Below are 72,089 nucleotides of genomic sequence, written 5' to 3' on the forward strand. Positions count from 1 at the left end.
CTCCCCCACATATAAATTTGCGAAGCTTGGCGCAAATCGAGTACCCATAGCGGTCCCTTTTATCTGTTGGTATAATCCAGAATTAAATGCAAAAAAGTTATTCTTGAGTATGAAGGATATGGAATCGGTGATAAATTGTTTCTGTTTTTGTGGGATTGAGGGGTCCTCAGCAAGTATGGAAATGATGGTTGATATACCCCGATCGTGAGGGATATTGGAATACAGAGCAGAAACATCCAAGGTGGCCCACACATAAGCGGGTTTCCATTCTATTGGGGATAGTAATTTTATAAGTGATGGGGTATCCTTGAGGTGGGACCTCAGGCTTGTTACATATCCTTGGAGCAGGATATCTATATATTGAGATAGGTTTGAAGTAATAGAGTTTATGCCGGAGATTATGGGCCGGCCTGGGGGATTAATTGTGTCTTTATGGATTTTTGGCAAATGGTAAAAAATAGGAGTGCGAGGATGGCTAATAATGAGAAAATCCCTTTCTTTTTTATTGAGGATATTGCTATTGTATGCTGCCTGGATAAGATCAAGAAAATTCTTTTGAATTGGGATGGTTGGGTCTGAAGGGAGGGGAATGTAATAGTCTGTATCGGACAATATCCGCATGGCTTCTTGGATGTAAGTGGACCTATCCTGCAAAACTATCCCACCTCCTTTGTCTGCATTGCGGATAACCAGGTCAGAATTCTCTGTAAGGGAATTCAAGGCCAAGGATTCCTCTCTATTTAGATTATTTCTGAATATGCATGTTTTGTTAATGTTTCTGAATTCTGATGCTACAGAAGAGTAGAAGGTGTCAATAAAATTTCCTCTATGGTGAATAGGGTAAAACTTGGATTTCGGTTTGAGAGTAGTATGTATGGGTTCTGGTGAGATTGACAGAGTGGGTGGTATGTGAGGCGAACAAGTAGGGATGTCTTCATTACGAGAGGACTGAAGAATAGAAAAATGTCTTGTTAAAGTAAGTTTCCTTATAAATGTATTTATATCGACAAATAGATTGAATTCATTAAATTTAGTGCTTGGGCAAAATGAAAGGCCCTTACTGAGGAGGTCTTCTTCTGCACGGGAAAGTGTATGGTGGGATAAGTTGAAAATCTTTATGGTGCTGACTTTTTCTTTTTTGGGGTGGGGTTGTTTGGTTTTCCTACAGCCTCTTTTGCCCCTCCTTGTTTTCCTTTGGTAACTATGTCCTCTAACTTTCTTTTCTGACTCAAGGGATTGAAATAGTTTGTGATTTTCGTTGTTTTCGGACTCTGTCGGATATGGTAAGTGGGTATCGGGGTGAGAGAGGCCGGTAGGTCTAAAAAAGACTCTGAGTTGTTAAGTAGTAGAGTGGTGGATGGACTATTGGGGCATATATCTAGTTCATTTCTTGTGGTCCGTAACAAGTGAGGATCAGATCTGGGAGTATTATATATTGTGATCAAGGAATCCTCTAATGTAGGAGAGGAAATGGCAATAGTGGACGTATCTGTGTTGGGATCTGTGGTCCTTAGTGATTGTATGCTAGTATCATCGGCAAGATTCATAACTGTAGGAAAGGTTGTAGGTGGAAGTGAAAGCGAAGAGAGGGCCTTGGCCTCTTCAATGAGACAGTCAAGCGCCTCTTCGCTGTCAACAGGGGAGGATAAAATTAGAGTCCCTGTTTGGGAACTAGATGAGTTGTCTGACTGGCCTGATACGCTCTGTATTTTGGACTTGTTCTGTATTTTAAGAGTTTGTAGAGTTGGTGTGTTTGATGGCATGGTATTGATCCCTAATCTGGATCTAAGCAGATGTCCTTGCGCCTTCGGACGAGCTCCCATAGAAATGTAGGAGCGTGGGATTTTGGGGTCCACACGTTTGACATTAAGGTCCATGAGTGGAGGAATCGGAATGTCACGTGTGCTCTTGGATGGGTGTCTATTAGAGGAATTGTGGAACTGCTGGGCATAGCGAGATGTGGATGGTCTCTCAGCCTTGGGTCTGGAAAAAGTGGTATCATTGGAAAAACGATGAGTGTCGTTTTTCTTTTGTGCCCAGAACCTAATGTTCTCAGTATTGTAATCCCTACGGTCTCTTTGAAGTTTCTGTAGTTTTTTATTAAGGATTTCTTTTTCTATATCTAACATCCTAGATGTCAGAATCCTATCACACCTGGGGAATTCTGGGTGTGATCTGAATGTGTTGATCTGTTCCCATGTGAGTGTTATGCAGTCATTGAGGGCAAAGCATAAACTATCCCGTTTCTTACTAAGAAGGTTGAGTAAATCAATACTGCATTTATGTAGGATGGTATTCCATTCTTTTGAAAATGATTCATCATTGTTGAATGTGGGGGAGGGACGAAGTCTCAGTCCTCTCGGGATAATGTCTTCTTCTAGGTAAATCTTCAAAAACTTGGAGTCCAAGTGATGTTGGGCTTCCTCCTTGAGAAGATTCTCAAAGTCCAAGAATAGTTTAAAGAGGGCCTCTGGTTCAATAGTCTTCAGAGGATGCTGATCGGAGTCCTTCTTTGATGGGTTGGAGGAGTTCTTGGTGTAGAGTTCAATCAAGCGGTCTCTCTCATGCATTCTGTTATTGCAGTAGTCCATGTTGGCTGGGTATGCTCAAACACCCTGTAGACCTTCCGCGGGTTTCTGTGGGTGAAACCTTAAAGACTGGTCTCAGCCGGTACCTTCCAGGTGAAAGAGGGACCGTGGCTAATGTGGGTCTTGCTCCACCCTCCTTTTTCATTTCTTTTACTCACGCTAGTTACTTTATGTCATATCTCGAATGTAGCGCATGTAGAATATATACAGTTGCCAGAAAAAGTTAGTGAACACTCGATGATTACCTCTGTTTCTGCTTTGATTACTAATAAAACTCCCGATTGTTAGCTAAGTAACAGTTATATACAAACACAATCTAATTTATAGGATTTAGAGAATTTTACAATTAATGTTTTTATTGAATAACCATCCACAGTGCAGGGAGAAAAAATAAGTGAATTTCTTTGTTAATGACTTTTCAAAGAGTTAATTGGCAAGAGCTGTTTAAATTAAGGAGATGGAACTGGAAGTGTGGATTTCACTGGTGCTTTGCTTATTTAATAAAGACACACCAAGTGTAGTTGCAAATCTTATCTTCTCATGATAGATTGCTTAGTGTGAACCATACCTTGATGCAAACAATGCTCAAAAGAGCTATGAAGATGTGTTGTAGTGGCAAATGGAGCTAGAAAAAGCTACAAAGACATTGTTAAAACCCTGAGTGAACATCAATCCACTGTTGGATAAATTTTCTGTAAATATTGAGAATTCGGGACTGCTTCTTCTCTCCCTAGAAGTGGGCACCCTGTGAAGAACACTCCAAGATCCCATTGGGTAAAAAAAAACCCTAAGGAAATAGAAGAGCAACAGAAGACACTGCAAACTGTGTCTATTCAAAAACAAAACACTAAATAAGATTGGTGTTCATGGAAAGACATCACGAAAGAAGCCACTGCTGTCCAAAAATTCCCAACTGTTGTGGTCCATCTCAAGTTTGCTCGAGACCACCTGAATATTCAACAATGCTTCTGGTAAAATGTTCTATGGACAGATAAGATAAAAGTGGAACTTTTTAGTACAAATGCACAAAACTATCTTTTCAAGAAAAAAACACTGTACTGTGAAGCATAATTGAGTTACAATTATAGTTTGGTCTGCTTTGTTGCCTCGATGATTTATAAGCTATAACAAAACATTTTGCAGAAGAATTTAAGGACAAGCAGGAGAAATATTGGGTGATGCAACAAGATAATGATCCAAAGCACACAATTAAGGACACTTTACAAGGAACAACTATCAGGAGTGATAGTTGTTCAGAGAATGGAGGCAAAGCAGCCAGAGATCTCTTCTGGCTGCAAGCTTCCATTCACTTCAAACAGGCAATGGCTCATGCATGAACGACTGCATGTTTACAAGGGCTGATAGTCTCTTGGTTTTTAGGTGAGTTAAAAACCAAGCAGCTCCGACAAGTGGGCAATCTTTTGCTCAGTGCCCTATTGGTGGCTATATGTACATAGCACAACTGTCACCTGAATTTGCTGTTTCTAGCACCAGTTCAGGCGATAATTGCCCCCATGTAAAGGTACCATAAATGAGCTAAAGAATGGTTGGAATAGATTCGCGTTTTAGAATGGCAAAGTCAGGGTCTTTATCTTAACCTTATAGTGATTCTGTAGCATGACCTGCAAGGCCTTCCAGAAATATTGCTTAAAAAACACATTTGCATTGAGGAATAGTTCAAACAATGGTCCAATCATATTTGCAGCTTAAAGAAACGCTAAGGCTGGGTTGACCCGGGATGGATTTGCTGCAGAAATTCAGTGCAGAATTTCTGTGCAGCAAATCTGCCTGCAGCTCCTAATCCTGGGATTAGCCAGACATGTGGTACAGACTTTGCAAAAATCTCGCCTACATGGGGTGGCCAATCCGTCACGGCAAGGTTGGGCTGAACCAGAGATGTGGCGTGGAATTGACAGCCGCAGCATGTCAATTCTTTTTCTTCTATTGCGGCCTCATTCCTCTCTATTGGGAGAGAAAGCCGCAACGGAATGCTGGCATCTGAACCGCTCTAAAACCCATAGCGAAATGATGCGGGTTTTGAAGCTGTGGCTCTCCTGCAGAAATCCCGCTGCTTTTCGGTGCAGCCAAGCCACGAGATTTCAGTGGGATTTCTGTCCTATGGTAACCCAGCCTTAGGTTAAAATGATTGCAGCTAAAGGGGATCCACAAGTTATTAAATTCAGGGGTCATTTACTTTTTCTCCCAGCATTGTGCATGTTTACTCAATGTGTTCAATGAAAGACAACTGTTTGTGTGTTATTAGTTTAGTTAGATAGTGTTTATTTATAATTGTGACTTAGATAACATGCAGACTACATCTTATTAGTAGTTAATGTGGAAATCCAGGTAATTTCAATAGGTTCACTTACTTTATCTTGCAATTCTATCTATCTTTTTGCAACTGCATTCATAGATTAAATAAAAAGTAATTAAAGGCTCTGTTCATACTGTGTTTGCAGTGAACATGGTAGATATGCTTCAATAGACACTTCTGGCTTATACATCTGATATATATATATGTAAACCTCCAACATATGCCAGTGTACAGCATACAGCTGTTTATGTTGCCTATTATCCATTAGCATATGTCAATTAAGAAACTAAATTATGTCTTGTTTGTGAAGGAAAGACATTGCTCTGTTCATGAATTGGTTATAGTCTTAGGATATTTAAACCAAGTATTAAAATACAGAAGATTCCATTTAGAGATGAGCGAACACCAAAATGTTCGGGTCCTCGTTATTCGAGTTGAGCTTTTCGTAAAATTCAAGAGCTCTATTCGAGTAACGAACCCCATTGACTTCAATGGGAGACTCGAGCATTTTTGTATGGGACCCGCCAGTTGACGTGCACAGTGGGGAGGGGTCGAATCTGACACATAAGTAGTGGGGAGGGGCCAAAACTGGGGCGGGTCGAACACTGCGTGATGCTCGCTCGAGTAGCGAGCACCATCGAGTATGCTAATACTCGAATGAGCATCCAACTTAGAAGAGTACGTTCGCTCAACTCTAATTCTATTCCTAAAAGGTTGAATATATGCTGTGAAACATTAAAGGGGTTGTCTTGCGAAAGCAAGTGGGGTTAAGCACTTCTGTATGGCCATATTAATGCACTTTGTAATATACATCGTGCATTAAATATGAGCCATACAGAAGTTATTCACTTACCTTCCCTGCGCTGGCGTCCCCGTCTCCATGGCTCCGTCTAACTTCAGCGTCTAATCGCCCGATTAGACGCGCTTGCGCAGAAGGGTCTTCTGCCATCGGGTCTGTTCGGCAGCAGCGGCGTTCTGGCTCCGCCCCCTTGTACGTGTCATCGCGTAGCTCCGCCCCGTCACGTGTGCCGATTCCAGCCTCCTGATTGGCTGGAATCGGCACATGTGACGGGGCGGAGCTACACGATGACACGTACAAGGGGGCGGAGCCAGAACGCCGCTGCTGCCGAACAGACCCGATGGCAGAAGACCCTTCTGCGCAAGCGCGTCTAATCGGGCGATTAGACGCTGAAGTTAGACGGAGCCATGGAGACGGGGACGCCAGCGCAGGGAAGGTAAGTGAATAACTTCTGTATGGCTCATATTTAATGCACGATGTATATTATAAAGTGCATTAATATGGCCATACAGAAGTGCTTAACCCCACTTGCTCTCGCGAGACAACCCTTTTAATTCAATGGGCACAACTGACTAGCACATAAAATTGAAAACATGAATTTTTAGGGCAGAGAGGCAGTTCTGCCCATGAATGTGGGACATAACATTCATACATGTAGGAATGTTTGATATGCAGTGTTTTTTTTATTTTAAATTTAATGCTATTCTGCAGCAGTAAAAATCTGCAACGTATGAAGGAGATTTGTCAAATCTCATTCCCTTGTGTTGTACTGTAAACATTGCAGAATTTCTGCAGCAATTCCACTTGTCTAAATTCCTCAGCCTATGTGAAGGCAGGCTTAGGAGACGAGACTAGTGAAAATTGTAACCAATGGAAAATTTCCAAAAAAGTTTCAAACACAATATAACCCACTCAAAATTGTAGACTTTGAGCTCTGGACTGATAACAATATTAAAACAATTTAACTGTACATTAGTAATTATTTAGCTTTGTGATACCAAATGTAACTAAATTTAAAGCTGTTCATGCATAAAAACCACAATTACCTTGAAAATACTAAAATAATAATGAAAGAGATATTAATCAAGTTTTACAGAATATTTAGAAAGCTATCACAGACCAGAGTTGGTAATGCCTGCCCATTTTTAGCAACAAGATCAATTCTTAATTGAAGCATTCCCTTGCATTAGTATGTTATTTATACTAATTGATGCCTAGCTGATTTCTGAAGCTTGTCTCATTTGTATGGAGAGTTTTTACTTCACATGACATGTTGCTTGCTGATCTGTGATACATGGTTCATAAAAGAAGTCAGTATAAAAACGTATCCAATATGTGTAAGAAATTGTATTAATTTCTGTTGAAAATATAGCAAATGCCATTTGTCTGTATGAATGTGTTTATTGGGTTCAGTTTCATTGAAAACTTGCACTACTTAACATTGTCAGCCCTTTTACTTTTAAATGAATAAAGGTCAAATAATCAGACATCTAAAAAGGACAGCTCATTTATCATCCTTTGCTAAATGTGTCAGTAGCTAATCTTCAGTACTGGGTGATAGTGCCACACAATGAAAGGTTAATAGATTCAAAGTACTGGCTTTATCTCAACAAGCCTGTAATGATGGTTTAGTGAGGAACATTCATTTCTGTTCATCTGGAAATTTGTATGTGAATTTAAGCTTTAATTACTAGACTTTAGATGTAATCTTGGAAACCGTGTCCAAGTAAGGTCAGACTACTTTTTAATCCATCTTTGCTACATATATTATGCATGCATGGGATTGTCTATTATTGAAAACAACATAGATGTGTTTTGAGTTGGATTAGCTTTTCTAAACATAGGATAAAATGGATAATGCCCGGTTTAGACACAACAATTAATGTTTAGACACAACAATTATCGCTCAAAACATGTCTTTTGAGTGATAATCATTGTGTGCATTTACAGGGCAAGGTGATCGCTGAAACAGCAGTCTGATTGACAGTTTTGAGCGATTACTTTGCACTCTAAGCAGGGCATGCAGAAGGCAAGCGGGCAGGGGCTTGTCTTCTGCATCCACCTGTTCTCTTCTTGAAGCTCTCAGCTAGTATACAGCTGAGAGCTCCGAGCGGGGTATGCAGAACACAGCTGGACCGCTGTGTTCTTCATACCCCGGCTGTTCATGGAGCGTTCAGCTGGTATACAGCTGTGCGCTCTGTGCGGAGTATGCAAAACACAGCTGGAACGCTGTGTTTTTCATTCCCTGGCTTTGTTCATGGAGCAGGATACAGCTGAAACAATAGTATCAGCTGTATCCCGCTGTGAACTCCTGATGAGGCTGATCGCTGTCTTTCAGTATGCTGAAAGACAATGATCAGCGACTGGTTAATGAAAACTGCATGATGTTAGTGCAGTTAGACCCAACCATTCTCGCTCAAAAGACAGCTTTGAGCAATATTCAGCAAGAATCATGTCCAAACCAGCCTTCAGACATGTGGTACACAGATGATTGTAATCACATCTATAGATAGTAAATAATGAAGACACAATAACCAATGGACTAAACGTACCTTTAGGGCTCTTTCACATGAGCATCGTTTTGATGCTGGATGGGTGCGTCAAAAAAATTGCATTTAAAAGAACCTATGGTTTCCTATGGGTTCTTTCACATGAACGATTTTTTCACTCACTGAAAAAAATTGCACTTCAAAAGATAACATAATAGGCGTGTTTTTTTTATGCTGAGATTTCCCCCCTATCAAAAGATAGGAAAGCAGCAGAAATGCAGTCCTAAGTTCTCGCTTATGACCTGAAGGTTGCGAGTTTAATCTCCGCCTGGTTCAGGTAGCAGGCTCAAGGTTGACTCAGCCTTCCATCCTTCCGAGGTTGGTAAAATGAGTACACAGCTTGGAGGGGGTAATAAAAATAAAATCACCTCAAAGCGCTGTGGAATACCGTGGCCCTATACAAATAACAAGATTTTTTATTTTTACATGTTCTATCATTCGATGGCACAGGGCCTACGGCTCTCAGACTCCTATGGGAGCCGGACGGCAAAGGGAGAGGGAGCGGCATACTCACGGCTGCTATTCGTTTACCTGATTTAATGCTCAAATAGCCATGCTGTTTTAGCACGGCTTTAGTGTGGCTATCTGAGAGTTAAAACAAAATTAGTGTAAAAGAGCCCTTGCAAAGTATGGTTGTTGGATGCATAAGCACCCAGGAGCTATTCTGGCTACTATCTCTCCTTTGCTTTCACATAAGAGCAATAGCCATTTAGAGAATAGAGGCAGAGGCCTGTGCTTATTGCAAACAGGCAGTTGTTCAGAAATTAAGTAATTCCTGTTTACACTGAGCAAAAAGTCGCTCAGTAATCACTCCGTTTCAGCTTACTGAAATGAAATGCCTAGCGACTACTGAGCGACATCTTGCTCAGTGCTCTGTCAGGGGCTGTGTGTACACGAGCTGATATTCGCCCATAGTTGCTCATTTAAGCAATTTTTCGGGTGACTATTGATCCACGTAAAGATACCTTAATAGCTTATTTAGACTTCATTTGGAGCCTCTGCTATGTAAAATGCAGAAAGATAGAGTAGGCCCTACTTTTATCAACATGAAATGCGAGCGCACATCAATGGGTTCTATTCTCTTTATTTAGCACATGCAGACATATGCTAACATGTAGACTTATAATATATTTACAAGACATCTCTTAAATGTAAGGGCAGTCTTTACTATTGAAGGGTTTCTTAGACTCCATTCATGATTTATAATCTCCTTATTGTAGCCTCTATTTTTTAAGACAAATGCAAATACTGGTAGCTGCTGGCAGCTATAATTTGAAATGAACAATTGTATTTAGACAGAGCAATTCTATGATAAAATTATTAGTCTGCTATTAGGTTTGCAATCTTTATACAGACTATCCAAGTTAGTCTCATGGTAATGTTTAAATGCTCTAATGCTCAAAAGTGATGCTTGTAATTACTCAAATTGCATGCATTATCACAGTCTCCAAAGTCACCCTCAGTCATAAAGTGCTAATTGTTTTCAGTCAAACTTGATGATGACACCAGAGTAATTTAGAATAGTAGGAATTATGTACCCTGGCCTGCTACTAGTGAAACATCCTACAAGCTAAACATAATGTGCAGTTAGGGCTCGTGCACATGGTTGAATTATAACTGCATTTTGTACAAGCCCAGATTAGCAGTTCCACTTACGTGTATGAGCCTTCTACTGTACCTCTCTATGCCTTTAATTGAATACATAGGTATACAGAGGTTTTTCTATCTATCTTTTTATGAATACAACAGAAAAACATGTGCCATACTCCACTGAACTAAGTACAATTCCTCCCTGTAAGCATTGTGTGTATCTCTGTACACAAAGTCCAATGGAATCTTCACAGCAGCTCAACACTAAAGGAGCCACATAGTCTTTGTTCAGCGCTTTTTCTTTTCTTAATTTACTATTTTTAAAGAATATTGCTTTGCAAAGACTTGGTAACATCCAAATACAAGTTAAACAGTATAATACGATAACCATCAAAACAAAAATAAAAAGAAAGAATAACAACAAAAACAAAAACACACTCTCCAAACTCCCCCTACTAAAACTCTACCATTACTCTACATAAAAGTTTACATGTAGTTTCCCAAAGGATAGGCCAACATGTCCAAAATGTATGAAATTAATATAGGTTATATTTTTCTATCAAACATAATGCATTCAAAAAGACTGACCCTATCCACACTTCTGATCCACTGAGGATTCTATCTGATATCCAAGTTCTCAAAATTAGATTCCTTGAGAAAAAACAGTGATTTAGGTATAACAATGTTTTTTACTCTGGTCAAAATTTTTATCTCAAACGTGTAAAAATATTATCTGAATATATATGAATTTTGGACAGCGCCACTAAAGATGAACCAGATCACCATTATGCTTTTTACATTTGGGTCATGAATCTGAAATTTTATAACACATCTTGTATAGTGTTGAGGAGGTATAATATAATTTATGCAAAATAAAAACTTGTGAAATTATATTGCTAAATTTAACTCCACAATTTCCCATAAAGATGAAGGGGTTGTACAAGAATTAGAAGTTTTAAGTTATATTGGTAAATACCATTCTGTTAGTTGCCACCCACTGTTCAAACTTTTTGAATACTCTCTCTCACTTCTCTAGTGTTAGCTATCCCTCATAGCTTTGTGTTGTCGGCAAATTTGATCAGTTTTCCCTCAATTCCCTCCTCCAGTTCATTAATAAAATAACACTGGGCACAGGACAGAGCCTTGTGGTACCCCACTTGACACATTCTTCCAATTGGATGTGCAGCCATTTATGACCACTCTTTGAGTATGGTCACTCAGCCAGTTGGGAATCAATCCCATATTTTTTCAATAAGGATGGTATAAGATACTTTGTCAGATATTTTGCTAAAGTCATTATATACTATATCTACTGCATTTCCCTGATCAACCCAGTCAGTGATTCTGTCATAGAAGGAAATAAAAATCGTCTGACATGACTTGTTTGTTACAAACCCATGCTGCCTCTGGTGAATTACACGGTTTTCACCCAAGTACTTGCATATATGCTGTTTAATAATTTATCCAAAGATCTTTCCTGATATAAAAGTCGGGCTCTCAGGCCTGTAGTTTCCTGGATCCACCTTCTTTCACTTTTTGAAGATAGGGACAACATATGCCCTTTACTAATCTTCTGGGACTTTTCCTGTTCTCCATGAATTTTCAAAGATTACAGTGAGTGGTTCAAAAATTACCCCTGCTGATTCCTGTAGTATCCTAGCATGTAATTCATCTGAACCTGGAGAATTGAATTCATTTGTTAGCTAAGTGTTCCCTCAGTATATCTCTACATATAGATAGCCTGGATTCGTTTATTCATTCAATAGCACAGGGAAGATCAGTAGAGAAAACTGATACAAAATAGGAATTTAAAAGTTAAGCCTACTCAACATCATTCCTAACCAATTCACCATTTTCACCCTTTAAACATCCTATAGCATCTTTGACTTTTCTTTTGCTATTGACATACCCCCCAAAATCATTTTTACTGCTTTTGACCTCTGTTGCAAGCCTCAATTTATTATTAGCTTTAGCTTTTCTGACACTTGCCCTAAAGTTCCTGCAAACTGCATTATATTCTTCTTTAGATATTCCCCCCCTTTTCCATTTGATAAACATATTCTTCATTTTTATCATGTGTGTAAGTTCTATGTTCATTTATCCTGGTCTCCTTAAATGCTTCCCATTCTTCCTTCTTTTAGGGATTGTTAATAGAGATGCTCGGGTGCTCGTTACTTGGGACGAAATTTTCGCGATGCTCGAGGGTTCGTTTCGAGTAACGAACCCCATTGAAGTCAATGGGCGACCCGAGCATTTTTGTATATCGCCGATGCTCGCTAGGGTTTCCATTTGTGAAAATCTGGGCAATTCAAGAAAGTGATGGGAACGACAGCAACGGATAGGGCAGGCGAGGGGCTACATGTTGGGCTGCATCTCAAGTTCCCAGGTCCCACTATTAAGCCACAATAGCGGCAAGAGTGCCCCGCCCCCCTCCCAACAATTTTTACTTCTGAAAAGCCCTCATTAGCAATGCATACCTTAGCTAAGCACCACACTACCTCCAACAAAGCACAATCACTGCCTGCATGACACTCCGCTGCCACTTCTCCTGGGTTACATGCTGCCCAAACCTCCCCCCCCGCATGACCCAGTGTCCACAGCGCACACCAAAGTGTCCCTGCACAGCCTTCAGCTGCCCTCATGCCACACCACCCTCATGTCTATTTATAAGTGCGTCTGCCATGAGGAGGAACCACAGGCACACACTGCAGAGGGTTGGCATGGCTAGGCAGCGACCCTCTTAAAAAGGAGCGGGGCGATAGCCCACAATGCTGTACAGAAGCAATGAGAAATATAATCCTGTGCCACCGCCATCAGGAGCTGCACACGTGGGCATAGCAATGGGGAACCAATGTGCCACACACTATTCAGTCTGTCAAGGTGTCTGCATGCCCCAGTCAGACCGCGGTTTTTTATAAATAGTCACAGGCAGGTACAACTCCGCAATGGGAATTCCGTGAGCACCCACAGCATGGGTGGCTCCCTGGAACCCACCGGCTGTACATAAATGTATCCCATTGCAGTGCCCTGGACAGCAGAGCTAACATCAGATTAAATGCAGGTGGGCTTTGGCCCACACTGCATGCCCCAACCTGACCAGGGTTTTTAATTCATAGACACAGGCAGGTACAAGTCCCTATTGTGAAGTCCCTGTGGACCCACAGCATGGGTGGCTCCCTGGAACCCACCGGCGGTACATAAATATATCCCATTGCAGTGCCCAACACAGCTGAGGTAATGTCATGTTTAATGCAGGTGGGCTTCGGCCCACACTGCATGCCCCAGTCAGACTGGGGTTCTTTAGAAGTGGACACATGCAGTTACAACTCCGTGTGGACCGACAGCATGGGTGGCTCCCTGAAACCCACCGACGGTACATAAATATATCCCATTGCAGTGCCCAGCACAGCTGAGGTAATGTCGTGTTTAATGCAAGTGGGCTTCGGCCCACACTGCATGCCCCAGTCAGACTGGGGTTCTTTAGAAGTGGAGACATGCAGTTACATCTCCGTGTGGACCGACAGCATGGGTGGGTGCCAGGAAGCCACCGGCGGTACATAAATATATCCCATTGCATTGCCCATCACAGCTGAGGTAATGTCATGTTTAATGCAGGTGGGCTTCGGCCCACACTGCATGCCCCAGTCAGACTGGGGTTCTTTAGAAGTGGACACATGCAGTTACAACTCTGTGTGGACCGACAGCATGGGTGGCTCCCTGGAACCCACCGGCGGTACATAAATATATCCCATTGCAGTGCCCAGCACAGCTGATGTAACGTCAGCTTTAATGCAGGTGGGCAAAAAATTAATTGGATTACACTGTAGGCGAGGGCCCCAAAACATTGGTGTACCGACAGTACTAATGTACGTCAGAAAAATTGCCCATGCCCAACCAAGAGGGCAGGTGAAACCCATTAATCGCTTTGGTTAATTTGGCTTAATTTGTAACTAGGCCTGGAGGCAGCCCAGTTAAAATAAAAATTGGTTCAGGTGCAAGTTTCAACACTTTAATGAGCATTGAAACGTGTAAAAAAATTGTTTACAAAAATTATATGACTGAGCCTTGTGGGCCTAAGAAAAATTGCCCGTTCGGTGTGATTACGTCAGGTTTCAGGAGGAGGAGCAGGAGGAGGAGGATGAATATTATACACAGATTGATGAAGCTAAAAGGTCCACGTTTTTGATGGTGATAGAGAACAATGCTTCCATCCGCGGGTGCAGCCTACGTATTGTTTAGGTATCGCTGCTGTCCGCTGGTGGAGAAGAGAAGTCTGGGGAAATCCAGGCTTTGTTCATCTTGATGAGTGTAAGCCTGTCGGCACTGTCGGTTGACAGGCGGGTACGCTTATCTGTGTTGATTCCCCCAGCCGCACTAAACACCCTCTCTGACAAGACGCTAGCCGCAGGACAAGCAAGCACCTCCAGGGCATACAGCGCGAGTTCAGGCCACGTGTCCAGCTTCGACACCCAGTAGTTGTAGGGGGCAGAGGCGTCATGGAGGACGGTCGTGCGATCGGCTACGTACTCCCTCACCATCCATTTACAGTGCTCTCGCCGACTCAGCCTTGACTGGGGAGCGATGACACAGTCTTGCTGGGGAGCCAGAAAGCTGGCAAAGGCCTTAGAGAGTGTTCCCCTGCCTGTGCTGTACATGCTGCCTGATCTCCGCGCCTCCCCTGCTACCTGGCCCTCGGAACTGCGCCTTCGGCCACTAGCGCTGTCGGATGGGAATTTTACCATCAGTTTGTCCGCCAGGGTCCTGTGGTATAGCATCACTCTCGAACCCCTTTCCTCTTCGGGTATGAGAGTGGAAAGGTTCTCCTTATACCGTGGGTCGAGCAGTGTGTACACCCAGTAATCCGTAGTGGCCAGAATGCGTGTAACGCGAGTGTCACGAGAAAGGCATCCTAACATGAAGTCAGCCATGTGTGCCAGGGTACCTGTACGCAACACATAGCTGTCCTCACTAGGAAGATCACTTTCAGGATCCTCCTCCTCCTCCTCCTCCTCAGGCCATACACGCTGAAAGGATGACAGGCAAGCAGCATGGGTACCCTCAGCAGTGGGCCAAGCTGTCTCTTTCCCCTCTTCCTCATCCTCCTCCCCCTCCTCCTCAACGCGCTGAGATATAGACATGAGGGTGCTCTGACTATCCAGCGACATACTGTCTTCCCCCGGCTCTGTTTCCGAGCGCAAAGCATCTGCCTTTATGCTTTGCAGGGAACTTCTCAAGAGGCATAGCAGAGGAATGGTGACGCTAATAATTGCAGCATCGCCGCTCACCATCTGGGTAGACTCCTCAAAGTTTCCAAGGACCTGGCAGATGTCTGCCAACCAGGCCCACTCTTCTGTAAAGAATTGAGGAGGCTGACTCCCACTGCGCCGCCCATGTTGGAGTTGGTATTCAACTATAGCTCTACGCTGCTCATAGAGCCTGGCCAACATGTGGAGCGTAGAGTTCCACCGTGTGGGCACGTCACACAGCAGTCGGTGCACTGGCAGATGAAACCGATGTTGCAGGGTGCGCAGGGTGGCAGCGTCCGTGTGGGATTTGCGAAAATGTGCGCAGGGCCGCGTACCTTTCCGAGCAGGTCTGACAAGCATGGGTATCTTTTCAGAAAGCGCTGAACCACCAAATTAAAGACGTGGGCCAGGCATGGCACGTGCGTGAGGCTGCCGAGCTGCAGAACCACCACCAGGTTACGGCCGTTGTCACATAGGACCATGCCCGGTTGGAGGCTCAGCGGCGCAAGCCAGCGGTCAGTCTGCTCTGTCAGACCCTGCAGCAGTTCGTGGGCCGTGTGCCTCTTATCTCCTAAGCTGAGTAGTTTCAGCACGGCCTGCTGACGCTTGCCCACCGCTGTGCTGCCACGCCGCGCGACACCGACTGCTGCCGACGTGCTGCTGCTGACACATCTTGATTGCGAGACAGAGGAGGAGGAGGAGGAGGAGGGTGGTTTAGTGGAGGAAGCATACACCGCCGCAGATACCACCACCGAGCTGGGGCCCGCAATTCTGGGGGTTGGTAGGACGTGAGCGGTCCCAGGCTCTGACTCTGTCCCAGCCTCCACTAAATTCACCCAATGTGCCGTCAGGGAGATGTAGTGGCCCTGCCCGCCTGTGCTTGTCCACGTGTCTGTAGTTAAGTGGACCTTGGCAGTAACCGCGTTGGTGAGGGCGCGTACAATGTTGCGGGAGACGTGGTCGTGCAGGGCTGGGACGGCACATCGGGAAAAGTAGTGACGACTGGGAACTGAGTAGCGCGGGGCCGCCGCCGCCATCATACCTTTGAAAGCCTCCGTTTCCACAACCCTATACGGCAGCATCTCCAGTCTGATAAATTTGGCTATGTGCACGTTTAACGCTTGAGCGTGCGGGTGCGTGGCGGCGTACTTGCGCTTGTGCTCCAACACTTGCGCTAGCGACGGCTGGACGGTGCGCTGAGAGACATTGGTGGATGGGGCCGAGGACAGCGGAGGTGAGGGTGTGGGTGCAGGCCAGGAGACGGAAGTGCCTGTGTCCTGAGAGGGGGGTTGGATCTCAGTGGCAGGTTGGGGCACAGGGGGAGAGGCAGCGGTGCAAACCGGAGGCGGTGAACGGCCTTCGTCCAACCTTGTGGGGTGCTTGGCCATCATATGTCTGTGCATGCTGGTGGTGGTGAGGCTGTTGGTGGTGGCTCCCCGGCTGATCTTGGCGCGACAAAGGTTGCACACCACTGTTCATCGGTCGTTAGGCGTCTCTGTGAAAAACTGCCAGACCTTAGAGCACCTCGGCCTCTGCAGGGTGGCATGGCGCGAGGGTGTGCTTTGGGAAACAGTTGGTGGATTATTCGGTCTGGCCCTGCCTCTACCCCTGGACACCTCACTGCCTCTTGCAACCTGCCCTGCTGCTGCCCTTGCCTCCCCCTCTGAAGACCTGTCCTGAGTAGGCGTTGCACACCAGGTGGGGTCAGTCACCTCATCGTCCTGCTGCTCTTCCTCCGAATCCTCTGTGTGCTCCTCCCTCGGACTTACTCCAATTACTACTACCTGAGTGATAGACAAGTGTGTCTCATCGTCATCGTCCTCCTCACCCACTGAAAGCTCTTGAGACAGTTGCCGGAAGTCCCCAGCCTTATCCCCCGGACCCCGGGAACTTTCCAAAGGTTGGGCATCGGTCACGACAAACTCCTCCAGTGGGAGAGGTTTCGGAACCATTGCTGCCCATTCTGGGCAGGGGCCCAAGAACAGTTCCTGGGAGTCTGCCTGCTCCTCAGAATGTGTCATTGTAATGGAGTGAGGAGGCTGGGAGGAAGGAGGAGCAGCAGCCAGAGGATTCAGAGTTGCAGCAGTGGACGGCGCAGAATTCTGGGATTCTGGGTGGTCGATAGATAGCTGGATGCACTTTCTGCCATCCACGACCGGACCTGCTCACACTGCTCATTTTCTAATAAAGGTCTACCGTTTGGACCCATTAATTGTGAGATGAATGTGGGGACGCCAGAAACGTGCCTCTCTCCTAATCCCGCAGCAGTCGGCTGCGATACACTTGGATCAGGAGCTCGGCCTGTGCCCACACCCTGACTTGGGCCTCCGCGTCCTCACCCGCGTCAACGTCCTCTAGGCTTACCCCTACCCCTCAGCATGCTGTATTACTAGTAGTGCAGAAACAGAACGCTGTAATTAAATGTGCCGCTTATTGGCCTGTGGTTGGAGGCTGACTTCGCTTACGGAACGCACAGCAGAGGCAGGAAAGAATTCTGCGCAAGCCTGCTGTAACACTTAGCTGGCTGCGTATGAATTAGGGCAACTACCCCCAGCAGAGATGCAGTACAGTGAGGACGGTCACAGGCAGCCCAAATAGATTTTTTTCCCCAAATTATTTTGGAAAAGCCCACTGCGTATATAGACTGGATATGTCTTTCACTGTCCCTGCCTCACCACCACTACTGGCCGTGGACTATGTAAAATTACTGCAGACTGTTTACCTCTGGACAGGATGACAGCGGTGATGTAAGAGGCAACGCAGAGGCAGGAAAGAATTTTGCGCAAGCCTGCTGTAACACTTAGCTGACTGCGTATGAATTAGGACAACTACCCCCAGCAGAGACGCAGTACAGTCAGGACGGTCACAGGCAGCCCAAATAGATTTTTTTTCCCAAATTTTTTTGGAAAAGCCCACTGCGTATATAGACTGGATATGTCTTTCACTGTCCCTGCCTCACCACCACTAATGGCCGTGGACTATGTAAAATTACTGCAGGACGCAATGCTCTGAACGCAATGCTCTGCACGGCCGATATACAAAAAAAAAAGAAGGACCTTAGAAGGACCGTTGGGGTTCTTGAAGCCTAAAATCACTCCTAACGCTCTCCCTATAGCAGCTCCGGCATCAGCAGCACTTTCCCTGATCTCTGTCAGAATGCATCTGTGGCGAGCCGCAGGAGGGGCCGATTTATATACTCGGGTGACACCTGATCTCGCCAGCCACTCACTGCAGGGGGGTGGTATAGGGCTTGAACGTCGCAGGGGGGAGTTGTAATGCCTTCCCTGTCTTTCTATTGGCCAGAAAAGCGCGCTAACGTCTCAGAGATGAAAGTGAAAGTAACTCGAACATTGCGTGGTGCTCGCCTCTAGTAACGAGCATCTCGAACATGCTAATACTTGAACGAGTATCAAGCTCGGACGAGTACGTTCGCTCATCTCTAATTGTTAATGATTGTGCTTTACGAATCTCATTTTGCAATATTTCCCAACCTCCTTGGGCATTTCTTTCCTTAAGAACATCCAGCCATTAGATACTTCCTACCTTCTTTCTGAGTCCATTAAAATCTGCTTTTCTGAAATCCAATATTGAGATCTGAGTTTTCTCAGGTCTTCCTCCTCTTGTTATCCCAAATTGAAGGATAGCATGATCACTGCATCCTAAGGTCCCAGCCACCTGTACTTCCTCAACCATTTCCTCCCTGTTGGGGAGGAAGATAGTAGGTCCAAGATAGCTTATCCCCTTGTTTTCTCTTCTAACTTTTGGAAAATAAAATTGTCAGCAAGAGCAGATAAGAATTTGTTGGACCTATTAGTTTTGCCTGAGAGAGATTCTCAACAAATGTCTGGATAGTTAAAATTTACCATGATCACTATGTTGGTTTTTTTTGAGAACTTGGCCACCTGATTTAGAAAGAGTTCATCCATATCTTCTGCTTGTCCTGATAGCGTATAGTAAATGCCTACAATATTGTCCTTTCTGTTGTTCTCTTCTTCTTTTCTTACCCATACAGTTTCTATAGAAATACCATGCTCTGAAGCTTGAATATCCGTGGAGATGTATGCTTTCCCAACATAACACACAATACCTTATCCTCTTTTATTAGGTTTATTTCTTATAAAAAGGTTTTATCCTTCAAATCTAGTATTCCACCCATGTGTATTATCCCACTAAGTTGCCATAATGCTTATGACATCATATTTCTGTTTGGAAAAAAGCAGCCATGTTTTTCATACCTGGACAACCCCTTTAACTTTAGATAAAGGGGTAAAACTTTAGTCAATTTTGCATCAGTATTGAGCAAAGAAATTGATCTATAAGACTCTGGACTCTGGGGGGTCTCTACCAGCTTTAGATATCATTAAAATGATTGCTTCCAATATAGATACAGGTACATATAGTGATTTTTTTTTTAAATTAGGTCTTCACAATAACCAACAATTCCCCCAGTAGGGCATCACCATATTTTTTAGATAATTCTATAGGAACACCATCAGAACCCAAAGATTTACTGAACAACATCATCGGCAAAGCAAGTCATAATTTAGACAGTGAAATAGGAGTATTCAATAAATTTATTTGCTCTATCGTGAGTTTTGATAATTCCATCCAAGATATGCTTCCAACTCTTCACCTTGATACCCAACTTCCTAAGTATATATGCACGTATAAAAATATTAAAAAAAAAACTCAAATATCTCACTGGTAGTAGATTTAATATGATCCTGATCAATGATAGAAAAAATTTTCACTGAGCTCCTCTGTGATTTAATAACCCTAGGTAACCCAGTTATGTAATGTTGGACTATTTTAGTAGAGCTTCTCTCTTTCCTTCACTTTACCACTGGCCTGTTCAATAACCCTTGTTTGTTCTCCTTTATGTTCAGCAATCTTTTTGAATAACAAGCCCCTCAAAAAATTCCTTGAATGTATCCCATATTATTCCCTCTGGGGATGAGCCATAGTTTTCCACAAAAATGATCTGTAGCACCAGATGTTAAGTCACCAAATCAACTTTCAATGACTTCAATAATACCAGTAGGGGTTGATCTTATAGCACTTTCCTTGATATCTTTCTCTCCTTACACATTCAACAGAGTATGATCTGAAAAACATCTATGTCCTGTTCTATCCTTTTTAACAATATTCAAAACATAGAAACTCCCAATGCTCCAACAATACATAATATTGTTTTTCTATCTGTTCTATTAATACATGCATTTTTATCCTGTAGAAGTCAAACCACGCAGGTTCAGTAGCAAGTTGATGCAGTGTAGTTTCTGCCGCCATAAGATTGCCTTGATTTAACATTAACCTGTCCAAATTTATCTCTAAAACCTCATTAAATTGCCAATCCGTAATATAGGATAGGTCTCAAATTTCATCAAATAGTTATTGATCTTTATAAAGAGATCTAGAGAAAAATTAGGGGGAAATAAACCACTTTTACATGAGTCAGTGCCTGCCAGAGTTTACTTCCCTTCTTCTAATGAGTTTTTTTTGGAGGCTGATGGTACTAGAGCAGGTTATTATGTCTGTAATTATCATCATTTTACAGCTCACAGTAAAGGCTGGCAATGAGTTCATATCAGCTTCTGACCTATGAACATGTATCACTTATAATCTTTAGCATTTCATATGATTTTCTAATAAGTCCATAAAAAATGCTGGCTGTCCATGATTTTCTTAAAGTTGTCTTGAAGACATGAAAAATTGAGGTTGGCAAAACTGACAACCTACATACAAGATAATTCCTAAATTCAAAAAGAGTGCTCCTAAAAAAATCAATAGGTTCCTATAGAAACGTGCACATGAACACTTTTTAGAAGAACAAAATACTCACACCTGCCAAAGATAGGACATGCCAGTGCAACTCGCATCTAAGGTCTGTGGTGCATGCAGAGATAGGGCCTGTCCTATATTTGGAGCGTGCTTTCCACAGACTCGTATGGGAGCTGGAAAACACTAACCTCTGATCGTGTGAATGGGCTACTTCTAGAGATAAGCGAACATGCTCGTCCAAGCTTGATGCTCGTTCAAGTATTAGCATACTCGATGGTGCCCATTACTCGAGCGAGTACCACGCTGTGTTCGACCCCTCCCCGCATTACCACTTCCTGCTGTGACATGCCGGCGTGCACATGTCCACAGCAGTATGTGGCTGGCTGGCTGCGGGGTGGGGGTGGGCGAGAGAGAGAGACAAAAAGGCTTGGCACCCGGTGGGTCCACTGCAAAAATGCTTGAGTCTCCTATTGACTTCTATGGGGTTTGTTACTCGAATAGAGCTCTCAAACATTACAAAAAACTCAACTCAAATAATGAGCACCCAAGCATTTTGGTGCTCGCTCATCTCTAGCTACTTCAAATAGCTGGAATTCACTGGTAACGCAATCTTTTCCATGTGCGTGGGGCGAGTATTTTGTGCGCCTATTCGTGCGTGAAAAAAACGCTTGTGTGACTGAGGCCTCATTGTATCTTTACTATGGAAACAAAGCAATCCTAGAACAATTGGTCTGGGGGATGTAACCAATAATCTTGACTTTGTGTGGTGCTCAATGTGCCCTTTCCACACAAAAAAATTTACATAACAAGCCGAGTCCAAATAGCTCTATCAGCCATTTCTGAATAAAGCTTTCACAGTCTTGAGATTCCACCTCTTCCAGAAAATCAATAGATTTTCAAAATGGATCTGCAGGCTCTATCCTCCATGTCCATAACATTATCCTGGGTCTTTTTATTATCCTCTTTTAAATCTGTCAGCTTCTTCGCAAATTGGAGACAATGTCCTTCAACACGTAAATTCTATCTTCCGATTCCTCTAATTATTCACATAGAAAATCTGCTCTAATCAGAGTTACGTCAAATTTTATGTCTTCAACCTGAATATTCAGGCCCATAAATGCAACATCCATTTTTAAATGGTTTCCATAATTTCTTACAATACTTAGGGATCATGAACCCATTAATTCATATCTGCAGGCAGACATAGCTTCTGAAATCAGGTACCTGATGAAACAGCTCCCTCTATATGTGGGTCTAAGATAGGATCACATAAACTGCATCCAGTATCTTCAGTAATCAGGTGCAGTTAAGGAAGGGCACTTGTGTCAAGTATAGCCACTCACATATTTATCTTTACTGGAAGGACTAAAAGAAATATTTAGATTTTTCTCAATATTTGTAGAGAGAACCTTACTTTTGGCCCCATTCCTCTGCAAGCCATCAAACTCCTATCCTTACAAAATGCTATCCTCATATCTCTTCTTGGCAGGCATATTTCTAAAAGAATCAGCAAAATAAATCAAATGTGGCAAAGCGTGTCAGCTATATCAGCCAGTAGTAATCAAACTCAGGGACATGTTCATATAATATTAAAGTTTTAAAGTTCCTATTATGCTATGTAACAACACATTATTAGGTATAGTTCAACACTCCTGTGGATAATAAAGAGAGTTTATGTCACTCTGCTCTGAGCAGTACTTCAACAGTGGGTTTTATACAATGATCCTGTAGCTGGTACTCCATTCAAAATTGGATGAATTGCTTCCATGGCTCTACCTCCGAACAGTTAAAGGGGTTGTCCCGCGCCGAAACGTTTTTTGTTTTTTTTAACCCCCCCCCCCCCCCCCCCCCCGTTCGGCGCGAGACAACCCCGATGCAGGGGTTAAAAAAACAACCCGCACAGCGCTTACCTGAATCCCGGCGGTCCGGCGTCTTCATACTCACCTGCTGAAGATGGCCGCCGGGATCCTCTGTCTCCGTGGACCGCAGGGCTTCTGTGCGGTCCATTGCCGATTCCAGCCTCCTGATTGGCTGGAATCGGCACGTGACGGGGCGGAGCTACACGGAGCCGGCATTCTGCACGAGCGGCCCCATAGAAGACTGCAGAAGACCCGGACTGCGCAAGCGCGGCTAATTTGGCCATCGGAGGGCGAAAATTAGTCGGCTCCATGGGAACGAGGACGCTAGCAACGGAGCAGGTAAGTATAAAACTTTTTATAACTTCTGTATGGCTCATAATTAATGCACAATGTACATTACAAAGTGCATTATTATGGCCATACAGAAGTGTATAGACCCACTTGCTGCCGCGGGACAACCCCTTTAATCCAGTTTAATCAAGTTCCACAGGCTGTAACTTCTCAGGTTTCTCAGACTTTTTCAGACTTCCCTCCACAGACACGGTGACCCCCAATTTAGCAGGAAAACACTACATGAGCAAATATCGAGATTGTACATATGTGCCAGAGTCTGCAGAGAGCTTATAATCAGTTGAGAGCCCGAGAATCATCTGCTTTCACAGTATAAGACCACTGAGACCTGCACAGCTGTTTCCAGTATTTAGAAAGCCCTAGCAAAGAGGAGATTCACATCATATACCAATTACATGATCCTACTTCTGACTGTGGTGCAATGCTGTATGGAGCTCTGTGCACAGGCGTATGACTTGTACATGAGGCCCTATTGAAAAGGTACATATAATACATATTTAGGCCTTAGTCAGACAGGCGTTTTTTTGCGCGATTTGCGCATGCGCATGCGTCCGACGATTTTTTAAAACCATTGCTTTGCAATGGTATCGGACACGTGAGCGCTTTTTATGCACTCGTCCGATAAATTATAGAACAGAAATCGCAGATCGCACCTATCTGTGATCTGCGATTCCTGTTCTCTTCACTATATGCGCTAAATGGGCCGGCGGCAGCAGCGCCGACTACATTAAGAACATATAGAAGACAAATCATTCTTCTCTGCCATAGCTGTAACAGCTGTGGCAGAGAAGAACGATGTTTGCCCATTGAATTCAATGGAGCCAGCAATACAGCCGACTCCATTGAAAGCAATGGGCTGCCGGCGTGCGCGGGATGAATTGTCGGGAAGGGCTTAAAGGAGATGTCCCGAGGCAGCAAGTGGGTCTATACACTTCTGTATTGCCATAATAATGCACTTTGTAATGTACATTGTGCATTAATTATGAGCCATACAGAAGTTATAAAAAGTTTTTTACTTACCTGCTCCGTTGCTGGCGTCCTCGTCTCCATGGAGCCGACTAATTTTTGGCCTCCGATGGCCAAATTAGCCGCGCTTGCGCAGTCCGGGTCTTCTGCAGTCTTCTATGGGGCTCCGTGTAGCTCCGTGTAGCTCCGCCCCGTCACGTGCCGATTCCAGCCAATCAGGAGGCTGGAATCGGCAGTGGACCGCACAGAAGAGCTGCGGTCCACGGAGGAAGAGGCCATCTTCAGCGGTGAGTAGAGAAGTCACCGGAGCGCGGGGATTAAGGTAAGCGCTCCGGTGAGCTTTCTTTACCTCCCTGCATCGGGGTTGTCTCGCGCCGAACGGGGGGGGGGGGTTGAAAAAAAAAAAAACCCGTTTCGGCGCGGGACAACCCCTTTAAATATATAAGCCCTTCCCTGCAATTCATCCAGAAAAGTGTTAAAATAAAAAAAAAATACATACTCACCTGCTCCCGGCAGCCGGAGTTCCGCACGGCCGGCCTGCAGTGGGTGTGAAGGGGGTGTGAGTCAGACCTGCCCCCTGATTGGCTCAGCGCTGAGCCAATCAGGGGGCAGGTCTGACTCACACCCCCTTCACACCCACTGCAGGCCGGCTGCGCGGAACTCCGGCTGCCGGGAGCAGGTGAGTATGTATATATTTTTTATTTTAACACTTTTCTGGATGAATTGCAGGGAAGGGCTTATATATTTAAGCCCTTCCTGACAATTCGTCCCACACTCGCCCGCAGCGCATTGCTTTCAATGGAGTCGGCTGTATTGCCGGCTCCATTAAATGCAATGCGCTGGACAGCTCCAGCCCGTTTCTAATGAAACGCGGCTAGGAGCAGATTTTCGGGCATCGGTCACGCGATTTGCGGATGCGCATCCGTCATGCGATCTCCAAATCGCGCGAAAAAACGCCCGTCTGACTAAGGCCTTAAGGAGTATGAGCAGTTTAGACACACATGTGAATAGGAAATTACACTTTGGATGTGTTTTTTTAATGTAGTGATTATTAAAATATCCATAAAACACACGTTGAAGTAGTTGAAAAGTGAAGTATTGCTACAAAAGCTCATCGGAAATCACTTATATATTGGCTATCCAGGAAATTGGAGCCCTTAAAAATGAATGAAGGGATGTAATGAGTGTTTTAACCCTACATTTTTTGTGGGAATTGTTAATATTGAGATGTGAAACTAAAAAAATCCTCTTCTAATAAAACACTGATTTAGTCCAAAATGTTTTATTTTCAGGAGGGGCAACAGGAGGCAACAGGAGAAACAGCAGCTCCTAATTTGTTACAGAATTTCTCCCAAGCACAAAAATGCCCCTTATGTGAATGAAAACTTGGTAAACTTTGGTTGTATGGCAGAGCTCAGAAGCGAAGAAGAGCTCTTTTGATTTTGGAAAGTTTGCTAGAATAGTTTTTGTACACTTTGCAGAGCCCAATGAAGTACTAATACAGTGAAATACCCCTAAAAGTAACCATATTTTTGATACTAAGTCCCTCAAGAAAGTTATCAAAAGCCATAGCCTTACTGTGTGTGTGATGTAAGTGTGTGTTATAATTGAACATGCTGTACCTATCTCCTTCCCTGACAGACTGTGAGGAGAGGCTATTGTGTGAGGATATTGTAAGCTATTATAATTTTTTAAAATGTACAAATAAACTACACTGTGATTACTCTAACGTACGGACATTGCAATCATGTGGCCAGAGACTACATTGATTAATCTCTGTTACCTCTAGGCAAATGTTCATGATTTCAGCTATCTTGGAACAGCTGGGTCTCGGAGCTACATGAAGCAGAGCTGGTAGAGCTGGCAGACAGGGCTCCAAGATGCCTGGACACCTTGCTGATTTTTCTCTTAACAAGATCACATAGCTACTTCAGATAAGAGAGCGCCACAGCGATCTCTACATGGACATTCATATGCTTGAAAAAGTCCTCTGCGTAGGACGAAACGTCGCAAGCTCCTGTTTTGTCAATGGAGTTCCTTTATCAATAAAGATGAAAATCTGAATTTTATTCCTTGAAGACTCCAGGGTGTTCTTTTGAAAAGCTCCAGTGATGTGTTTAGTAACATGCTTCTCCATCTGTAGCCGTATTATTAATTATAAAAGACGCCAACTCCTTTAGTAGAAAAATGGTAATATCTTTGGAAATAAAAATTCATATATACTAAACTTGAGTTACTTCTCTAACTTCTGACATAACAATATATGACATTTTTGCTATTTGAGTGTAAAACCTCTTTAAATATGATGCAGTTTGAAAATAAAATTAATCTTTTACTACAATTTTAATTTATTGTTCATGAAAGTATTTTTAAAAAGAATTCTTCTGGCTCAGGGTACATGCGTATGACCTTGAGATGCAGTTTTTAAAATTCTGTTTGAAATTTTCTTTTTATCTTTTAATGTTTTCAAAGCATGGCAACCCAAAATGCCCTCTGTTATAGCTTTCAAGGGGTTGTCACTAACTTTTTTCAAGAATCTGGAAGAAGAAATTTGCTGAGCAGTGAAGTGTTACAAAAGCAAGTAAAATATCAATGTATAATCAAGCAGATGCATTGTACCTTGTGGGAATATAGAAAAATTGGTGCAAAATCCTACAAAAGTTGTTTCTTTTGGACAATTTAGAGAGAAGAAACCATTTAAAACTGTTATTAGGCAACTGTTGGAGATAATTTTCTAAAAACTGAAGGGATGAGCTGAACTCACGGGCTCATAGTTTCAATTTTTTTTGTTAGGTATGCTTCTTAAATGGCATGTCTAATTTGAACTCTATCTCAAACTGTATATATAATTACGATCTACATAAAAAGTTGAGTAATCTTGTAAATGCCATTGCTTATGTTATTTTGCTCTAAATTACAGCTTCTATTATAGTTTAAAACACAATGAAGTATTTGCTGCTGTTTTTGTAAATGCTCAACAAACTTGTCATCAGACACATCCGTAATAGCTAGTAGTAATGAGTAGAGCTCCTATAAGACAGCATTTTCAAAATGTAAATCACCAGAAGAAGCTCTGGAAATACATTGAATGAGCAAGGAGTGCTGGGAGATTTCAGCTCTGAAATCTGCGGAATCGTGAATGCAGATATGGGCTTTATTAAGTTGTCATTTAAATAATGTTTAAAGTTATTCATGCACTATAGGTCTATGGCTATTATTTGCAATTTACTTACTTAGCTAATTGAAAGAGACAGTTAAAATGATGAGAATTCATAGCTTAAGTTGCTTACCATAAATACATAAGCTTCACGTTAGCCTTTAACCCTTGTATATGTCTAAAAGTAATTAAGCAAATAAACACGCATTATAAATAGGGTGAATAGTTATGCGATAATACAACACATGGATATGTAATTACATTTACATGATTAATAGATTAATTATAATTTAACTGAATTCAATACGGTGCAGCCAATCCTCAGTAGATTATATAGAACAAATAGTTCATGCGAGCATAAATGTAAACTTTTTCTCACTCATAATTTACCTGTTTGATGCAAAATTTCACATAATGATGCTGTAAGGAACAAAAACACATAATTAATTTGTATCCACAGAAACATGATGGTTTAGCAATATCTGAAGGCCATCGAATTTCCATTATAATTTCTGTCACTAGAATGAATTGCTTTAACCTTTTCCATTCTCATTACCATCTTTGTCATGAAAATGGATTAAGAAGGGGCAATTTTCTGTTCTCTTAATAATCTCTGTCACAAGAATGGATTATTTTTGTATTCAGTTCTATTCTTGAAACAATCTATTCACGTTAAATATCTCTATCGATTTTTAAACTTTTGCAGAAGTAATTGTAACTATTTCGAGGATCATACTATGTTATATAATTACATAAAAATGATAACCACTAAATTAGCCACTGTAGATTCCAATATTAAAGATGACACCATATATATATATATATATATATATATATATATATACACATATATATGTGTGTGTGTGTGTATATATATATATATAATCTTTAATAACTGAGTCTACAGTGGCTAATTTAATGGTTATCATATATATTCAGTTGCTCTTATGGCATTCACAGAAAATTACTTTACAATTAGAAGAAATACAGTGGAAAGTGTAAACAATTTAAAATTGTAAAGAATAGAAAAATTACCATCATAACATAGTATGTTTGGCTGAAAGAAGACAATGTCCATCTAGTTCAGCCTGTTTCCGCCTCCCCCTTGTTGATGCAGAGGAAGGCAAAAAAAAACCCCAATGAAGCAGAAGCCAATTTAGTCTATTTGGGGGCAAAAATTCCTTCCAGACTCAGTCAACTAGTTCCCCCAGGTGGTTTTCCATATCAACTTTCCCTAGCAGTACCCCATTTAGTGTATATTGGTGACATCCGTTTCTCCTGCCCATGTGCATAACCTTTAACCCCTTCCCACCCCAGGACGTACCGGTACGTCCTGGGAGCCTAGTACTTCCCGCAACAGGACGTACCGGTACGTCCTGGGGATAGCGCGAGATCACATATAATCCCGCGCTATCCCACAGCGGGAGCCGGCTGTCAGGGGGGGCATCGGACTCTGCCATGCCTTATGACAGCGATCATAGGCACAGTGCTGCAAGTCCCTCAGAGGGACTCAAATAGTGTAAGAAAAAGAAAAGAAAAATGTAAAAAAAAACCCCCTTTTTTATGCTTTTTCTAATATTAGCATAAAAAAGGGTACAAAAAATTAAAACCCCACATATTGGGTATTGACTAGAGATGAGCGAACACCAAAATGTTCGGGTGCTCGTTATTCGGAACGAACTTCCCGCGATGCTCGAGGGTTCGTTTCGAACAACGAACCCCATTGAAGTCAATGGGCGACCAGAGCATTTTTGTATTTCGCCGATGCTCGCTAAGGTTTTCATGTGTGAAAATCTGGGCAATTCAACAAAGTGATGGGAATGACACAGAAACGGATAGGGCAGGCGAGGGGCTACATGTTGGGCTGCATCTCAAGTTCACAGGTCCCACTATTAAGCCACAATACCGACAAGAGTGCCCCCCCCCCTCCCAACAACTTTTACTTCTGAAAAGCCCTCATTAGCATGGCATACCTTTGCCAAGCACCACACTAGCTACAACAAAGCACAATCACTGCCTGGATGACACTCCGCTGCCACTTCTCCTGGGTTACATGCTGCCCAACCGCCCCCCCCTCCCCCCCACAGCGCACACCAAAGTGTCCCTGCGCAGCCTTCAGCTGCCCTCATGCCACGCCACACTCATGTCTATTTAGAAGTGCGTCTGCCATGAGGAGAAACCGCAGGCACACACTGCAGAGGGTTGGCACGGCTAGGCAGCGACCCTCTTTAATAGGGGCGGGGCGATAGCCCACAATGCTGTACAGAAGCAATGAGAAATAGAATCCTGTGCCACCGCCATCAGGAGCTGCACACGTGGGCATAGCAATGGGGAAGCTATGTGCCACACACTATTCATTCTGTCAAGGTGTCTGCATGCCCCAGTCAGACTGGTTATATTGCACCTTAACAGTAACCGCGTTGGTGGTAATGTGGTGGTGACTGCGGACCTAGTAGCACGGTTGTATTTTGTTGGTTTTCGGAATGTGGCCAGGATTAAGTGGGCCGTGGCGGGGGGATGGTGTGGGGGCTCTCTTGTTGTGTCGGTAAAGGTGAAATTCTTGGACTGCCACCAGATGAACCAATGCAAAGGCATTTGCCAACAATGTTTTCCCTGTTGGAGGGGGATGTTTTTGAGGCACTACGTGTCCTCTCCACGTGTCCGTTCCATGTCAGCAATAGTAGCACTCAGGACAGGCCCCATTAACAATTCTGAAGCAGCAGTATAGCGGGAGCGCAGTCTTCGTTCCATGTAAGCAATAGTAGCACTCAGGACAGGCCCCATTAACAATTCTGAAGCAGCAGTATAGCGGGAGCGCAGTCTTCGTTCCATGTAAGCAATAGTAGCACTCAGGACAGGCCCCATTAACAATTCTGAAGCAGCAGTATAGCGGGAGCGCAGTCTTCGTTCCATGAAAGCAATAGTAGCACTCAGGACAGGCCCCATTAACAATTCTGAAGCAGCAGTATAGCGGGAGCGCAGTCTTCGTTCCATTTCAGTAGCCTTAGTATAGCCAAGGCACAAGTTACATTTATGTAGCTAAACTGTAGGCCAACCCCACACACCTTTCTGTACCATGAGTGCAGGCGAAGAACATAGAAATTACTATGATTACACTGTAGGTGAGGGCCCCAAAAAATTGGTGTACCAACAGTACTAATGTACCTCAGTAAAAATTGGCCATGCCCAACCAAGATGGCAGGTGAATCGCTTTGGTTAATGTGGCTTAAGTGGTAACTAGGCCTGGAGGCAGCCCAGTGTAACGAAAAATTGGTTCAAGTTAAAGTTCCAACGCTTTTAAGCGCATTGAAACTTATAAAAATTGTTCTGAAAAATTATTTGAGTGAGCCTTGTGGCCCTAAGAAAAATTGCCCGTTCAGCGTGATTACGTGAGGTTTCAGGAGGAGGAGCAGGAGGAGGAGGAGGAGGAATATTAGACACAGATTGATGAAACAGAAATGTCCCCGTTTTGGATGGTGAGAGAGAACGTAGCTTCCATCCGCGGGTGCAGCCTACGTATTGCTCACGTATCGCTGCTGTCCGCTGGTGGAGAACAGAAGTCTGGGGAAATCCAGCCTTTGTTCATCTTAATGAGTGTTAGCCTGTCGGCACTGTCGGTTGACAAGCGGCTACGCTTATCTGTGATGATTCCCCCAGCCGCACTAAACACCCTCTCCGACAAGACGCTAGCCGCAGGACAAGCAAGCACCTCCAGGGCATACAGCGCTAGTTCAGGCCACGTGTCCAGCTTCGACACCCAGTAGTTGTAGGGGGCAGAGGCGTCACCAAGGATGGTCGTGCGATCCGCTACGTACTCCCTCACCATCCTTTTACAGTGCTCCCGCCGACTCAGCCTTGACTGGGGAGCGGTGACACAGTCTTGGTGGGGAGCCATAAAGCTGGCCAGGCCCTTAAAGACTGTTGCACTGCCTGGGATGTACATGATGCTCGATCTACGCACATCCCCTGCTACCTTGCCCTCGGTACTGCGCCTTCTGCCACTAGCGCTGTCGGCTGGGAATTTTACCATCAGCTTGTCCGCAAGGGTCCTGTGGTATAGCAACACTCTCGAACCCCTTTCCTCTTCGGGAATCAGAGTGGGCAGGTTCTCCTTATACCGTGGATCGAGCAGTGTGTACACCCAGTAATCCGTCGTGGCCAGAATGCGTGCAACGCGAGGGTCACGAGAAAGGCATCCTAACATGAAGTCAGCCATGTGTGCCAGGGTACCTGTACGCAACACATGGCTGTCGTCACTAGGAAGATCACTTTCAGGATCCTCCTCCTCCTCCTCCTCCTCCTCAGGCCATACACGCTGAAAGGATGACAGGCAATCAGCCGGTGTACCGTCAGCAGCGGCCCAAGCTGTCTCTTCCCCCTCCTCCTCATCCTCCTCATGCTCCTCCTCCTCCTCCTGTACGCGCTGAGAAATAGACAGGAGGGTGCCCTGACTATCCAGCGGCATACTGTCTTCCCCCGCCCCCGTTTCCGAGCGCAAAGCAGCTGCCTTTATGGTTTGCAGGGAATTTCTCAAGATGCATAGCAGAGGAATGGTGACGCTAATGATTGTAGCATCGCCACTCACCACCTGGGTAGACTCCTCAAAATTACCAAGGACATGGCAGATGTCTGCCAACCAGGCCCACTCTTCTGAAAGGAATTGAGGAGGCTGACTCCCACTGCGCCGCCCATGTTGGAGTTGGTATTCGACTATAGCTCTACGTTGTTCATAGAGCCTGGCCAACATGTGGTGCGTAGAGTTCCACCGTGTGGGCACGTCGCACAGCAGTCGGTGCACTGGCAGCTTAAAGTGATGTTGCAGGGTGCGCAGGGTGGCAGCGTCCGTGTGGGATTTGCGGAAATGTGCGCAGAGCCGGCGCGCCTTTACGAGCAGGTCTGACAAGCGTGGGTAGCTTTTCAGAAACCGCTGAACCACCAAATTAAAGACGTGGGCCAGGCATGGCACGTGCGTGAGGCTGCCGAGCTGCAGAGCCGCCACCAGGTTACGGCCGTTGTCACACACGACCATGCCCGGTTGGAGGCTCAGCGGCGCAAGCCAGCGGTCGGTCTGCTGTGTCAGACCCTGCAGCAGTTCGTGGGCCGTGTGCCTCTTATCGCCTAAGCTGAGTAGTTTCAGCACGGCTTGCTGACGCTTGCCCACCGCTGTGCTGCCACACCGCGCGACACCGACTGCTGGCGACATGCTGCTGCTAACACATCTTGATTGCGAGACAGAGGAGGAGGAGGAGGAGGAGGAGGGTGCTTTAGTGGAGGAAGCATACACCTCCGCAGATACCAGCACCGAGCTGGGGCCCGCAATTCTGGGGGTGGGTAGGACGTGAGCGGTCCCAGGCTCTGACTCTGTCCCAGCCTCCACTAAATTCACCCAATGTGCCGTCAGGGAGATGTAGTGGCCCTGCCCGCCTGTGCTTGTCCACGTGTCCGTAGTTAAGTGGACCGTGGCAGTAACCGCGTTGGTGAGGGCGCGCACAATGTTGCGGGAGATGTGGTCGTGCAGGGCTGGGACGGCACATCGGGAAAAGTAGTGGCGACTGGGAACTGAGTAGCGCGGGGCCGCCGCCTCCATGATACTTTTGAAGGACTCCGTTTCCACAACCCTATACGGCAGCATCTCAAGGCTGATGAATTTTGCTATGCGGACGGTTAACGTTTGAGCGTGCGGGTGCATGGCGGCGTACTTGCGCTTGCGCTAAAACAGTTGCGCAAGCGACGGCTGGACGGTGCGCTGAACTACACTGCTGGATGGGGCCGAGGACAGCGGAGGTGAGGGTGTGGGTGCAGGCCAGGAGACGGTAGTGCCTGTGTCCTGAGAGGGGGGTTGCATCTCAGTGGCAGGTTGGGGCACAGGGGGAGAGGCAGGGGTGCAAACCGGAGGCGCTGAACGGCCTTCGTCCCACCTTGCGGGGTGCTTGGCCATCATATGTCTGCGCATGGTGGTGGTGGTGAGGCTGTTGGTGTTGGCTCCCCGGCTGAGCTTTGCGCGACAAAGGTTGCACACCACTGTTCGTCGGTCGTCAGGCGTCTCTGTGAAAAACTGCCAGACCTTAGAGCACCTCGGCCTCTGCAGGGTGGCATGGCGCGAGGGGGCGCTTTGGGAAACACTTGGTGGATTATTCGGTCTGGCCCTGCCTCTACCCCTGGCCACCGCACTGCCTCTTGCAACCTGCCCTGCTGATGCCCTTGACTCCCCCTCTGAAGACCTGTCCTCCTGAGTAAGCGTTGCACACCAGGTGGGGTCAGTCACCTCATCGTCCTGCTGCTCTTCCTCCGAATCCTCTGTGCGCTGCTCCCTCGGACTTACTGCCCTTACTACTACCTCACTGCAAGACAACTGTGTCTGATCGTCATCGTCCTCCTCACCCACAGAAAGTTGTTGAGACAGTTGGCGGAAGTCCCCAGCCTCTTCCCCCGGACCCCGGGAACTTTCGAATGGTTGGGCATCAGTGACGATAAACTCCTCTGGTGGGAGAGGAACCGCTGCTGCCCAATCTAAGCAGGGGCCCGAGAACAGTTCCTGGGAGTGTTCCCGCTCCTGAGCAGGTGTTATTGTAGTGGAGTGAGGAGGCTGGGAGGAAGGAGGAGCAGCAGACAGAGGATTCGGATTGGCAGCAGTGGACGGCGCAGAACTGCGGGTAGACGATAGGTTGCTCGAAGCACTTTCTGCCATCCAGGACAGGACCTGCTCACACTGCTCATTTTCTAATAACCGTCTCCCGCGTGGACCCATTAATTGGGCGATGAATGTGGGGACGCCAGAAACGTGCCTCTCTCCTAATCGCGCAGCAGTCGGCTGCGACACACCGGGATCAGGAGCTCGGGCTGTGCCCACACCCTGACTTGGCCCTCCGCGTCCTCGGACGCGTCCACGTCCTCTAGGCCTACCCCTACCCCTCAGCATGCTGTATTACCAGTGATTTGATTTCACAGGCAGGAAATAAATTGGCGCAAGACTGCAGGCCAAATATAATTTTTGCCCTTTTTGGAAAACGAAAGGCCCCACTGCCTCTAGTGAATGAATTATCTAAGTTTAATAACTGTGCTGTGTCCCTGCTAATGTGTCACAGAACGTGAAGGTAGCAGAGTTATTATAACTCTTGGAGAGCAGGTATTTTTTTCCCAATTAAGGAAAGCAAATGGCGACGCCAGCAGTAAAGCGTAGCTGGGTGCGTCTGATTTAGCAATGTTGTTCACGCAGCTCACACGTGTCCACCGCCCTTAGGACGGACAGAGGCTGGACACATAGATTTGTTTTCAGTTTTTTTCCACCAAAAGGCCGCACTGCGTATATTCAATGAACATGAGAAGTTTAATAACTGTGCTGTGTCCCTGCTTATGTGTCACAGAACGTGAGGGTAGCAGAGTTATTATAACTCTTGGAGAGCAGGTATTTTTTTCCCAATTAAAGAAAGCAAATGGCGACGCCAGCAGTAAAGCGTAGCTGGGTGCATCTGATTTAGCAATGTTGTTCACGCAGCTCACACGTCTCCACCGCCCTTAGGACGGACAGAGGCTGGACAAATAGATTTGTTTTCAGTTTTTTTCCACCAAAAGGCAGCACTGCGTATATTCAATGAACATGAGAAGTTTAATAACTGTGCTGTGTCCCTGCTTATGTGTCACAGAACGTGAGGGTAGCAGAGTTATTATAACTCTTGGAGAGCAGGTATTTTTTTCCCAATTAAAGAAAGCAAATGGCGACGCCAGCAGTAAAGCGTAGCTGGGTGCGTCTGATTTAGCAATGTTGTTCACGCAGCTCACACGTCTCCACCGCCCTTAGGACGGACAGAGGCTGGACAAATAGATTTGTTTTCAGTTTTTTTCCACCAAAAGGCAGCACTGCGTATATTCAATGAACATGAGAAGTTTAATAACTGTGCTGTGTCCCTGCTTATGTGTCACAGAACGTGAGGGTAGCAGAGTTATTATAACTCTTGGAGAGCAGGTATTTTTTTCCCAATTAAGGAAAGCAAATGGCGACGCCAGCAGTAAAGCGTAGCTGGGTGCGTCTGATTTAGCAATGTTGTTCACGCAGCTCACACGTGTCCACCGCCCTTAGGACGGACAGAGGCTGGACAAATAGATTTGTTTTCAGTTTTTTTCCACCAAAAGGCAGCACTGCGTATATTCAATGAACATGAGAAGTTTAATAACTGTGCTGTGTCCCTGCTTATGTGTCACAGAACGTGAGGGTAGCAGAGTTATTATAACTCTTGGAGAGCAGGTATTTTTTTCCCAATTAAGGAAAGCAAATGGCGAAGCCAGCAGTAAAGCGTAGCTGGGTGCGTCTGATTTAGCAATGTTGTTCACGCAGCTCACACGTCTCCACCGCCCTTAGGACGGACAGAGGCTGGACAAATAGATTTGTTTTCAGTTTTTTTCCACCAAAAGGCAGCACTGCGTATATTCAATGAACATGAGAAGTTTAATAACTGTGCTGTGTCCCTGCTTATGTGTCACAGAACGTGAGGGTAGCAGAGTTATTATAACTCTTGGAGAGCAGGTATTTTTTTCCCAATTAAGGAAAGCAAATGGCGAAGCCAGCAGTAAAGCGTAGCTGGGTGCGTCTGATTTAGCAATGTTGTTCACGCAGCTCACACGTGTCCACAGCCCTTAGGACGGACAGAGGCTGGACAAATAGATTTGTTTTCAGTTTTTTGGCACCAAAAGGCAGCACTGCGTATATTCAATGAATAACAACTGTGTTGTCGCCCTGCCTATACAATTCTTTCCCTGCAGTATCAATGGAGGGTGCAATGGTCTGCAGAGGCGATTTTGAGAAGCAAAAAAAAATGCAGCACAGCTAACAGCAGCCTGGACAGTACTGCACACGGATAAATATGGCCCTAGAAAGGACCGTTGAGGTTCTTGAAGGCTACACTCACTCCTAACACTCTCCCTGCCTATGCAGCACTTCTGTCCCTAATGCCAGGTGCAACGGTCTGCAGAGGCGATTTTGAGAAAAAAAAATTTGCCACTGCTAACAGCAGCCAACACACAGCTATCAGTGGCCCTAATAAGGACCTTTGGGGGGTCTTGAAGCCTACACTAACTACCAATTCTTTCCCTACAGCAGCTCCGGTACAAACAGCACTGTCCCTCATCTAACTCACACCGCATCTGAAGCGAACCGCGGGAGGGGCCGACTTTTATGTTCGGGTGACACCTGATCTTCCCAGCCACTCACAGCAGGGGGTGGTATAGGGGTTGAACGTCACAGGGGGAAGTTGTAATGCCTTCCCTGTCTTTCAATTGGCCAGAAAAGCGCGCTAACGTCTCAGGGAAGGAAGTGAAAATAACCAGAACACCGCATGGTGTTCGTTACGAATAACGAACATCCCGAACACCCTAATATTCGCACGAATATCAAGCTCGGAAGAACACGTTCGCTCATCTCTAGTATTGACGCGTCCGTAACGACGTGTACAAAAAGTTGAACATGCTTTTTATTTTGTACAGCAAAAAGGATAACAAAAAACGCTAAAAAACAGAGGCAAAATGCTAATTTTTAGCATTTTGCCTCCCAAAAAATGCAATAAAAGTGATCAAAAAAGCCATACATTCCCCAAAATGGAACCAGCAAAGACTACAGCTTGTTTTGCAAAAAATAAGCTCTTATAGAGCTCCGTACATAGAAAAATAAAAAAGTTACAGGACTTTAAATGCAGCTATAGAGAAAAAAAAAACATTTCCAAAAAAAGGGTTTTTATTGCAAAAAAGTGTAAAAACCTAAAAAAATATAAGAATTTTGGTATCGTTGTAACTGTACCGACCCGCAGAAAAAATTTAGTGTGTCATTTATGCTGTATGATTAACACTGTAAAAAAAAAAAAAAAATCTATGGCAGAATTGATGCGTTTTCTCTCCTTGTTATCATAAAAAAAAATAATTAAAATTTTACGATATAGCCTATGTACCCAAAAGTGGCACTGATAAAAACTACAGCTCGCCACGCAAAAAAAAAGCCCTTATAAGGCCGCATCGACGGAAAAATAAAAAAGTTATGGCTTTTGAAAAATGGAGATGGAAAAATACCAAAAATCACTTGGTCCTCAACGCCAAAATAATCACTTGGTCCTCAACGCCAAAATAGGCCATGTCATTAAGGGGTTAATTTATCAATATTGAACTTCATTTGCCATTTTTCTATTCAAGCCCCCATCTCATCTAGGTCCATTTGCAGCCATATATTGTCCTCCTTGTATTACATACCTTGTATAATTTCGTATCGTCTGCAAATATTGATATTTTACTATACAGTCCCTCTATCAGGTCATTGATAAATATATTGAACAGAATGGGGCTTAATACTCAACCATGTGGCACCCTACTAGCAAAAATGGCCCAATCAGAGTACAAACCATTTATTATCACCCTATGCTTTCTGTCTCTGAGCCAGTTCTTTGCCCAGCTAGACTCATTTTTGCCCAGATCAAACTGTAGAAAAATCCAGATATAGAACTAAATCATTACTAATATATTTTAAAATGTTAAATATACGAGCGGCTGCTGATAACTCTTTGGCTTTACCCAAAAAAAAACGAGATAGGAAGATGAAACTTTACATTTATTCCACGTACTCTCCACTGATGTCAACACACTTCTTACATCGGTACTCCAAGTTCTGTAAGCCTTGCAGAAAGAAGGATTTTGGTTGTGCCTCAAACCAGTCATCGGTAGCAGCCATGGCATCAGAAATGGTGTGAAATTTGGTACCCTTGAGGTGTTTCTTCAGGTTTGGAAAAACATGATAGTCAGAGGGAGCTAGATCTGGTGAATAAGGTGGGTGGTCAACCAGCTGGAAGCCTAGCTCCACCATTTTGCTGTGGTCACTTGTGCAGTGTGAGCGGAGGCGTTGTCTTGCAGGAACAAGATTCCTTTGGATAGCTTGCCGCGCCTTTTGGCCTTCAGAGCTGCCTTCAATTGGTCCAAAAGTTCAATATAATACCTTGCATTGATGGTGGAACCATTTTGAAGATAGTTCACTAGCAGCACGCCCTCCTTATCCCAGAACTCAGAGGCCATCACCTTAGGGGCTGATTTTTGCACCCGGAACTTCTTTGGGTGAGGAGAACCACTGTGCCTCCACTCTTTTGACTGTTCCTTGGTTTCAGGGTCATACAAATAAATCCATGTCTCATCCATAGTGACCAGTTGATGCAGGAAGTTCTTATCAGTCCGGAAACGCTGACAAATGGACCAGGATTTTTTACTCGCATTCTTTTCTGATCTGTTGTCAAACATTTTGGGACCCACTTTGCAGATAGCTTCTTCATGTTCAAATGTTCACGGATAATGACACAAACACGTTCACGAGAAATCCCCATGATGTCTGCTATTCCTTTAGCTGAAATTCGCCGATTCTCCAGTATGAAGTTGTGCAACAACAACCTCTCTCAGTTATCCAGGATGTTCCTCATCATTGGTGCTGAAGTGGCCCGTTTTAAATTTGTCAACCCAATTCTTAACTGTAGAATATGAATATTGATCCCCCAATGTCTGCGACATATCACCATGAATATCCTTCACGGACTTTGCTTGCAGAAACAAGAATTTTATCACGCCTCTGCTCTCATTTGCTGTGCATATCGCCTTAGACTCCGCCATTGTGTTTTCCTGCTTGTCTAGATCACTGTTGCCATAAGCTACAAACACAAAAATTTGAAAACATATATCAGACACATAAGGCTTTCATGTGATGTAACATTCGTTAGCATAGAAACAAAAAAGAACACAAAGCCAAAGACTTATCAACACCCCCTCGTATAAATGTATATAAAATTGAGAAATATCTGGTACTGTGACTCGCCACATACAGTATATATATATTATTTTTTTCTTTAAAAAGCACACATTGCCATAAAATGATTTTTTCTTTCTTCTTGTATTTTTGAATTAAATTAATGGGAGTACTAAAGTGAGCAGCCAACATTTCTAGTTTTTCAAGTTGCTAATATGTGAACTGTTGTGAAGGTAATCTTACATAAGCATTTCACTGCTTTTTGTGGGTGTGCTAATTTAAGACACAAAAGAAGGACATTTTTGATGGGTTTAGAATACACAAGTTCAAGAAAGTTAACCAACACAAAACTAGACAGTGGTAAAATGAGGAGAGTATAAAGTGTTTATATTAATATGTTTACAGGATATGTAGCTAGGTGACTAAACATTCAATAAAATAAAATAGGGCCAATTATAGTTGCAGCATTTTATGCCTAGTAAAATTAGGAAAAGCATGTCTCGACTAGGACTCCATGGCAAGATAGTATCATGCAACTAGGTCAGATATCTTGGGCTGGCCACAAAGTTGCTCAAGACTTTTTTCATAGTAAATCAATGAAGTTGTAGCATGTGTTAAGGCAGGGCAACTAACATTGTATTCCCTGAACTCATGTTAAGATTGTGTCGCTTTGGATCCCCAGGCTTCACTTAGCTCCTTTTTAACTAGCTGATTTTCATTTGCATAAGCGAACGAGTGGTTGATGTGACCGCTAGCTCGTTCGCTCTCGTGCAGCCTATTTAGATAGGCAGATTCATCGTTGACTCATTCAATGAGAATCGTTTAGTATTGTTCAGTCTGGTAAATGTGAAAGACTGAACAAGCGCTATTTAAATGAAACATGAAGTGAGCAAGCTAACAATGATTTTATACCTGTATAAAATAAAAGACGAGAGAGAAGCACATGATTCTCGTTCATCGCTCAGTTGTTGGCTCACATTTAAGGTGCATTTACACAACAAAGATTATCGCTCAAAGGATGGCTTTTGAGCGAGCAATTTGCATAAACTACTACTTGGTACTAATGCCTATTAGTACCATTTAATAGTGTGTGAGCTGCTGAGAGCTGTATTCAGGGAACAGACCACCCACTGTTCCCTGAATAAATTCCCTTTGTTCTGCTGTGGGGCTGACAGCTGAGACAATGTAATCAGCTGTATCAGCGCTTGCCGGGCAGAACACAGTGTGTGGTCCTACTTATCAGCTGTTCTGCTAAAGGATGGATTTCATGCAGAACTAAAATTCACTGTTTGGCAGAAAAGTGAAAGATGGCACATTTACACCCAACGATCATCGCTCAAATGGTTGCTTTTGAGTGAATTTTGAGCAATAATTGTTGTGTCTAAATGGGCCATTAGACTGGACGATCATTCACTCTTGCTCCTTTGAACAATTTTTTTGAACAATAAGCGCTCCATCTAAAAGCACCCTTAGTATTGCCATGTCCACTGCTGTTATGCCATTTGTATTAAAAATGTAATTTGCACAGAGCTTTGGTTTAAATAATTTGATCACAGTGTACACTAAGAATTATATAATTACCTAGAAAAAAACTGCATACAGGTGTGGCATTCACCTCATGATTGTGCTATTGCATGGCACACTTACACTATTTGCATAATGTGCCGTCCATTTAAACTGAATAACAGCCACACTACTGTGTATTATGAACAGATGAGGCAAAGATAGCAAAAGTATAGGCAATAAAAATAACATGGTAACTTTATTCCGCAGGTCAGTGCAATTATTATCATACTAAATGTATAGCTTAGTTTTAAGCTGGGTTCACACGAGACTGAAATCCTGCGGAAATCTCACGGAATGACCGCACAGAAATACCACGAGATTTCTGCGGGAGAAATGCAAGGCCACGGGTTTTGGAGCAGCTTCGCCTCTTGCATTCTGCTGCGGCCATCTCTCCCCATAGAGAGGAGAGAGGCCGCCGTGGAAATGGGGAAAGAATTGACATGCCACGTCTTTGAATTCTGCGCTGCATATCAATTTCAGCATGGCTTGGCCACAGCAGATCGGGCGAGATTTTTCCAAATCTTTCCCACTTTGCTAGCTAATCCCAGGATAAAAAGAAAGTCTGCACGGAAATTCTGCGGCAATTACGCCCCATGTGAACCCAGCCTTGGGGTTGTTATCTATATTTTACTACCACTATTGTGTTGAAAGGAAGCCCCCTCCCTCTGTCATACCGATTAAATGCAACCTTCAGCACTGACAATGGCCTCTAGTGTTAAATGGCTAGCATGGGAGTTATCTTCTATTCCAACCTTTATAGGTCAGTGTCAGCTGTGTTTTACAGCCAGCACCTGCCATGTATGGAATGGTTCAGTTCCTAAACCTGCTCTACACTGTCCCACTCAACTTCTGCTATGCACGTACAGCTGATGCTGGGAAAATATTCATGATAGTAAGGCCTCATTCACATGAACGTTGAATCGCAGCTATTTTGCCGCGAAAAAACGTTAGCCGAAAATCGTTACCATGGGAAGCATTGGATTCCAATGCATTCATTCACATGGGCATTTTTCCGGGGCATGAAAAATCATGGCTTTAAATTGTCAAATCAAATATTTTTCTCACAGCATCAAAAGATAGATGAAAAAAAGCAGGGGGAGGGAGTATACCTGCATCTGGCACCAGGAAAAGAAGATAGCTGGCTCTATTTTAGCTATTATAGCTAATAGAAGCTTTTCTTCCAAACGATGGAATTCCGCACTGCGGCATTTTTTTTTCACGCGATACACTCATGTGAATGGATGAGAAAATGCTAATTAAGTTCAGAATTAGATTGTGACTATTCTTCACTATTGTGATTTTCGGCCATGTGCAGCCAACGTGAAATCGCATACGCTCGTGTGAATGAGGCCTCATTAAGAGGATTAGACCCAAAATGTTTGAACTGTAATCTATTTGGAACATTCCACTGGTTCTGTAGAAAACAAAAAAAATAAGGAAGAAAAAGAGCAGCACTCAGGGTGGCACTCCAAATAGATTGAAATGGCCATGGTATAGATATAGAGTAACTTACTTCTAGTGGGGGGCAGTGGATATCATACCACATACCTTCCTTCCAGACATGCTCAAATAAACAAGAAGATGTGCATGTGCTGCCATATTAAAGTGAAAAAAACTTTATTGTTTACACATTTAAAAAAAAGAGCAACACCTTTTTTTAATTTCCTTTTTTATTCCATTACTCTGCTCCAAAAAATGAACAGAGAAGGAATTATATCTGAAAGTAATAACGCAGTTGGGAACCAACTAGAGATGAGCGAACGTACTCGGTAAGGCCGATTTCGCAATCGAGCACCGCGATTTTCGAGTACTTCACTACTCGGGTGAAAAGATTCGGGGGTCACCGGGGGCGGGGCGTGGCTTGGGGGAGCGGGGGGTAGCAGCGCGGAACAGGGGGGAGATCTCTCTCTCCCTCTCCCCCCCACTCCCCTCTGCAACCCCCCGCTCACCCACGGCGCCCCCCGAATCTTTTCACCCGAGTAGTGAAGTACTCGAAAATCGCGGTGCTCGATTGCGAAATCGGCCTTACCGAGAACGTTCGCTCATCTCTAGAACCAACCCTCACTCTCTTGCAATAGATGACACGATAGTCACTTTAAGAGCTGCTTATTATAACCAGCAGCTCTGCCTTCTCCACAGAGTTCTGATGCTGACTTGATTAATAAATAATATTATGATTGATAAAAGAAGCAGCAATGTCATTGCCTGTATTGTGTCAGGTTGGAGGATGTGGATTCACCTTGCTGCTCACTGGTTTGACTTTGGATTATCTGGTGAGACAACACTTGGGGAAACCCGGTTTTCAACTTGAACCTCTACAAGATACAGTCCTTGCTGTGGGGATCCCAAGACGTCACGTGGGTGATTTGTGGTGGCAGACTGGCTGCCATCCCTCTGGGATGGACATTTTGGGGAATCGTGGTAGCTCAGGCAGTGGGAGCCAACTTGGAACTGCAATTGGATCAATGTCCAGAAACTGCCAGCACTGTTGGAGCTCTTCTGGTGAACGAATATTAAACTTACGTCCCTTATAGGTAATCCCCACGCCAAACGTAAATAACCATGCATACTTTATTCCTTTATCTCTCAAGGCCTTCAAAAGCGGGCGCAGCTGGCGGCGCTTGGCCAAAGTAGAAGGGGCCAGGTCTTGAAAAATTTCTAGAGGGGCATCAGCATAGCGTAAGTCTTTATGTTGTCTTGCGGCTTTTAAAACATCCACAGCATCAGGGAATGAGAGCAATTTACATACAACATCTCTCGGAGGCTCTGATGCAAATGGTAGAGGTCTGAGGGCTCTGTGTATGCGCTTGATAACAATAGAGGCAGCCTTGTCCTCTCCAAGCAGCAGATCAAATATTTCCGTGGCCATCTTGGGCAAGCAATCTGCAGCCCATGACTCTGGCAGTCCCTTGATGCGCACATTGCTGCACCTGTTTCTGTTCTCTAGATTCTCTTGCATTATTAAAGTCTTATTAATTTGGTCATGGTGCTCTTTCAGTGCTTTTTCAAGCTCTAGGGAGTGGTAGGAAATGGAGGCAGTAGTGGTCTCTAACTTCTCCACCTGGTGGCCCATGTACCTGAGGACCACCTTGATCTCTGCCAGATTCGCTCTCAGAGGGTGTAGCGCTTGAGAGAACAGCTCTCTCATTATGCCCCTGGACACATTCTTTCCCTCTTCCCTGTCAGTGGAGGCCCCATCCTCCCTCTCCTTACTGTTAGATGCTGTGATCTCCATAGCTGGCGCCATCTTGGAAGGAGTGCGGGGTGAGTGAGTGCTCTGGTCTTTGAGGTAACGCTGTATGTCAGCTTGACCTTTATGAGATCGGGGGGTGCTCTGGAGTTCTCCTCCTCTCTCTCTGCTAATCTTTCCCATTTCTGCTGCTGCTAGACGCTTTGCCGGGTCCCCGAAAGGTGCCACTGAGACGGAGCTCTGCACTTAGACCTCCATCCCGCTCAGCGATGAGGCTCCGCCCCCGCAATTTTTTTACATGTGTTTTGCATTTTTTTAATGCACCTAAATGCGTGAAAAACAATGCTTATCTGACTGAGCGCTCAGATAACTGAATAGTCCAGATGTGAGTTTAGTACTGAGGTGAAATAAAACACTTACCATTAGCTACAGCAGTGGCTGCTTGTCTCTGCCTGTGTCCAAATCCAATGCCTTCTTCCTCCTCCTTCCCCCTCGCCATAGGCTTGTATTGAGTGCAGCTGTAATTTGGTTTCTCTGTGTTCAGACTTTCATGTGTAGAATGTATAAATATATTCTGAGTGATTGATCAGAGCAGGAGGCGTAGTAGGAGGGGTGGGAAGGAGAAGTGGCTGATAAATGGAGAAAGAGGCATTTTTGTGTAAGAAAATATACAGTGTTTCTTACTACACTTGTATTATTGATATATGAAAAAATAACAGTTTAGTTACATTTTAATACAGGTCAAGCATTACACAGGCATGAATAATCAAAGCTTTGATTATGTAAAACAAAAAGTTATTAAGTAATATGAAACTTTACTAAGCACAGCTGCAACACACTAAAGCATTAGAACATACTGTACATTTTTCATAAAGGGTAAAGGTTCCTTACAAGCAGTTATTTTCTCATTTTAATACACTGCAGTATCCTGATCTAAGTTTTACAACATTCTCAATTTTTTCATTGGCAGCATTTAGATCATTCAGCACTAATTTAATTGACCTATTTTTAAATCCCTTCATTATTATTTATATTTATTAGCAAGCTATTAGATTTTATGCTTTGCTACTCATGCAGAGAATATTTAAATTACTTTTACATGAATGGTTAACCACAGAAAAGTATGAGTCTTTTCTTAGCAGCTAGGTTAAATTAGTTAATTGTTATTGCCCTCTACCTCACCTTGAGATCTTCCTGGTATATATTTTACTGAACACTTGGTACACCCAAGGGTAGTCCAGGGCACATATTGTTGCAAAGATTTTATAAATTAAGTATATTAAAGAAACACTTCAGACAAAAATGAAAAATCAACCATCACAAGCTGTTTATATGTGTTACTTATAGTACTTATGCATTGTGATGTGTGATTTTGTTTATTTGCTGTTACTACATATTTTCTGTTATCTTAATTACTTAATTTTTTTCAAGCCAGTAACTGAGTTAGCTGTATTATATATGAACATCCTCTTAGTGACTAGCGTATTGTAAGCCTTAATTTTAGCATTTTTCATTTTTTTGTTCTTTTTATTATTGCATTCCAAGAGCCACATATAATGTATTGTTTAACTTTTATACATTTTATTTTTTGTAGGGGGTGGAAGAAAATATGAGAAATTCTGTCAGTGTTTTTGAGGTTTTATTTTTATAACATTTATTATGAGAGAAGGATAACACAATTACTTTACTCTCTGGATCAGCATGATTATGATGATACTACATTTATATAGTTTTTTATGTATTACTAATTTTGAAAACCAAAAACATTTTTTTTTAAAATTGTTTTAATTTTTCTATCAACAAAGCTGTGGAAGTTCTGATCTTTGATAGGACACTTTGCCATTTTTGTTTCTACTATTCTGTGGTACAGATAACGCTTTTGATCACTTTTTATTTTATTTTTTGGGAGATCGATGATCAAAAAACAGAAACTTTTTTATTACATTTACCAAGCAGGATGACTGACATGCTAACTGTAATCTATGGGTTAATATTAGTAATACCAAACTTCTTTCTTTTCAATAATAAAAACACTTAAGGGCTTATTCAGATGAACTTATATCGGCTGGGTATTCACGCCGGTCGATATATGGCGTCCCTCTCTGCAGGGGAGGAGGCTGGAAGAGCCGGGAGCAGTGCACTGAGCTCCTGCTCCCTCTCCACCTCCTCTCAGCCCCTTGGCACTATTTTCAATGAGAGGAGGCGGGGGTGGAGCTAAGTTCTGAGAGTTAGCTCCACCCCCGTCCCACCCATCCCATTGCAAATAGTGCCGAGGAGCGGAGAGGGGACGGGAGCTCAGTGCACTGCTCCAAGCTCTTCCAGCCTCCTCCCCCTGCAGAGAGGGACGCTGTATATCGGCCAGCGTGAATACGCAGCCGATATACGGTCATCTGAATAAGCCCTCAAATTGTATTTGCATTGCTGTATTCCAAGACCCATAATGTTTTCTGCAGAATGAGTTGTAGTTTCCATTGGTACCAATTCTGGGGGATACTTGCGATGTGTTGATTGATTTTTATTGCATTTTTTGAGTGCTTGACGAAGAAAAACAGCAATTCAAGCAATATGTGTTTTTTTAAATTTATGTCATTCATCAAGCAGGATAAATAACAAAATTTTTATAGTTCTGTGGCAATATATATGTTGTTTTTATTTTTTCATTAAAAAGGGTTTTTTTTGGGAAAAATGTGTTTTTACTTTGCTAAATGTTATTCTTCCGTTTTTCCTGGCTTTAGGACTCAGTCAGACAAGCGATTTTTTTTAGCACATGAATAGCAACGCAAAAAAAAAATTAAAAAATCACACATTGTGTGTAGAAAATTGCATGAACGGGCGAATTTGCACTGGCATGTCCTATGTTTTGCAGGTGCAATTATTTAGCGCCTCTAAAAAACGTACATGGGAACGCTTTCATTGGAAAGAATTGGTTCTAATAGAGGCACTTTAAAAAATCGCTTGTCTGACCGAGGCCTTAAAAAGTTTTATAGTCCCACAAAGGGACTTGAAAATGCTATTGCTTGATCGATAGAACACATAAAATGCGAACAGGCTGCAGAAAGCCTAGAAAAAGCTCCAGCAGAAGGGATTATTTGATCTACCGACAAGAACAGTTTTGTCATCTATCATCCAAATGCAGGTGGCACCCTCATTACAGATCTCTGTCTCACATTGCCTATTACATGTCCTTTGAACAGTTGTCCCTAATAAGCTTATCCTTTCACTCTAATATTGTAATTATTTACATATATCATCATTACATTCATACATATAAAGTATCATCCCACTTCAACAACTCCTTCTTGGTGGATTATGTTTTTGTCAATGAGTGTACAATTATCATATAGCTTTTCCTTGATCCCACTTAACAAGGTTAACCTAAACATGGAATTTGTATGTTTTCTCTATATAGATATATATTTTATTCAAACTTTACGGCTCATTCACATGGGCATATGCAGGAATTCGGTCATGTAAGACAGCGTATTTACATTAAGGAAAATAGCATACTCCCTGCTTATGTCATAACCTCTGCTAGTTTTTTAAACACACAGTGCAAAAAAATGCAGAAGTGCTTATTGTTTAGTTGCGCAAATATGCAGTGAACACACAGGTTTACTGCATACTCACCGCATATTTACGAAGGTCCAATAACTTCAATGGCCTATTTTGGCGAATAAATACATGCTTTAATAAGCTGAGCAAATACACCCGTGTGAATGAGCTCTTAGGATTCATTTTTCACTTTCAGACATGGTTTGGTTACTTGATTTGTGAAATTGGTCATAATAATACACATTTGTATTCTACATTTTGGAATAAAATTATAGTCTGCACTGTGGACAGAGAACAATGTAAATGGATTCTGTGTACTTCACTGCAGAATATGCTGGTACTATATAACTAAGTGTATGCAAATGCAAATTATTCTACAGTGTAGAAAACCTTGTTCCATTGATTTGCATAGGAAGTCAACACACAGTTGAATACGCAAAATAGTTGAATATATATCAAGAGGTTTTATAAAGTTGTTTCATTTTTTATTTCAGATTTATTGGAATAATAAATATTGGCTTAAAAGTGCATGTAGCCTATTAAATAATTACCTGTTCACAGTGATACATCATTTATGAAAACTGAAGAATCAGGAAGAGAGGGAAAGTGTTGTTGGGGGCCCAATGTCATTATATTAAAGGGCTGCACTCAACGGCTGATATTTCACAGACATATCAGAAATTATGATTGGTTGGGGTCTGTCTGTTGAGATTTTCCTTGACTACCTAAAGAAGATTTAATTTTTCTGCTGCACCTGTTTGGCTCTTGTTGGTAATGCCATATTCTGTCAAAAATTCTAATTTCTCTTGATAACATGTCAGAAATTAGTTGAAATTAAAAACTAAAACAACCTTTCCTCTCCCCCCTTTATTTAAAGATTAAACAGTCCTGCAAAAAAGAATGAGCTAAAATTTCTCAGAAGTAACCCTTGTCTTCTGTGATGACATGTCACTGTTCAGCTAATGGTAAGTGAATCGCTGCTATTTATTCATATCTCCACTGCCCAGTATTGCTGTACAAAGTCCTACATGATGATGTTATACATGTGTGTTACAGACAGGAGAGCAGCACCTGCAATTCTCTTTTGCACAGTGTATAAAATACAGCATTAGGGCCTGGTCCCACAAGCGTTTCTTTTTGCGCCCCATAGGAGCGCAAAAAAGAGCAAACACTGTGAACACATGAACGAGCAAAGTTTCATATGCGCAGCGCATGAAACTGTGCCCGTTCACTGGAGCAGCTGTGCTTGGAGAAGCGCAGCTGCTCTATGAAGGTCCCCTCAACAGTGAACACTGTGACAGCACTGTCACAGTGTTCAGTAATGAGGGGACTACCTGCAGAGTTAAAAGAATTCCCTGCCACAGCTGTGGCAGAGGACTGCAATGGTCCGGCGCTGCTGCCACCCCATTGAAAGCGATAGGATGAAGGCAACCCCCACAGGGATTTTTGGGGAAGGGTTTGAAATATAAGCCCTTCCCTGAAAATAAGCCCTATCTGCTTGAAAATAATAATACATCACCTCTCGGGCACTGTCCAGCTCTAGCACATCTTCTCCCCAGCACTGTTCTAAAGCATTTTTAATTGGCTAAGCACTGTGACCAATCAGAGGCAGTGCTCAGAAAACTGTTGACTGGAAAAAAGAAAGCAACAGTAGGATAAATATATTAGAAAATGTATTCATTTTCAATTTTAAGTCCAACAACACATTGAATTCCTGTAAAACCCACTTAATATGTGTTTCAGACTGCCTATGATACCTATCCCTCACTGTAGATAGCATTCTTTATAAGGCAGCAGATATTTTTAAGGAACTGAAAATCAAGGATGCGTGTTAAAGATGTATTCCGGAGACTGGACAAAAATTTCAACATTTCCCCAACATTTACACTTATTGCCATTATTCCAAATATCCATCCAAGGGTAAATACCCACTTACGTGAACTCTACCTAAACAATTTTATGAAATCTCAAAGAGGTAAGTAATTTCTATGTCTATTATAAGTATTATGTAATCTATGTAAGGTGTATTATGCCATTTATATAACGCCTACATCTCATGCACCCCTAAATCTTTTTATTACTGACATAGACCCCCCCAGCATGTCAAAATCGACCCCTGGGGTTCCATGTAGACAACTTTGGGAACCTCTGATTTAAATAATCAAACTGAACTCTAGTAGCTTTTTTACTAACCTGCATCAGGGGAGGGGAGACTACATATTTCTGCAGCTTTGTAAAACAAAGGTTTGAATCTGGGAGGGAGTTTGTATCTTCTTCCTGTGTTTCATTAATAACCACTTTTAGTTATGTAGCACATACAAACTCTATGCAAATTTTGCTGTTGGTCAGAGGTGAACCTAGGATCTCACTACTGCAAGACAACAGTGCTATTTGCTGAGCCACCATACTTCTTCATCCTTCATCCTTCTCTCCAAGAAATGTATGCACAATTTAAATAAAGTTGATTATGCTGAAGAAGAACCTTACAAAACGCAGGGAGAATATACAAACTCCATGCAGATGTTGCCCTTCATCAGATTTAAACCTAGGATCCCCTTGCTGCAAGGCGATAGGGCTAACTACTGAGCCACACCTCCTCTTCCTTTTCCCCAGCCTCCTTCCTCCTCATTTTCCTCCATTTGAGGTACTGTGAACTGAACTGTTAGCAAAATTAAACCCGAAACAGGGTTCGACTGGTTTGGCTCACTCAATACTACTCTTTAACCCCTTAAAGGTTACGTCATGGCAGCAGGGTACTTAATGCAAAATGATGTAACCTCACGTCACGTGGATAGCACGAGATCAGAAGGGATCCTGCGCCATCCAGGAGTGGGAGCTGGCTGTTACTAATAGCTAGCTTCCTGCTGTAACAGCAGGGGTACATAAGGGCAGAGACTATAGTAGTTCTGATTTTATGTATATTGCAATGTATTGCATTTATGTATTTCTTGCATAATTTTTTTTTTTTTTATTCGACTAATATTGCGTGTGTTCCAAATATACATAAATTGGTCTGTTAAATATTTCTATTATTTTGCAGCTTAACAATAGGTATTTATTATTTAACCTAAATGTTGAGTACAGATGGTACAATTAAAGGTAGTTTCCAGATGTTTCAAGGCCTGTTTTATTTGCTGAAAAATTGTTCGTAAGCTTTCTTCATCAGTCTCAGCAATTAAGTGTGTCATATCCTCTGCTACTGACTAATTTTCTTCTTTAATCATCCAGACCTGCCATCATTTTTTCAATGGTTGCATATGCAGGGTCATTACATTCATTATATTGTTTCTACAAGGAATAAAAATGAGGAGAATTAATACAAAAACATGTATTTTAATATTCAAGAGCATTCATTAAATAAAAACTGAAACGGATTGCTATCACAGCATACTGGTCAAATACTCTACTGTTACATGAATCAGGGAAATCATGGGGTCTCATTTCAAGTTGTCTACAGGAGAAATAAGTTAAACATGTGAACTAATATGCCAGTAATATACCGTATTTTTCGCTTTATAAGACGCACTTTTTCCCCCTCCAAAGCGGGGGGGGGGGGGGGGGGGGGGGAGTTGCTGCGTCTTATAGAGCGAATGTGCCAAACATTTGTTCCGATCGCCATTGTAAGCGATCACGAATTTAACGTGTGAACGCAATTTAGTTAGCGCGATTGCACGTTAAACTCGCGATCGCACGAACAAATGTGCGATCAGTCAGAAGATTTCTCTCCTCCCCACTACCGCCCATACATACCTCTGATTGGTCCCGAGCGCCGGCGGGTACTACTGCTGCTTCCCGCCTCCACCAAACGGCTTCCTTCCTTCCTCCTGCTGCACACACGCGCCGCTGTGACATGGAGTGATGGTTTTTCAGACCTCTGCTGCTTCTTCTGCTCCGTCACCCGGCACTAACCCTGCGCTGTCCCTGGGTGAGTTTAAATTTTTTTTCCCCTATTTTCCCGCTCTTAAACGGGGGTGCGTCCTATAGACCAGTGCATCTAATAGAACAAAAAATACGGTATTTAAGACCTTATTCTTCATTTATGAGAGAAAAATAATCAGTGATTTTCTTATTGAATGCAGGTATATCAATGAAAATATGAGTGCTTTTTATATGCATTTATGGCATCAACACATTTTAAAGCCAGTGATAACAGGTTGTATTTTCTGAATAGTTCTATTTGTTGTTCTACATATATGACATGTAATTATTACATATAGATATGGAATTCATCACAGAAAGTAAAGAATTAACAAAGTATAAGATGATGTTGTGGAAGGAATGTTTAAAACACAATTGTTTCCCTAAAGTTTTATTCATACCATGCTTAGCACAAATACCATCTCACAACAAATACACCAGAAGTATAACATAGACATATAATTGTATATCATATAGTTGCACAAGGGTGGTTTCACACCTGCATTGGTGATTACACATTCCTGGTCTGTTCAGGGAGCAGGAAAGTTGAATCCCCGCGGCCAAACAGTTCAGTCTCTGGACAGAATCGAACAGTTCCGGGAGGGACTTCATTGGCTACAATGGGATCTGTTATCTTTCTGCCCAGCAGGGTGGCTTTTTGGGCGGAAGAAAAAGTGCTGCATGTAGTGCTTTTTCTTCCAATATTTTCAACCGCATTTGTGGCCGAACCTCGGGCCAGAGGTTCTGCTACTGATGTGAAACTAGCCTAAGCCTTACAATTTGTAAAAAAAATGTTTACTATGCAGAATATAAATTGCTCTTGTATTAAAAACATTAGTTGTAGATAATATCCATGCTGCACTGGACTTAAAGGGGTTTTCCATGTTATTCACTTTATATAGTTTTGCTCCCCCATGCCCAAAACTATATGAGTAATATACTCACCGTGGCGCTAAACCACTGTTTTGGCAGTCTCCCACTGAGGTATCTGACAACTGATGTCACCCAGCCACAAGGTCTGTAGATGTTTCCTAAACCTGTCACCTGGTGTACAGAATGTCACTGATGACATCCCTGTCGGAATCCCATTGGCTGCAGCTGTTGCGTATGTAAACAACCCACCTCACTGCTTATCTGATGTAAATAGAAGACCGAAGCAGCAGCCAGCAACAGTGGGGGAGCATCACGCAGTGGAGGTGAGTATATAAGTTTTTTATTTAATTACATACTCCATCCACCCATAGCTACCAATGCTTGGGGTGCAAGGTCAGGTGCAAAGCAGCAATTAGATGTAAACTGTAAAAGTTACCTGCACCCATTAATGCATATTTAATAGCGCCTTAAAGCTCTTTTCACATTACATTAATAGCTCCTGTCAAACATATGTGCTGCGAAAAGTCACCAATCTATATATTAAATAGAGGCTGTGATGAATGCCTAACTGTAGCATCCATCACCCACAGGTTACAATAGTATCCATTTAATAGACACATCATGAAAATCCATTGAAAAGTTCAGAACTTATTCTGTCAAATGTGACAAATGCTATACGATGGCATCCATCACCCATAGACTAATATGATGTCCATTTAACAAATATTTTTTTCCAGATGCATCTGAATAGAATAGTTAAGACTGCAGCTTTATTCCATGCAGAAGAGAAACTGTATGCCCAGTGGATACTTACTAACTGTACGCCAAAAAGGCCAATGGTGAATGAAAGTCTATGGATACATTTGATGCATGCCCCATGAAAGTAGCCTTACATTCAAACTTGGCTTGAATATGTATGTTTTTATGGAGGGTGCCACTCTTCTCAGGACGGATTATATGATATCCATAGATATTGGATTGCTGGCAGATCTGATGATGACTGCAGCTATACAAGCTAACGAAATTTGAAAGATTATTACTAGAGATGAGCGAGCACCAAAATGCTCAGGTGCTCGTTACTCGAGACGAACTTTTCGCGATGCTCGAGGGTTCGTTTCGAGTAACGAACCCCATTGAAGTCAATGGGCAACCCGAGCATTTTTGTATATCGCCGATGCTCGCTAAGGTTTTCATTTGTGAAAATCTGGGAAATTCAAGAAAGTGATGGGAACGACACAGAAACGGATAGGGCAGGCGAGGGGCTACATGTTGAGCTGCATCTCAAGTTCCCAGGTCCCACTATTAAGCCACAATAGCGGCAAGAGTGGGCCCCCCCTCCCAACAATTTTTACTTCTGAAAAGCCCTCATTAGCAAGGCACACCTTAGCTAAGCACCACACTACCTCCAACAAAGCACAATCACTGACTGCATGACACTCCACTGCCACTTCTCCTGGGTTACATGCTGCCCCCCCCCCCCCCCGCACGACCCAGTGTCCACAGCGCACACCAAAGTATCCCTGCGCAGTCTTCAGCTGCCCTCATGCCACACGCTGGCCTCATAGCCACACCACCCTCATGTTTATTTATAAGTGCGTCTGCCATGAGGAGGAACCGGAGGCACACACTGCCGAGGGTTGGCAGGGCCAGGCAGCGACCCTCTTTAAAAGGGGTGGGACGATAGCCCACAATGCTGTACAGAAGCAATGAGAAATCCAATCATGTGCCACCTCCATTAGGAGCTGCACACGTGGGCATAGCAATGGGGAACCCATATGCCACACACTATTCATTCTGTCAAGGTGTCTGCATGCCCCAGTCAGACCGGGGTTTTTTATAAATAGTCACAGGCAGGTACAATTCCGCAATGGGAATTCTGTGTGCACCCACAGCATGGGTGGCTCCCTGGAACCCACCGGCTGTACATAAATGTATCCTATTGCAGTGCCCTGGACAGCAGAGCTAACGTCAGATTAAATGCAGGTGGGCTTCGGCCCACACTGCATGCCCCAGTCAGACTGGGGTTCTTTAGAAGTGGACACATGCAGTTACAACTCCGTGTGGACCGACAGCATGGGTGGGTCCCAGGAAGCCACCGGCGGTACATAAATATATCCCATTGCAGTGCCCTGGACAGCAAAGCTAACATCAGATTACATGCAGGTGGGCTTCGGCCCACACTGCATGCCCCAACCTGATCGGGGTTTTTAATTCATAGACACAGGCAGGTACAACTCCCTATTGTGAAGTCCGTGTGGACCCACAGCATGGGTGGCTCCCTGGAACCCACCGGCGGTACAAAAAAAAATCCCATTGCAGTGCCCAGCACAGCTGAGGTAACGTCAGGTTTAATGCAGGTGGCTTCGGCCCACACTGCATGCCCCAGTCAGACTGGGGTTCTTTATAAGTAGACACAAGCAGTTACAACTCCGTGTGGACCGACAGCATGGGTGGGTCCCAGGAAGCCACCGGCGGTACATAAATGTATCCCATTGCAGTGCCCTGGACAGCAGAGCTAACGTCAGATTAAATGCAGGTGGGCTTCGGTCCACACTGCATGCCCCAGTCAGACTGGGGTTCTTTAGAAGTGGACACATGCAGTTACAACTCCGTGTGGACCGACAGCATGGGTGGGTCCCAGGAAGCCAGCGGCGGTACATAAATATATCCCATTGCAGTGCCCTGGACAGCAAAGCTAACATCAGATTACATGCAGGTGGGCTTCGGCCCACACTGCATGCCCCAGTCTGACCGGGGTTTTTAATACATAGACACTGGCAGGTACAAATCCCTAATGTGAAGTCCCTGTGGACCCACAGCATGGGTGGCTCCCTGGTACCCATCGGCGGTACATAAATGTATCCCATTGCAGTGCCCTGCTCAGCAGAGCTAACATCACATACAATACAGGTGTGCTTCGGCCCACAGTGCATGCCCCAGTCAGACTGGTAATATGTACCTTAACAGTAACAGTGTTGGTGGGAATGTAGTGGCGACTGCGGACCTAGTAGCGCGGTTTTATTTAGTTGGTTTTCGGAATGTGGCCAGGATTAAGTGGGCCGTGGCGGGAGGATGGTGGGGGGGCTCTCTTGTTGTGTCGGTAAAGGTGAAATTCTTGGACTGCCACCAGACGGACCAATGCAAAGGTATTTGCCAAGAATGTTTTCATTGTTGGAGGAGGAGGGGGATGTTTTTGAGGCACTACGTGTCCTCTCCACGTGTCCGTGGTTATGTGCACCTTAACAGTAACCGCGTTGGTGGGAAATGGCCTCGCCACCATCATGTCTTTGGGAAGCCTCCGTTTCCACACCCCAGTGACATAGCATTAGCAGCGGTATAGGTAGAGCCCAGAATTAGTAACATTTCAGCGGCAGCATTAGGGACAGGCCCCCGTAACATATCACTAGCAGCATTTTTGGGGGAGCACAGTATTAGTTCCATTTCAGTAGTAGTAGCAGTCCAGACAGGCCCCAGTAACATATCACTAGCAGCAGTATAGGGGGAGCACAGTATTAGTTCCATTTCAGTAATAGTAGCAGTCAAGACAGGCCCCAGTAACAATTCCGAAGCAGCAGTATAGGGGGAGCACAGTATTAGTTCCATTTCAGTAATAGTAGCAGTCAAGACAGGCCACAGTAACATTCCCGTTGCAGCAGTTTAGGGAGATAACAGTCTCTTTCACATTTCAGTAGTTGCAGTATAGACAAGGCCCCAGTTACATTTATGTAGCAAAAGTGTAGGCCAACCCCACACACCTTGCTGTACCATGGGTGCAGGCAAAGCCCATAAAAATTACTAGAATTACACTGTAGGCGAGGGCCCAAAAAATTGGTGTACCAACAGTACTAATGTACCTCAGAAAAATTGCCCATGCCCAACCAAGAGGGCAGGTGAAACCCATTAATCACTTTGCTTAATGTGGCTTAATTTGTAACTAGGCCTGTAGGCAGCCCAGTTAAAATAAAAATTGGTTCAGGTGCAAGTTTCAACGCTTTAATGAGCATTGAAACGTATAAACATTGTTTACTAAAGTAATATGACTGAGCCTTGTGGGCCTAAGAAAAATTGCCCGTTCGGCGTGATTACGTGAGGTTTCAGGAGAAGGAGCAGGAGGAGGAGGATGAATATAATACACAGATTGATGAAGCTAAAAGGTCCACGTTTTTGATGGTGATAGAGAACGATACTTCCATCCGCGGGTGCAGCCTACGTATTGTTTAGGTACCGCTGCTGTCCGCTGGTGGAGAAGAGAAGTCTGGGGAAATCCAGGCTTTGTTCATCTTTATGAGTGTAAGCCTGTCGGCACTGTCAGTTGACAGGCGGGTACGCTTATCCGTGATGATTCCCCCAGCCGCACTAAACACCCTCTCTGACAAGACGCTAGCCGCAGGACAAGCAAGCACCTCCAGGGCATATAGCGTGAGTTCAGGCCACATGTCCAGCTTCAACACCCAGTAGTTGTAGGGGGCAGAGGCGTCAGGGAGGACGGTCGTGCGATCGGCTTCGTACTCCCTCACCATACTTTTACAGTGCTCCCGCCGACTCAGCCTTGACTGGGGAGCGGTGACACAGTCTTGCTGGGGGGCCATAAAGCTGTCAAAGGCATTGGAGAGTGTTCCCCTGCCTGTGCTGTACATGCTGCCTGATCTCCGCGCCTCCCCTGCTACCTGGCCCTCGGAACTGCGCCTTCTGCCACTAGCGCTGTCGGATGAGAATTTTAGCATCAGTTTGTCCGCCAGGGTCCTGTGGTATAGCATCACTCTCGAACCCCTTTCCTCTTCGGGTATGAGAGTGGAAAGGTTCTCCTTATACCGTGGGTCGAGCAGTGTGTACACCTAGTAATCTGTAGTGGCCAGAATGCGTGTAACGCAAGGGTCACGAGAAAGGCATCCTAACATGAAGTCAGCCATGTGTGCCAGGGTACCTGTACGCAACACATGGCTGTCCTCACTAGGAAGATCACTTTCAGGATCCTCCTCCTCCTCAGGCCATACACGCTGAAAGGATGACAGCCCAGCAGCATGGGTACCCTCAGCAGTGGGCCAAGCTGTCTCTTCCCCCTCCTCCTCATGCTCCTACCCCTCCTCCTCCTCCTCCTCAACGCGCTGAGATATAGACATGAGGGTGCTCTGACTATCCAGCGACATACTGTCTTCCCCCGCCTCCGTTTCCGAGCGCAAAGCGTCTGCCATTATGCTTTGCAGGGAACTTCTCAAGAGGCATAGCAGAGGAATGGTGATGCTAATGATTGCAGCATCGCCGCTCACCATCTGGGTAGACTCCTCAAAGTTTCCAAGGACCTGGCAGATGTCTGCCAACCAGGCCCACTCTTCTGTAAAGAATTGAGGAGGCTGACTCCCACTGCGCCGCCCATGTTGGAGTTGGTATTCCACTATAGCTCTACGCTGCTCATAGAGCCTGGCCAACATGTGGAGCGTAGAGTTCCACCGTGTGGGCACATCGCACAGCAGTCGGTGCACTGGCAGATTAAACCGATGTTGCAGGGTCCGCAGGGTGGCAGCATCCGTGTGGGACTTGCGGAAATGTGCGCAGAGTCGGCGCACCTTTCCGAGCAGGTCTGACAAGCGTGAGTAGCTTTTCAGAATGCGCTGAACCACCAAATTAAAGACGTGTGCCAGGCATGGCACGTGCGTGAGGCTGCCAAGCTGCAGAGCCGCCACCAGGTTACGGCTGTTGTCACACACGACCATGCCCGGTTGGAGGCTCAGCGGCGAAAGCCAGCGGTCAGTCTGCTCTGTCAGACCCTGCAGCAGTTCGTGGGCCGTGTGCCTCTTCTCTCCTAAGCTGAGTAGTTTCAGCACGGCCTGCTGACGCTTGCCCACCGCTGTGCTGCCACGCCGCGCGACACCGACTGCTGGCGACGTGCTGCTGCTGACACATCTTGATTGCGAGACAGAGGTTGCGTAGGAGGAGGAGGAGGGTGGTTTAGTGGAGGAAGCATACACCGCCGCAGATACCAGCACCAAGCTGGGGCCCGCAATTCTGGTGGTGGGTAGGACGTGAGCGGTCCCAGGCTCTGACTCGGTCCCAGCCTCCACTAAATTCACCCAATGTGCCGTCAGGGAGATATAGTGGCCCTGCCCGCCTGTGCTTGTCCACGTGTCTGTTGTTAAGTGGACCTTGGCAGTAACCGCGTTGGTGAGGGTGCGTACAATGTTGTGGGAGACGTGGTCGTGCCGGGCTGGGACGGCACATCGGGACAAGTAGTGGCGACTGGGAACCGAGTAGCGCGGGGCCGCCGCCGCCATCATGTTTTTGAAAGCCTCCGTTTCCACAAGCCTATACGGCAGCATCTCCAGGCTGATCAATTTCGCTATCTGCACGTTTAATGCTTGAGTGTGCGGGTGCGTGGCGGCGTACTTGCGCTTGCGCTCAAACAGTTGCGCTATCGACGGCTGGACGCTGCACTGAGAGTTATTGCTGGATGGGGCCGAGGACAGCGGAGGTGAGGGTGTGAGTGCAGGCCGGGAGACAGTTGTGCCTGTGTTCTGAGAGGGGGGTTGGATCTCAGTGGCAGATTGGGGCACAGGGGGAGAGGCAGTGGTGCAAACCAGAGGCGGTGAATGGACTTCGTCCCACCTTGTGGGGTGCTTGGCCATCATATGCCTGCGCATGCTGGTGGTGGTGGCTCCCCGGCTGATCCTGTCGCGACAAACCTTGCACACCACAGTTCGTCGGTCGTCTGCACTCTCAGTGAAAAATTGCCACACCTTTGAGCACCTCGGCCTCTGCAGGGTGGCATGGCGCGAGGGGGCGCTTTGGGAAACAGTTGGTGGATTATTCGGTCTGGCCCTGCCTCTACCCCTGGCCACCGCACTGCCTCTTCCAACCTGCCCTGCTGCTGCACTTGCCTCCCCCTCTGAAGACCTGTCCTCAGTAGGCGTAGCAAACCAGGTGGGGTCAGCCACCTCATCGTCCAGCTGCTCTTCCTCCGAATCCTCTGTGCGCTTCTCCCTCGGACTTACTGCCCTTACTACTACCTCACTGATAGACAACTGTGTCTCATCGTCATCGTCCTCCTCACCCACTGAAAGCTCTTGAGACAGTTGCCGGAAGTCCCCAGCCTCATCCCCCGGACCCCGGGAACTTTCCAAAGGTTGGGCATTGGTCACGATAAACTCCTTTGGTGGGAGAGTAACCATTGCTGCCCAATCTGGGCAGGGGCCCGGGAACAGTTCCTGGGAGTCTGCCTGCTCCTCAGAATGTGTCATTGTAATGGAGTGATGAGGCTGGGAGGAAGGAAGAGCAGCAGCCAGAGGATTCAGAGTTGCAGCAGTGGACGGCGTAGAAGACTGGGTGGTCGATAGATTGCTGGATGCACTTTCTGCCATCCACAACAGGACCTGCTCACACTGCTCATTTTCTAATAAAGGTCTACCGCGTGGACCCATTAATTGTGAGATGAATCTGGGGACCCCTGAAACTTGCCTCTCTACCTAATCCCGCAGCAGTCGGCTGTGATACACCTGGATCAGGAGCTCGGCCTGTGCCCACACCCTGACTTGAGCCTCCGCGTCCTCGCCTGCGTCCACGTCCTCTAGGCCTACCCCTACCCCTCAGCATGGTGTATTACGAGTAGAGCAGAAGCAGAACGCTGTAATTAAATGTGCCGCTTATTGGCCTGTGGTTGGAGACTGACTTCGCTTACAGAACGCACAGCAGAGCCAGGAAACAATTTTGCGCACGCCTGTAGTAAGACGTAGGTGCGTATGACTGAGCTAGTGGTATTCACAGCACAGAAGCAGTCAAGTGGCCAAAGGGCAGTGGTAGGCCCTAAGTATTTTGCTTCAATTTGTTTAAATGGTGAGCTGAAACACCAGACAGATACCGTATGCAGTGTATATTTTGTATACTGTTTTCCTCTGGCGCTATGGCGGTGGTGATGTAACGGGCACAGCAGAGCCAGGAAACAATTTTGCGCACGCCTGTAGTGAGACGTAGGTGCGTATGACTGAGCTAGTGGAATTCACAGCGCAGAAGCAGTCCAGTGGCCAAAGGGCAGTGGTAGGCCTTAAGTATTTTGCTTCAATTTGTTTAAATGGTGAGCTGAAACACCAGACAGATACTGTATGCAGTGTATATTATGTATACTGTTTCCCTCTGGCGCTATGACGGCGGTGATGTAACGGAGACAGCAGAGCCAGGAAACAATTTTGCGCAAGCCTGCTGTAACGCTTAGCTGCGTATTAATTAGGACTACTACCCCCAGCAGACACGCAGTACACTGAAGTTGGTCACAGGCAGCCCAAATATAGTATTTTTCCCCAATTTTTTTGAAAAAGCCCACTGCCTATATAGACAGTATATCTCTTTCACCTTTACCACTGTCCCTGCCTCACCAGTACTGCCCCTGTACAATGACTGCAGACTGAGGACGCAATGGTCTGCACGCCCAATATACAAAAAAAAATAATTGTGCAACACTGCTAAAAGCAGCCTCAACAGTACTGCACACGGTCAGATGTGGCCCTAAGAAGGACCGTTGGGGTTCTTCAAGACGAATATAACACCTAACCCTCTCCCTATAGCAGCAGCAGCATCAGCAGCCCTTTCCCTGATCTTTGTCAGAATGCATCTGTGGCGAGCCGCGGGCGGGGCAGATTTTAATACTTGGGTGTCACCTGATCTCCCCAGCCACGCACTGCAGGGGGGTGGTATAGGGCTGGAACGTCACAGGAGGAAGTTGTAATGCCTTCCATGTCTTTCTATTGGCCAGAAAAGCGCGCAAATGTCTCAGAGATGAAAGTGAAAGTAATTCGAACATCGCGTGGTGCTCGTCTCGAGTAACGAGCTTCTCGAACATCCTAATACTCGAACGAGCATCAAGCTCGGACGAGTACGCTCGCTCATCTCTAATTATTACACTTTTAAGTATCCAGGGTGAATCAGATCAGAATGTTTGTTAATGTGTAAGTGGCTATTCTACATAAATTTCAGTTCATATTATATCTATGTATAGTATTGTAACTTCCGACCGATTTCTGATTTTTACTTTTCTTATTTTTCTTACATCTAATTGAAAAATAGTCCAAAGTGGGGAAGGGAGGGGGAGTAGACGGTTTATCTGAAGTTAAATAGCAAGCTCACCCTCAGTGACCACTTAGTATAGCATCCATTTTACCTGGTGGGTCTGTGTTTATTCCAAGTAGAAAAGTGCCTGTTAAATTGTGAACAATCAAAAAGCGGTGCAGTTTCTACCCCGGGTAGTTGTCTTCTAATCTGTGGTCATCTTTTATTACCTAGGAACCATTGGTCCAATATTTAGCTTCACGGCCATTGTTAATTGGATTATAATAGCCTTGTTCCCATCTTGCCAGTCGGCAAATGTCTCATTTTATGATGAAGAAAATTATTTTTAAAGTCCTATTTCCCACTAATATCTTAGCTTATAATGATTAACTTTACACTTGAACATTATATATCAGGTGACATAAATTTCACAAAATAAAAGACGTAACTAACAAGTATACATAATTTTGAAAGTAGAGATGTTTTTCTCTCTGAGTTCGATTTATTTCAGCATAATCTTTGTTTTCTGATGTTTTATGTTTCATAATTATAAACCTCAATCTAGGGGATGTACACTACTTTGACGGTTAGTAGTAATCAATTTACATCTCTCTAGAAACAAAGTAATACAAATCTTTACAAAGGTTGCAGGTAGAATGACAAGATGAAATTGATGTAAAATTATTACTACTTTAGACTAATAAAAAAAGAAAGCAGAGGTTAAATTACTTGATGAGAAGCTACAGTTTATTATGTGGAGCACTAATTAAAATGTATCTTAACCAAATTACTTAACCCCTAAACAACTGCCAATAAGTCTTTTCATGGCAGACGTTAAGGGGCTTTATTCTGATGCAATTGCCTGTTATGGGACTGTATCAGGAGACTGGCACCAGTCTCCCATGCCAGCGTGAGCGGGTGCTTGGTTGTTAGATAACAGCCTGTCACTTGCGCAAACAGTGGACACTGGGGAAGCCTCTGATCCTCGCTGTTTAACCGTTTACATGTTGCGGTCAATGCCACTGTGGCATGTCAAAAGCTGACAGAGGAAGGCGGCGTTTCTAATTAGATTCACTGAATTCATGAATGGCTGAGCGCTGTGACCAATCACAGGCAGCGCTCAGCTGTCATTCAATGAATGGCTGAGCGCAGCCTGTGGTTGGCTGAGCGCTCAGCCAATCAGACCTAGCACTTTCTGGAGAGGGAGGGGGGGGTGTTTAAATCCCCGGCCAGCTGGAAGTGTTTCAGAGCAGTGCTGGGGACCAAGCGGGAAGATGCGCCTGAGCCCCGACAGTGGTGGAAGGTGATGTGTATATATATTTTTTATTTTTTACAGCAGCTATGGATGATTTTCAGGGAAGGGCTTATATTTCAAGCCCTTCCCTGAAAATAACTGCTGGGGTTGCCTCCATTGCATTGCTTTTAATGGGGCCGACTGTAGTAGCACCTGTCCCATTGAAAGCATAGGGCATGGAGCTTCGGTCACGCGCATTTTTAACATGCGTGGAGCAGGGTTTTTTTGCGCACATAGGTGCGCGAAAAAAACGCTCGTCTGACTGAGGCCTAACTGATCAAATAGACCATTACCTTTGAAACATTAGATTGTCTCATCTAGAATACTTCAGGGCTCAGTTACACGGGTGTTTGGAACGGACGTTTTTCTGCACGTCAAAAAATTCGTACTAGATAGAACCAATGTTTTTCAATAGCAGCAGTCACATGTGCGAATTTTCCATGCGCAAAAATGCCTGCGGTGAAAATTATAGCACACCAGTTCGCAGAACGCATGTAACTGCGTTCTGCAGCAAACCGGTGTTTTATGTAGGCAGATTTATTATGTTAGACATGTTAGGATTTTGGTGAGGATTTTTCCGCACTGCAGAACATTCCCAGGCATATTGTGGAATATTTTCTTTAAGCACACTAACAGAGTTATTCTCTTTTAGGGCTCGTTCAGACGAGCGCTGTTTTTACGCACTATAGCCACGAGAACTGATCGCAGCTAGAGTGCTGCATAGATCGCATGAACGGGCTACTTCAAGCTAATTGAAGTAGCCTGTTCACATGATTCGAGGTGCGAGGTGCATACTTTCAAAGCTCCCATAGAAGCCTATGGAAAGCACACAGCAAAGATAAGGCAGGTCCTATCTTTGCATGCACCTCTGAGCTGACATGCGAGTTTGCACTCACGTGTCCTATCTTTGTTAGGTGCGCTGCTTCAGCACGCCTAACACTGTCTCATGTGAACGCTTCTATAGGAATCTATTGGTTCCTATTAGAAGCATGTTCTGTGTGCTGCTAACAGCGCGTAAACAGCACTTGTCTGAACGAGACCTTTAAGTGACACATCTGAGAACATACCACAATATGATAGGGAATATTCTGCAGTGCAGAAAAAAACCCACCAAAGTCCTAACATGTCTAATATGATAAATCTGCCTGCAATTCCATCTCAAAATTTGAATTTAGACTTATAAATTTTGGTGCAGATTTTGATAGCAGAATATTCCACCACATATTGTGGAATATTCTGATGTGTCTATAAGCATCCTAAAGGCTTTGCACATCTAATTATGACATTTTTTCACCAGATATTATACTTTATTTAGGTGGTAAAAGTAGACCAATATGATTGTGTATTTAGAAGGGTACATCTCGTACCAGGTGTCCAAAACTCCACTTTGCTTTTAAGGCACAAACAAGCTTTATAACTAAGTGGTTAAAGTAGCAGGACTTTCAGGTATCATATATACCTGAATTTTGTCATATATTTATTAACTTGTCATAAGCTATGCTCTTTTTAAAAAGTTTTCTAAAAAACAGTGCAACTTCATTCTTGATAATGGGAATGCATCTTCAGAGAATATTTCTGAATGCTGGAGATTGTTAATGCTTGTTTCTACTTCTTTATGGGTGAATAGAATGAAAATTTTGTGCAGCCTCTACTGTTGAAATATATTTTTAAAATTACTTTTCCATTACTCAAGGGTTGCATTACCTGTACTTCACTGATTTCTATCTAAAATTTCATTTTAACACATTTCTTGTTTCCCTGGTATAACTTTACTCTCGTCATTCCCATTTTATTTGTAAGCATTACTTGAGTCTGTAATATGTGTTACAAATACTCAATGCTGCTTTCACATAAATTATAGATATTTAGGCTTTTTTAGCTCAGTATTATATATATATAAACCCCTGTCATGAAAATACCACAATGAGCATATACATATTAAAGAATACATACATAAGGCCTCGGTCAGACAGGCGTTTTTTCATACGATTTGCGCATGTGCATGCGTCCGGCGATTTTATAGAACCATTGCTTTGCAATGGTATCGGGCACATGAGCGCTTTTTATGCGCTCGTCCGATTAATTATAGAACAGAAATCGCAGATCGCACCTATCTGCGATCTGCGATTCCTGTTCTTCTCTATATGCGCTCAATGGGGCCGGCGGCAGCAGCGCCGACCCCATTGAGAACATATACTAGACAAATCATTCTCCTCTGCCACAGCTGTAACAGCTGTGGCAGAGAAGAATGATGTTTGCCCATTGAATTCAATGGATCCGGCAATACAGCCGGCTCCATTGAAAGCAATGGGCTGCCGGCGAGCGCGGGATGAATTTTCGGGAAGGGCTTAAAAATATAAGCCCTTCCCTGAAAATCATCCAAGACTGTGTAAAAAGTAAAAAAAATATATACTCACCTTGTCCCGGCAGACGGAGTTCAGTCGCGGCCGGCCGGCAGTTCTCCTGAACTGCTGTGAGTAGTATTCAGCAGCTGGGGATTTAAAATCCCTGCCTGCTGAATGAGCTGCCTCTGATTGGCTCAGCGCAGGGACCAATCAGAGGCAGCTCTCAGCTGTCATTCAGCTGAGAGATGCCCCTGATTGGTCTCTGCACTGAGCCAATCAGAGGCAGCACTCACTCACCCATTCATGAATGGGTGAGTGAGAGCTGCCTCTGATTGGTGAGGGCTGTGACCAATCAGAGGCAGCTCATTCAGCAGGCAGGGATTTTAAATCCCCGGCTGCTGAATAATACTCACAGCAGTTCAGGAGAACTGCCGGCCGGCTGCGGCTGAACTCCGTCTGCTGGGACAAGGTGAGTATATATTTTTTTTTACTTTTTACACAGTTTTAGATGATTTTCAGGGAAGAGATTATATTTTTAAGCCCATCCCGAAAATTCATCCTGAGATCGCCCGCAGCCCATTGCTTTCAATGGAGCCGGCTGTATTGCCGGCTCCATTGAATTCAATGCGCTGGACAGCGCTGCACTGCTCCGGCCCGTTTCTAATGAAACGCGGCTAGGAGCAGATTTTTCGGGCGATTTTTCAGCCCCAGTCACGCGATTTGCGGATGCGCATCCGTCATGCGATCCGCAGGTCGCGGCAAAAAACGCCCGTGTGACCGAGGCCTAAGAATGATTCTCTTTACAGATAACTTTGAGGGAATAAGTCCTACCTCTATACATGTATGAGATTTACAAGATTAAACAGCAGTCTAGTTAGAGCCAATAATGAAAACTATTACTATCAATAGAAGATTTGATATTAGAAATATCAAAGTATGAGGGAAATTTCTGTAATGAATTGTCTCAAAGTGCTGATTTGTTATGTATTTTGACCTCTATCCGAACTAGTCATGGGAGACTGAAACTAATGACAAAAGGAAGGGGGGATATGTAAGAAAGTTTATAGCAGGTGAGGGTGGGGGGATGCATGAAATGCTACTTATAGCAGGGTCTGGAAATAAATAAGATAGAAACCAAATCTACTTACTTAACCAGGGTGGCATGTGGGACTCAGGACAGCCCTCACAACCCCCTGTTATCAAGAATACTTGTAGACCCAAATAACAGGTACACCAAAGTATCATTCAAGGGTCTAATATCAGGAGTTAGATAGGTGCAAGGAGATCCACTCTGCATCACTTTTTTGGGGGTAATAGCAACAATGTCCTCTTTCATTGGTGGCAGTGATAGGTAAGATTCTTGGCTTTCTATGATAGAACTAGAGATACAGCCATTATCCTACCCATACTGCAAGACAGCAATCCTACCCATACTGCAAGACAGACTGTGTTAGTTAAAAAACTTTAATGTCCTTTTCTAGTTATATAAACAGAGCTTGTCCTAATCAGTGGTGTAAGGAAGGGTGGGGGGAGAAATTTTCACCCAAAACATAAAAATGTACATATATTAGCAAATAAGAAATTTGGTAAATTATGCCTTGAGACCTTGACATTTTACCATGCTGTTGTGGTAACCATTCTTCTCAAAACTGGACAATAACTACAATCATATTAGTTGTAACTTTTGAAGTAGTAGCTCAGAAACAATGCATTCTTCATCTTCCGGTTATGTTATTAGGCTCTTGAAATGGGTTTTATTCTTGATGTTCCTGTTTATATGGTGCTAATCTTTTATGTTCGAAGACAGCAAGGGTTATTTTACGCAGGCCGACTGTGTTATTGAAACCACACCGGTAATGATCTTTGACCCTGTTGTCAGGTGCCAAATTGTAATGGAGGAATGCCTGTGAAGAGGAAATGCTAGCTAGTTTCTGCAAATAACCTAAGAGAACTCGTGTTAGAGCAGAATGATCCTCATTTGAGAGAACTCATGAGAATTCAAGAGTACTCAGAAAAAGAGGGCGTTATCATGTAAAGTCCGTTATTGCAGAACTATTGACCATTAGATATTGCTGTCTGCTGATAAAACAGTCTTAACAGTCCTAAGACTTTTGTGGTCAACAGTTTGAGTCAAAGAACTAGATGCAGTCAAGGTATTCATAACTTTTCAACATATGCTATAACTTTAACTTCCTGTCTGATAACTCCTGCTTCCAATTGTACATTGCATATAGTTCCTGTTTTTCAGCCAATCCACTGACAATCACACAGGAGCAATAATCATTCAGAGAATGGAGGCAGAGGGGGCTGTAGATCTTTTTTGGCTGCCCATCTCCATTCACTGCAAGTAGATTGTTCACAACTGCCTGTTTACACAGACCAATAGTCACTTGGTTTTTAGGTGAGTTAATAACCAAGTGACTCTGACTAGTGAGCTATTTGTTTCTCTGTGCCCTATTGGTGGTCACGTGTACACGGAATGACTGTTGCCAGAATTTGTTGTTTCCAGCAATTATTCAGGCTATAATTACCCCGTGTAAAAGTATCTTAAGACTAACAAACCATTGCAATTACATTTGCATGTTCTTCAAGTGACAAGTCTATCATCAGTTCTGGAGAAGCTGATTCAAAAGTGACAACCAATATAGTTTTAGTTCTTGTTGAGAGCTGCAGTTGCAATTACAAGAGCTGACCACTACACAGGGATTGGAACAGCAGTTTCCACTCTGTACCTCATTAAAAGGAATATGAGATGTCTCTCTTCATGGTCCAGCAATAGTCAGACAGCATACTGGGACTCAACTTGCATTGGTACCTCTGTTCCATCATAGAAATCTGTTATTGGAAACACTACCAATGGTGGTCATGACAACCCCAAAGATTTTCTGGGAAAAAGTCCAGGTGGGAGTACAAGAAGTGAAGTTTTAAGGACACATCGCATCCCATAGCTTGGTTTGATTTCACAAGACCATTTACTATAGTTTTCGGATTTAGGATTTCCCAGTAAGTGCCCAGTCAGACGAGCGTTTGTGTCAATGGGGCTGCCGCCGGCCCCATTGACAACAAGGTGAAACCCCTGAATGTGACATCAACCAGGGGTTTCACATCTAAGGAATCTCCTGCTGCAGCTGTCATAGCCACAGCAGGTAATAGAGATTCTCTCCCTTTGCTTTCAATGGGGCTGCGCTATTTATGTGCAATTTTTGGCTTGAGTCATGCATTTTTTACACATGTGTTGTGCGATTTCTTTTTTTCTTAGTGCACCTGCTCATGCACTAAAAAAACACTGGTGTGACTGAGGCCTAAAGAAGAGGAGACATTTTTGAATGAGAACCAGGTTGCTTTTTTTCCAATGGATTTAGCAGTTCCTGAAATGTTTTATCATCCATCACTAATCTTATTTGTGGCCCTATAAAAATTCCTCTTTCAGTTTTGCATCACTAGCTTTGAAAATTTAGATTTCAAATGCATAAATGCTGCAGAATTTCCATCAATTGCTTTTACAAATTTCATCAGTGCCAGTTTTATATGCAGAGGAGATAAATACACTTTTTCAGAATTCACTAAAGGAACATACAGCTATTGAATAACAGTAGAGAGCTGCCTCTGATTGGTCACAGTACTCAGCTAATCAGAGGCAGCACTCACTCACCCATTCATGAATTCATGAATGGATGAGTGAGAGCTGCCTCTGATTGGCTGAGGGCTGTGACCAATCAGAGGCAGCCCATTCAGCAGGTGGTGGTTTTAAATCCCCGCCTGCTGAATACAACAGAAAGCAGTTCAGGAGAAGAGCCGGCTGGACGCGGCTTATCTCCGGCAGCTGCAAAAAGGTGAGTATATATATTTTTTTTATTTTTTACACTTTTTGGATGGTTTTCAGGGAAGGGCTTAAATTTGAAGCCCTTCCCCGAAAATTAATACAGTGCTCGCCGGCAGCCCCTTGCTTTCAATGGAGCCATCTGTATTGCCGGCTCCATTGAATTCAATGGGAGAACATTGTTCTCTTCTGCCACAGCTGTTACAGCTGTGGCAGAGGAGAACGATCTTTAGTATATGTTCTCAATGGGGTCAGCGCTGCTGCCGCCGGCCCCGTTGAGCGCATATACAACAACAACGATTTGTGCAGAACGCAGTTAGATGCATTCTGCTAATCGTTGTGTCATATCATTCTCAGCACATCCGCATAAAAAACTGCCATGTGACCGATCCCATTGCTAAGCATTGGGTATATATATCTGCAGATCGCAAGCACATCTGCAAATCGGGCAAAAAAACGCCCGTGTGACTGAGCCCTTAGACATATCCATCCCAGACACTCACAACATTCAAAATACATACACTGAGAAAATAAATAAATACACCGAACTCACCCAGAAGTTGAGACGCCTGTGGAGAATAGGTGGGGTACTTATTGTGCTTGTCATGCTTTCTACCATTGGTGTTGGATCATGTGCACTACACAAAAGTTTAGAAACTTTACATTACATTACAATAATTATTTGTGAAAACTAAAATAAAAAAAGAAACTTTATTTACTTCAGTGCTGTCCCCTCAACTCTGTTACTGAATGAATGGCCAGGTAAATCAGCTTTAGTAATCTTGTAAACATCTTGCATCTGAATAGAAATCAAATATGTGTCATTTATTAAAGTACAAGTATATGCATTTCTTCAGTGCCTTGGAAGTTGAATATTTGTAATGAAATGTAGACTGATACATTTATTTTGTATTCAGTGAGCAAATATCTTCAATCTATTTCATAGCACATTGCCTCATTTAACAACTGAAGATTCTCCAAAGGTTTGATTTCTTTTCCATTTGTCAATATTTCAAAGGCTCAGGTAACGCTTTTACTTAGACTCATTCAATAAAAGGATTACAGAAACTAGTGTGCTATTACCAAAAATGTCAGAGCAATTTGTTACAAATCAGAACAGCAATTCCTTCTTTGTAGTGCCACGGATAAAAAAGGATCTGTGCTAATTAAGGTTGGGTATAGCTTTACAATGGTAGAAAGCAGCATAATCTCTTTTTGCAACATGTTATGTATAAGAAAGAATGGTCAGCACTGAAATATGTAAAATGTATACACTTTTATGGATATTTTTAATATTTTATAGTTTGACACAATAACATTAAAACACTTTAATATGACATTGGATGACTTCTCTACAAAATGTAAAACCTTTTCCCTAAAGGTATATTCATATATAACGCAGTTTTGTTGGAGACATTTCTGAGACTGAAAATCAGTTCTATTCTTCTTAATGAGTTAGTTTTGGTGACAAACTTATGGATTTGTGCAAGTCCTAGTCAGATGAAGAAGACAGTTGCAGACATTTCTGCAACAAATCTGTGAATAAATCCTTAACATATCCATTATAACTTCCAGTAGAAAAGGGTTTAGATGAAGTTAGTTTAAAGGGAACCTGTCAGCTTGAACCTGATGTCCCAACTGCAGGCAGCATGTTATAGATCAGGAGGAGCTGAGCAGATTGATATATAGTTTTATGGGTAAAGATTCAGTAGAACTTGTATTTAATTCATTTATACCTCTTCTCATTCTAAGCCAAACAGTCCAATGGTCGGTCTTATCAGTGATTGACAGCTACCCCTGTATGTATAATCATATACAGACAGCTGTCAATTACTGACAAGACTTCCCATTGGACTTTTCAGCTCAGAGTGTGCAGAGATACAAATGAATGAAATACATTATACTGAATATATACTGCTCAGCTCCTCCTACTCTATAATATCATGCCTGCAGTTTGGATAGCATGTTCGAGCTGGCAGACTCCCTTTGAGTTTTTAATGAAGTAAAGTAGCAGATGTGTTCTTTGTTTAATTGTCTCTAAACCCAACATTTCCTGAGATGTAAATATGAAAAAAAGTACACGGAAACATACTGGATATGCTATCTAGTAGACATCCAGCGGCCATCTGTCACCACAGATGCCAGATTAAAGGCTGCTTCCACACAGGAGATTTTCTCGCATGATTTTGTCGCAATGCGACAGTGCTACAAATTGCATGTACGTAGAGCCCATGCTTTACTATGGGTTCTCCCACATGAGTGATGTTTTGTAGTCTGCAACATTGTAAAACTATAAATTCACAGCATGCTCTATACAGCCGCGATTTGAGATTTTTTTTTAGCCCATGTTTCCCAATGGAACCTTCTTTTTTGCTGCATTGCATGAAAACGTGATTTACATGTGGTGCAATGCCACTTTTACAGTAGGAAATCCTACTGTAAAAGTCCTAGCTGCAGTAAAAAACAAAAAAATAATAATACATTACCTAAGAGGCGCTGTCCGGCGCGGGTCTCTTCTTCATATCCGGCACTCATCTTCAGTCTTCTGCCAACCCTTCCTGGATTGGAGGATCAAAATCCCGCCTCCAGGAAGGGCTGGCTGTGATTGGTTCATGAGCACGGTGGCTCAGGCAATCAGAGCCAGTGCTCAATGAACCAATCACAGCCATTCAATGAATGAATGACGCCTCTGAATGACTGATCCCCCTGGCGCTCGTAACGCAATCACAGCCAGCCATTCCTGGAGGCATGTAATTTTGATCCTCCAATCCAGAAAGGTCTGGTAGAAGACTGAAGACTAGATATGAGCGAGCACCCAAATGCTCGGGTCCGCGTTATTCGAGTCGAGCTTTTCGTAAAATTCAAGAGCTCTACTCGAGTAACGAACCCAATTGGCTACAATGGGAGACTCGAGCATTTCTGTATGTGGGACGCCGGGTCCTGAGCTTTTTTTTTCTCGGTCTCTCTCTCTCTCCCCCTGCCCAAAAATTTGACATTGACTCGCGCGCTGCGTCGCGGCAGGGAGGGGCCAAAACAGGCACGTCACAGTGGGGAGGAGCCAAAAACTGGGATGGGGTCGAACACGGCGTGATGGTCGTTCGAGTAACGAGCACCATCGAATACACTAATACTTGAACGAGCATCAAGCTCGACAGAGTGCATTCGCTCAACTCTACTGAAGACAAGGGCCAGATGGGAAAAAAGAGTCCCACACTACAGCCGGACAGCTCCTCTTAGGTGAATTACTATTATATTTTTCTTTTACTGCAGCTAGGGCTTATTTTTGCCATAAGTCTTATATTTCAAATCCTCTCCCCCCCCCCCCCCCCCGAAAATTCTCGCAGGTGGTGCTATAATGTTGCAGACTTTGTAGTATCATTATCGCCATGAGAAAACACAGCTTATACTGCACGGACCACCGATGCAATATCACTGCGATTATTTCACATTGCTATCTTGTCGTCTATGCGGATGTGGCCTTATATATACTTTTTATTTTTATTATTTTGGCTTTGACAGATGACTCTGAATGATGCCATCAAT

The sequence above is a fragment of the Eleutherodactylus coqui genome, chromosome 2, assembly GCF_035609145.1.
Source record: "Eleutherodactylus coqui strain aEleCoq1 chromosome 2, aEleCoq1.hap1, whole genome shotgun sequence".
Taxonomy (NCBI): domain Eukaryota; kingdom Metazoa; phylum Chordata; class Amphibia; order Anura; family Eleutherodactylidae; genus Eleutherodactylus; species Eleutherodactylus coqui.